This window comes from Amphiura filiformis, chromosome 1, assembly GCF_039555335.1.
Source record: "Amphiura filiformis chromosome 1, Afil_fr2py, whole genome shotgun sequence".
Classification (NCBI taxonomy): Eukaryota; Metazoa; Echinodermata; class Ophiuroidea; order Amphilepidida; family Amphiuridae; genus Amphiura; species Amphiura filiformis.
In genome coordinates, this window is record NC_092628.1 from 39,480,078 (window position 1) to 39,548,334 (window position 68,257).

At 37.6% G+C, this 68,257-nt stretch overlaps 1 protein-coding gene across 1 annotated transcript; it reads right to left on the bottom strand.

Annotated features, from left to right (window-relative positions):
* Positions 1-28,666: 28,666 nt before the first annotated feature.
* Positions 28,667-53,833, bottom strand: LOC140166196 (thioredoxin-related transmembrane protein 1-like). Its single transcript, XM_072189605.1, has 6 exons — positions 53,526-53,833; positions 46,914-47,075; positions 44,718-44,846; positions 42,973-43,018; positions 38,795-38,896; positions 28,667-29,476 (listed from the first exon to the last, which is right to left on the bottom strand). Exons 1-6 carry the CDS (start codon positions 53,675-53,677, stop codon positions 29,210-29,212), a joined length of 858 nt encoding a protein of 285 aa, XP_072045706.1. The 5' UTR covers positions 53,678-53,833; the 3' UTR covers positions 28,667-29,209.
* Positions 53,834-68,257: the final 14,424 nt, after the last annotated feature.

Below are 68,257 nucleotides of genomic sequence, written 5' to 3' on the forward strand. Positions count from 1 at the left end.
GTCGTTATCAACATCGTTCTTTTCATCCTTAGTAGATATAGATATATAGATATGGCTTAACAACATAGGTCTACCACACTGCTGTCTTCAGTAGATATTGCAGCAAACAGTTAAAATAGTAGTAGTACTTCATAAGTTCACATTACTATCTCAGACTAGTACCGGTTTGATCTGTTTGATAAAACAAAACACATGCGATTTAGTATCAATTAACAAAGGACGCTATCATACCGCAGTGACACAACAACGCAGAGAAAGGAGAAAAAATACTAAACCTACATGAATGATCCCACTCTGAGCTCTGGAAAAGTGGGTTATTTGCGGCAAGAAGTAGCCCGGTTGTAACCAGCAGTATACCACATATTGCTATCACCTGATTGTAAAGCATCTTACCACAAGTACAAATTGTTATATTTATTATATACACGTCAGAAATTGCTATCTTCAGTAGATAGCACCTGACTGTGACAAGCAGCTAAAAATGAATTGCTATCTTCAGTAGATAGCACCTGGCTGTGACAAGCAGCTAATCACAAATTGCTATCTTCAGTAGATAGCATCTGACTGTGACAAGCAGCTAAAAATCAAAAATTGCTATCTTCAGTAGATAGCACCTAGTGTAACAAGCAGCTAATCAAAAATTGCTATCTTCAGTAGATAGCACCTGACTGTGACAAGCAGCTAAAAATCAAAAACTGCTATCTTCAGTAGATAGCACCTGACTGTGACAAACAGCTAAAAATCAAAAATTGCTATCTTCAGTAGATAGCACTTGACAGTGACAAGCAGCTAATCAAAAATTGCTATCTTCAGTAGATAGCACCTGACTGTGATAAGCAGCTAAAAATCAAAAACTGCTATCTTCAGTAGATAGCACCTGACAGTGACAAGCAGCTAAAAATCAAAAACTGCTATCTTCAGTAGATAGCACCTGACAGTGACAAGCAGCTAATCAAAAATTGCTATCTTCAGTAGATAGCACCTGACTGTGATAAGCAGCTAAAAATCAAAAACTGCTATTTTCAGTAGATAGCACCTGACTGTGACAAGCAGCTAATCAATAATTGCTATCTTCAGTAGATAGCACCTGACTGTGACAAGCAGCTAAAATCAAAAATTGCTATCTTCAGTAGATAGCACCTGACTGTGACAAGCAGCTAATCAAAAATTGCTATCTTCAGTAGATAGCACCTGACTGTGACAAGCAGCTAAAAATCAAAAATTGCTATCTTCAGTAGATAGCACCTGACTGTGATAAGCAGCTAAAAATCAAAAATTGCTATCTTCAGTAGATAGCACCTGACAGTGACAAGCAGCTAATCAAAATTTGCTATCTTCAGTAGATAGCACCTGACTGTGACAAGCAGCTAAAATCAAAAATTGCTATCTTCAGTAGATAGCACCTGACTGTGACAAGCAGCTAATCAAAATTGCTATCTTCAGTAGATAGCACCTGACTGTGACAAGCAGCTAATCAAAAATTGCTATCTTCAGTAGATAGCACCTGACTGTGATAAGCAGCTAAAAATCAAAAATTGCTATCTTCAGTAGATAGCACCTGACAGTGACAAGCAGCTAATCAAAAATTGCTATCTTCAGTAGATAGCACCTGACTGTGACAAGCAGCTAAAAATCAAAAATTGCTATCTTCAGTAGATAGCACCTGACTGTGACAAGCAGCTAATCAAAAATTGCTATCTTCAGTAGATAGCACCTGACTGTGATAAGCAGCTAAAAATCAAAAATTACTATCTTCAGTAGATAGCACCTGACTGTGACAAGCAGCTAAAAATCAAAAATTGCTATCTTCAGTAGATAGCACCTGACTGTGACAAACAGCTAAAAATCAAAAAATGGCTATCTTCAATAGATAGCACCTGACTGTGATAAGCAGCTAAAAATCAAAAATCTTCAGTAGATAGCACCTGACTGTGACAAGCAGCTAAAATCAAAATTGCTATCTTCAGTAGATAGCACCTGACTGTGACAAGCAGCTAATCACAAATTGCTATCTTCAGTAGATAGCACCTGACTGTGACAAGCAGCTAAAAATCAATAATTGCTATCTTCAGTAGATAGCACCTGAATGTGACAAACAGCTAAAAATCAAAAATTGCTATCTTCAGTAGATAGCACTTGACTGTGACAAGCAGCTAAAAATCAAAAATTGCTATCTTCAGTAGATAGCACCTGACTGTGACAAACAGCTAAAAATCAAAAATTGCTATCTTCAGTAGATAGCACCTGATTGTGACAAGCAGCTAAAAATAAAAAATCTTCAGTAGATAGCACCTGACTGTGACAAGCAGCTAAAAATCAAAAATTGATATCTTCAGTAGATAGCACCTGACTGCGATAAGCAGCTAAAAATCAAAAATTACTATCTTCAGTAGATAGCACCTGACTGTGACAAGCAGCTAAAATCAAAAATTGCTATCTTCAGTAGATAGCACCTGACTGTGACAAGCAGCAAAAAATATAAAATTGCTATCTTCAGCAGAAAGAACTTTTTTAACAAGCTGCTAAAAATCACATATGGCTATCTTCAGTAGATAGCACATGAACAATCAGCTAATCACTTGCTATCTTCAGTAGGTAGCACCTGACTGTGACAAGCACACTGTAAGAAATTGACCGTAATTTTACAAGTATTTCAGCGTATAATTAGCATACGGTATATTGCCGTAAAAGTACGGTATAATCGGGGTAGAATGCCCGTAATCCTGTATAAAATACGGTACTAAGCCCGTATGTTTGATGGTAAAATACCTGGCAACTGGGTTGCCAACATTCCACCGTTAAAATTACAGTTGTTGCCGTACACAGTTCATTATACGAAATACCGTAGCATTTAAACACAATCTGCCAGGACAATAGGCTAGTGGAAGGTGCACCACTTTACACATACACACAAATAAACAAATACAGTCTAACGGTACTAATATGCCTATATCATCAGTGAAATAGTAATTCAATTTTACGGTAAATAACCGTAAAGTTTACGGAAAAGTGCTGTAAAATAACGGTAATTTTTTACAGTGCAGCTAAAAATCAAAAATTGCTTTCTTCAGTAGATAGCATATAGCATATTTTTTAACAAGCATCTAAAATCACATATTGCTATCTTCAGTAGATAGCAAACTAAAACTGACTGTAATAAGCAGTTAAAATCACAAATTGCTATCTTCAGTAGATAGCACCCGGATGTAACAAGCAGCTAAAAATATAAAAAATGCTATCTTCAGTAGATAGCACCTGACTGACTGTAACAAGCAGCTAAATATCACAAATTGCTATCTTCAGTAGATAGCACCTGGCTGTGACAAGCAGCTAATCACAAATTGATATCTTCAGTAGCGTACATAGTACCTACTGTAACAAGCAGCTAAAAATCTCAATGTCCAAAAATTGCTATATTCAGTAGACAGCATTGATTGTAACAAGCAAGAAGTTTTTACCACAAACATTTTCAGTAGATGGCTATCTGTAACACACGTGACACGACCAATATGCAATGCAATATATTTTAGTAAAGACGCTTGTGGTGTTTTAATAAGTAACTTTAATAAAAGGTTAACTTACAGACCATCACGTGTGCAAGATTAGTAAAAATGAATTACTAAGTTAATTTTGGTAACTCAAAGTGTAAACTTGCAGATATCCATGAGATTAGTTAGAGGTATATGAATGGCAATTGGTATCCTTTTAGGTCATGCAAATGACATTCAATAAACACAAGTTAGATCACTAGTAATAGCGCTGCATACGAAAAATAAAAATGTAACATAACGTCAAGAGTTAGAATTTATTTTTTCTGATTAGAATTTAAAACAAGAAAAAAAACAATTTTTGAAGAAGTAGGAATAACTTATTTGATCACACTTTGCTGAAGATTAATGTCATTGTAAAGAAATTATTTGGAAATGCTGAAAAAAGCCAGATACACCCATCAAAAGCGCGGGGAAATGTTACAGATGATCTTCATGATCTTACTCCTTTAAAAAGGCTCAACCCGATCAGAGACGAGCGATTAAGGGTAAGATTGCTCTATTAAAGCAAACTCGTTTCCAAATCTAATAAAGACATATGGTGGAAATGTTTGAGTTGAGTTCAAAACAGGTAGATATTTGTCGGCAAGTCATCAGCAAGCGATTGCCTACCAAATCCCAGCGATCATATCCCGTGTTGGAATCATTTGTCAACCTCGCAAACGGTAGCAACGGCGTAAAAGGCAATGAAATCTATCTTATTTGCTATTTGTCGTATTGGGTCTTAGTAGACGAGAAACTAACAGCCCGCTTCGCGAGATTTAACCCCGGTAAATCCTAATCAACGACGGAATGATACGCTGCGTCACTTGATGGATAAAAAGCCAAATTTTTCCTTGATAACTGATAAATTGTTAGCGTTTCGGGTTACTTTTAGTACATCGAAAAATCCTCTAATCTCAAGAAGGCTTGTCTGTCTTGGTAATTTCCGCATCCTGCGTTTATCGGCGCGCCCGCCCAGCTCTGAACATCTACTCCCATAAAAGCTCATCGCTAAAACGGCGAAGATGAGTGGAAAAGTGTTGTCGTTAAAAAGAGGATAGTTGCGGATTTTGGCGTCAAGGGACGCATTAAGCCTCGGGTGCGAATGCGTAAACCCTGCAAATCGTAGCGGGTTGAGAATGGAGTTAGTTGACAAGCAGACAATTATTATTACTTAAATACAGTATATTTGTTTAACTATTTTTGAGAGCAATGATTGTCGTGAAACTTGGAGATGGCGGATCTTGCAGGTCAATGTAACTTAATTTTGTAACTCTTGTCATAACTTGTCTTTTGAAATACAGAAACTGAATGTTATCGTGCATAGTGTAGTATGATATGCAGATGATGTTTGCTAGTCATATAGGTTTGCTAGTCCCAAAGCTCGCTACATTTAGTCTTAAAATATTAAGATTCGCATCCCCCCAAAAGGGTTCGCTAATCCATAATATAAAAAGGGTCGTTAGTGTTAGTCCGAAAGTTGGGGTTAGGTTTAGGGTTATATTGGTGTTAGGGTTAGTGTGCTAGCGAACTTTTCGGACTATTGACCCTTTCTATTTTTCGGACTACATGCTTGGTATACTATAGTTGCAATCTGCATTTGTAATTATAGAAACAATGAGGCTGGTCATAAAAAGTGGTCTAAATATGTGCTATCTGCTATCAATATGTGTAATAACCCAGCAAACACAAAACGTTTTTGACATTCGCAAAAAGGTTAGAAAAGTTAATGTTGTCTACTAGAGATAACAATTATACGGGGTGCTAACCCGGATTTTTGATACAAACAATATTGTTGCTGAACCTAATAAATTCGTTTTACGTCCCTACGTTTTTGGCAAAGTGAGAAGGGAGCAAGGGAGGTTTCTTGATGCAAAATTTGTTAATTAGCATTACAAAATTTAATTAAGTATTGCATAAATTTAATTTTAAAATAGTTTAGGGTATGTGAAACGAATTTATTTTTTTATGTAGCCTGAGTAGCACATTATATTGTTGCACTTTCAGCATTTTATACATGCATGGCATCATTCGGTAGATGACACCTTCATGTGTGCTATATATACCGAATTTAAAAACTAAACAGCATATAAGCTATATCACACAACGCTATCTTCAGTAGATAGCAATTATTAATTATTATATTTTACTGCATGCTTGAGCTTAAAAACATACATAATAACTATAGTGTAATCATACTGGAAAATCATCGTGTATAGCATCTTCTGACGAGAGCAACGAAGTTATTCTAAATTTAGCGGTATAGCTTTAATTTTAAAATATTGCTTCATGTAATCAAACCGTGATCATAGGTACCTTGGATACGAATGTTCTATTCTTAAAATTCCTCTTTATCAATGAAATCTTTTGAAATAATTATCTAATTGTTCTTGGAAAAAGCCAGAGGTAACATATTTGGATTCTTTCAAAATGACTAGAATTTGTTGTTACGACGGTCACCTTTGATAACATGAATCTATACAACATTATTTTGTTGCATTTTGCCAGAGAAGACGTTTTAAAGCTCTAAGAGACATTATTATATATTTATTATAATTATTATTTTTTAACAAAACCACATATGTTGACAATTGGCATCCCTTTTTAAAATAAAATAAAATAAAACAAAATAAGATTTTCAAAAGGGATGCCAATTGTCAACCCAAATAAGTAAATTTCAAAAATATAAAATAATGTGTTTCTTATATGTAATTATATTTACTATTTTTCTAATTAAGCTATTTCTCCAGGAAAGCATGGTGGAAAGGTGTAACAGTTGTAAGATGCAAAGCTTTTCAACATATTCGTTTTGAACTGCCATTTGAAGCCTTTTTGTGGACCATTCATGATTTATGAGGTCCAGGCTTTATAAATTCGTAACTTCATACAACACAACAGTATTAAGCATGGTAAGCTTATATCTTTAAAACAATATACCTCCAAATCTAAAAGGTATTAAAGGCCTACCATCATTACCAGGGATTTTTTGGATTAGGTTGTATATGCACTGCATATATATAGTTAAGCGTCGTATTTTCACAAATTTATAGCTTTATTAATGGATTTATAGGATGCGATGCAGTTAGTTTGTAATAAGGGCTAGCGGTACTCAGCTGGGTTTTCGGCAATAATATCTCATCAATTAGTATTAAGTATAATAGTCATCTTCAACTATTTCATGATGATACGGCGGTGTGTGCTTATTTGCGATTTTGCGTGCTATATGGTCAATTCTGACGCGCTTTAAAAAATGCTGGAATATATTTTAAAACACGCAGCCTTTAAAGTAATGTGACCGATTACTTAAATGTATACATCATGCATGTCATGGTAGGCTGGCCCGTTTTAATATGGCAGACCCAGTAAACACAAAACATTTTTCAGGCATTATAAAGGGAAAACACTTGTGAAAACTTGCTGCCAAACATTATACTGATATTAAGTGTTGAAAAAAACCCACCAATTTGCAAAAATGTTTGCCAACTGAATATTTTGCAATAACATTTTGACCACATTTTAAAAATGTTGTTGTAGTGGTTGTTTTCATAAAACGTTTAAAAATGTTTCCATCACAGTGACCTTTACATGTATATAGCCCGACAGTTAAAATGCTATTTAAAACGTTTTGAACAAAACCAACTGACGCGTTACAACTTTTTGAAAACATTTTAGTACTTGCTGGGGAGTACTTCTTTGGATTCACAAAAATTTAAAAATAGTTGCCTTGAAAGGGAGATGGAATTTCTACTGGAAAGATGGAATGTCCATTGGAGAGATGGAATTTTCATTGGAAATGAAAAACGAATTGGTTGAATTGTGCAAAAGTCGAAGATGATGCCATGATATGCCCTGATGATATGCAATCCCGGATGAAGTTTAAATTGGGATCTATCAATTTTTTGGTCGAAGCAGCCAAAAAAAAAAAGCAATTTTCATTATCTAAACCAATATATTATTGAGAAATAACAGTTTCATGTTTTGCAAAAAAGTTCATTTTACAAATCATACTTTGAAAAATTGCTTGATTTATTGTTGTTAATGAGTTATGTACGTTTTACAAAAATGTTGTTGTTTCTGCCCTCTTTACAACATAACTCAAGAACCACAGGACCTACAAAAGTATATCTGTAATATTTGAATTCTTCTACACGTTCGCTATGAAATGATCAATTTGATTTTTGCCAAAGCTCACTACCATTCGCAAGATGTTCTGAACTACTAAATCGCAAAAGTTTAAAAATAGTTGCCTTAATCATTCTTCTTAATTCTGGTTATCCAATTTATGTGATTTCATCCATAAACGCATGATATTCAGGAATAACTGTTTTTCTCCTTTGTTCTCTTATATACAACATAAATCGAATTTGCATACAGGTGAATTGTGTAACAATGATCATTAGATTCTTTTGCCTATATATTTAAATTGGAGAACAAAACATCAAGGCTATTTGTGTGAGGAAAAGTACCTGCTAGCTTCTGTTGACTAATAACATGAATAACATCGCCACAATATTGACAAGCAACATGTGTATTCTGTTCTACTTAAATTATTAAGTGTTTGTAACCATCTAACGCCATTAAGGCGGGTCAGCAAACGGTTTATATTTTGGGTTTTGGTAAAAACGTTTTAATAAGGGACCGTTCACAAACACTTTTATCGCGAAAATTTTTCGGGGCTCCCCTTTACAGACCTCGAAAATGTCAGGCCCCCCCTTTTTGACATGAAAATTATGGGTCAACCCCATAGAAAAGCATATAAACTCAATTTTTCCAGGACAATTTGTGGTCATTTTTTTCAGGGCCCCCCTTAGGAGGGTCAACAATTTTCAGGGCCCCCGTTTTGCATCAGGCCCCCCATTACAAGTGTTTGTGAACTGTCCCTAACATTAAATGTTGGGTTATGTCATAAATATCATGAAAACGTTTTAAAATAGTTTGTATGAAAACACACTACAACAACATTTTGAAAATGTCAAAATATTATTGTAATTGCCAAATATTTCGCAAACACTGAAATAACATTATGTTAGATTATCTTGCAGTTGCTTTTCAAAAAAATGTTTTTGAATGTTATGAAAACGTTTACCCTTTATACCCTATATAACCCGACATTTAAACGTTTTCGGGCAACCTTTCCTAACCTTTTGCAAATAATGTCGAAAACGTTTTGTGTTTGATGGGATGACCTAGCGGTATTTTGATTGAGACACATGGAACTGACACAGAAGAGGCATGATATAGGTGATCATATATGGCTTGGTATAAGGGGTATTATTTCCGCATGTGCATTATTTTTCTCGGGATGTGGAAAACGCCCAAAACTATTGGCCTTAACTGAAAAAAAAAAAACCCGCAAGACCAATGGAAATATAAATGCGATTATTGGTTTCTTTTGAATCATTTCCAATAAGATCAATTTACTAATATGGCTAAAAGTGGGAAATGTAACTCCTGCTATCCAGCTTACCTTAAACCGAGTTATTAAATTATAATTACGATAATAGACTGAACCAGACCCTCTTCTGGATCCTCACTCTCACCATCCAAACAGCTTAGTACCCTGTCCATCTCGCTAAGAGTACTTCAAGATACGTTGTTGAAAATACGGTGGGTGGTATTTAGAAATGATTCCTCAAAACACCCCACTTTACATCCACTCCTGATACTTCAGCAACATGACTAAAGGCTTTAACCCTTAACAATGTTATACCGGCATGTTTTTCACCCCGACAAAAAATACAAAAATTAAGTTTTTAAAAATGCTCACATTTCATGTGGGGTATAAATCTTCGCTAAATTTGAGTAGCAATATTTATTAGCATTTGGAACTGAACTATTCTATGGGCATAGCTTATAATTTTTAGATAATGTTGAAGTCATGTACAATATGACTTTGTATAGTCATGCAATTGATAATTTCTCGAGGCGATTTTTACTGTCCACAAGCTCTAAAACAAGACTATGTTTGCACAGAAATAGGTAATGTACTACCACTTGAAAACTATATGTATAAATGGAACTGAATTTGTTTAGCATAATTGTAAGGTTAGGTAAGCCATAATGATACCATTATACAATAATCTGGTTTCAGTTCTTGAGTATTGGTAATCAATTATAGACTAGTAAATTGGTTACTTTAAGTACAGCTCTTAAGTTCATCTAGAGCAAATGACCAACAGAAAGGGGATTAAGGTAACGATGCTGTTGGTTAAATTAACGGGATCAAGCCTATCATCATATTCTTAAGCATTGGGCTATTCCAATTGAAATCCACACTACCCCTGTGGAAGATTTTGGAAACACCTTCCACAGGGGGAGTATGTTTTTCAAATGTAATTGGTCAAAGTTAATCATTTTGAAACCCATACTCCCCCTGTATCATGGTTTTACCTATATCTTCCACAACTGGAGTGAGTATATCAAATGAAAGATCCCCAATTGTCTATTCTATTCAAAATTTATACTCCCTCTGTGGAAGACTTGAGCTGAATCTTCCACACGGGTAGTGTGGATTTTAAATGGAATAGCCCATTTGGATAGTTTTGGGAGGGGCCCTGCATACAGATGAGCGCTGCAAACACTTCTACATACTGTCTTTTTCTAGAAAAATGTGCAGTAAGGTCAATAAAAACTTACCAGTTGATCGTCCGGATTTTTTTTCAAAAGAAGAGGACACTGACCTTCTTATTAATTTTTTTTACAAAACTATTACACTGATGTTGAGGAGGCTTTTATTAAAAAATCTTTTTATTTCGTGGGCATGGGATCTACGCCACGATGTCCATCCACCCCAACAATCACATCTCGCCAGGCCAGGGGGATGAATTCAGGGGTAATAATATAAACCGAGTGTTTTTTTTTTGTTTTACATGAAAAATGGGGACACGATTTTCTTAGGATAAAGTGTGGAAATATGAATGAATTGTGACATTTTTGAACTCAGGGTCACAGTGTGGCTTTTCGTCCATTCGTCCATCGTCTTGTCTTAAATATTAAATTGACGGTCCAGGTTGGTACACATTTTAGGACCATGTTTACAGATTTAATAATCTTCGTCTAGAAACGGGCATTACTTTTTTTTCTACCATAGTCCCTTAAAATGATCACAAAAACAAGTTCAAAAACACGAAATAAGACGTTTAATTATCTAGTGATTTGCTCATGTGTTATACTTTATCCCCTATACGAAATTGAAAAGAGGTTCAAATTTAAAGTTCTTGAATTTAAATCTCGGTTTTACACTAAAAGATCTTTTACATCTTCTCCGGTTTTGTCCCGAGATAAAATGTAACCTCCTTGGTGTTTAGCGTGCTAAGCAGTCGGATGAGAGGCCAATGAGCGGAGACTGATGAAGGGTAGCTACGGGAGATTACCGGCTGTAAAATGAGCCGGTAGATCGATTTAGATGCTGAATACAAGGTCTTTTTGCACGGCGCAACAGCGGCAGGGAAAACTACGTTTGTGCTGAAACGTATGGGCTGATTCACGCGTAAGCATGGTAATTGCATGCTACTGCACAGTAACTTGATACCGGTATCGTAAATTCAGTTGTATATTTGAGGCAATGTTACGGTTCAGAAAAAAGGGTAAAGAAAAAAGTTAAGATTTGATTTCTTTCTTTATTGAATATATTAATAGTAGCATCAGTTTTGTTGTAATTGATTATAAAATATGGCAACTAATATATTTTGTGAACTTCATTTAAATAATAGCACTTCAGAAAACCGTAAAAATGTAACACTGTGACATTCGGAAAGAAGAGAAACAAAATATATAGTCACTTTTTAAAAACAAAATGTTCTGGTTGTTAAATTCATGATACATGTATAAGAGAAATCATTCACATGCATGCATTTTCCACCAGAGTCGATATTGGGCTTCATTCACTGCAAAAGAGTGGAATTCACTTTCAGAGGAGACGTAGGGCCTACATCATATGGACTATATCGTTTTACAAATAATAAATAAATTAATAGTAGAATAAATAATAAATGAAACAAATATCAGCAGAGATTTAAGTTGCAAGTAGGTGCCGTACAGAAAATGGACGTTATCATGGTTATAGAGTTAAATGGTTATACTTATAGAGTAATGGCAGGAATTTCGAAAAATGGGGAGCAGGAGCACCGCTCCTAGGAAATGGACTATCAAAATCGAGGAAATGACGCATGTGGAAGAAAAAAGGAACAGGGCGAAAAAGATAATAAAAAAAAGTTGCTCCTAAAGAAGAAATCATTATACATCCCTGACTTAGTAGTTACTTATTTTGATTCGGTGTAATGAAATATTGAACATAGTAATAGTGATCCTAATTGCGTGGAACCTGATCATTCCTTGAGATCGCACTCAGTCGAATATAGCTTATACCAAACCTTCCTCATATAATGTGACCCCTTATTAAACGAACAGTTAATTTCCAGATCTAAATCGAATTGAGTTTTAACGGAGTTCACTGCATATAAGGATAATCCACTGACAGATCCGCTTTCATTCAGATGATCCCATTCTCATATCGCTGGCTAATCCATTAAAATCTCCGAGAAACATCCCGAACGGATAGGTCAAAAAAGTACGTCACCCAAGAAATTAAGGTCATTCGGAGGTTTTGGGCGATATATTTTAACTATTTACCAGTTTCTCTAATATTAATAAACACGTAAGTTTGTTACCTTTTGAGCTTCTGTAGTCCTTTTGAGCCTCTGTAGACTAGTCTAGTAGTACATACCCCGGTACTACGTGGCTTTATTTCATGTCTTGCATGCTTGTATGAAACCCATGGGTTTCTGATCAAATTAACCTTTTTTTCATAATCATTTCAAGTTTGAGTATTATATAATCTTCAGACTATATTAATTATCATAAGCAATGGCTTCTTGCAGATTTCATGCATCTCATATTCTCTGGCCTTAACAAGCTGTTAATTATATAAATGTCTTAGTTTTCTATGTTTGGTCAGATGCATTGAAAAAAAAACCGTTGAAATTTTGTTTTAATTGACTGAGCAATTCACAATTTTGACAATAAAATTGACCAAAAACAACACTTTTTTTTTCAGATCCGATTTAAATACATCAGTGATTTTACCATTTTTCTGTTAAGGCAGGTCGGGGGAACGATATGACCTAGCGGTGTTGCACACAATTAATATGAGACAAATAAAGCGGACACACAATGGGAATGGTATACATGTATAAAGGAGATCGCATGGTAAGGCTTGATATAAACTGTATGCAGTGTCATTTCCAATCCATTTGCATGATTTTTCTCATGACGGGGAATTGTCAAAAACGTTCGTTTTGATATATTATTGGCCTCAAATCAAAAACTACAAGACCAATGAAAAAATGCAATTTAGGCCTGAACTCATTTTCCTATAAGATCACTATATTGATATTAAGAAGTAGGTCCACAATTTTTTTAGTTAAATTGCTAAAAAAACTGTCCGCCTTAAAATAAACGAGAAAACTACAACGTTTCTTGGCATCAACACTTTACTCCATGCAGATAAGAAAGCATGACATTGATGGAGCAGTGGCCGATAACTTTTATAACAAAAGTTCATAAAGCACACCTTCCTCTCCGATTACCCTATCCTCTCTATACATTCTTAAACTTTAAACTAACATGATCATTTTATATGATAAAAGCATATATTTGAGGAAGATGGTGCGCTGTGTTGCGAATATACCTGATTTCAACTTAATTGGTAATTAAAAGAAACTTGGACGACGTAGTGTCAAGTGCATTGGAAAGTGAAAAGCATCCCTGAAAAAGTTCATTTCTTTGGCCAGGATTTATAATGCGAAAAATGGGTATACCAAGAGGAACTGATGGACATTATAAAAACGAACCACATCAAAACAGGACAGCAACGTTTGAAATGCGATTGATGCGAGTCCGCAAAAACGCCACGGCTCGAGAACGTCGTCGACTTGCCGAAGTGAACCGCGCCTACACGGATCTGAGTCGTAAAGTACCTCAACAGCTTTTGGGAAACGCAACAAAGTTGGAGGTTTTGCGAGGTGCAACGCAGTATATTCAAATGCTTATGCTCATGCTAGATAAAGATGCTAATTTTGATTTTGGTTCAAAATGTTCAAATGGATATTCGACAAATTCTTACAATGATCGAAACATTACTTCTGTAAACATCAAGCATGACAAATGTGGTTGTAGCGACCAAGTGAGAATAGTGTCTGCAGAATCATCAATGACAACAGAATTACCCGCGCAAAACATTTCTACCACCTCTTCTGCATGTTCTGCGAGTTCTAATATTTATATTTCATCTCAGTAAGTACATAATTATAATATGCTGGAGCATTTAACATTACAAATTTGATTTTCTTCTAAAAATGTGATATTTTTAAACAATTGTAATAGAGGAAGCTGGTATGTTTAAAGTATTTTCCACTTCCTCTATTAGACATATCCCGAGATATCGGGAACTATTTTTTTTTTAAATAAGCGAGTAGGCCCACCGTAGCAGAGAGCTACAAACGTAATGTACCATCATCATAAGATGCAAATTAGTCAAATGTGTCACTTTTGATAATCATTAGACATCAGGTACTCGGGTTTGAGATACGCTGTTACCAGCTACACAATGCCGAATAGAGTATAACATAACACATTACAGAACAGAACAGAACAGAACAGAACAGAACAGAACAGAACAGAATAGAATAGAATAGCCTAGAATAGAACAGAACAGAACAAAACAAAACAAAACAAAACAAAACAAAACAAAACAAAACAAAACAAAACAAAACAAAACACAAAGCAAAAACAAAGACAAGTAACGTATTAACGTAACGTAACATAACATAGCATAACATAACATAACATAACATAACATAACATAACATAACATAACATAACATAACATAACATAACGTAACATAACATAACATAACATAACATATAACATAACATAACATAACATAACATAACATAACATAACATAACATAACATAACATAAACAGGTAGGCTTTACAAACTGAGTTGAACAATACCGTTTGTATTATATTATTTTGTCAAGTTGACCAAGAAAATCTATCAAGGGTTGAGAGCCAGAAAGCCTCAACTCACAATCACCTGCTCCCACAAAATGAGCATAAATTGCCAGGGTACTATTTTCAATAGAAAACAAAAGACATTATGGAGAAAATATTGATTTTTGAAAGCCAAAGCTAGGAGCCAAGTTGATCCTCATTTTGTGAAAGCTGGTCATAGTGAGTTACTACTAGCTCCTTTCTGGTTCTGAACCCTTGATATAAACCATTTGTATAATTGCATTGTATTATTTTGTCAACAGAGGGCAATGTTACTGATTTTGTTCACATAAATCGTTTGCGTTCTCCTCACTCAGCAAACATTTTTTACAGAAACGTTTAAATGTCGGGTTATATATAAAGTAAAGGGTATTTCATTTTTGAAAGTTGAAAGTTCGCTGCAAACCATTCTAACATAATGTTATTTTTAAAAGTGTTAAGGGAAGGGGTATGAACGTTTGGACAGTATTATTTTATTGTGGGACATTAGAGCACATCAGACATATCGAATGGCCTTCTGATATCAATTAATTTTGATTTTTGAAATTCGCAATGTAATACACATTTTATGGCAAATCATTAAAATTTATATTTTGATATTTAACAAAATTAGGTCTTTTGGGGGAAAAAAATCCATATCTTCAATATGAAAGGTCAAAGTTTTCAATTGATCGTCGGCTTTTCCTCCCAGCTACATACACTTTAAGACTATATCATTAAATTTATAAAATTTACTTCGAGGACTGTTATATCTCCAAAATGTGAAAAATATCAAGTTTTAATAATTTGTCATAAAATTTGTATTATATCGTGAATTTCATAAAATGAAAATTATTTGATATCAGAAAGACATTCTTCGTATTCAGAATGCAATTCGATAGGTCTGATGTGCTCTCATGTCCCACAAAAATGCTGTCGAAACGCTCAAAACGCTCATTCCAGTTCCCTTAACAAAATATTTTGCAATAATGTTTACCAAAAAGTTTTTTATAATAACAATTTGACATTTTTGAACGTTGTTGTAATTTTTTTTCACATAAAACATTTTAAAAACGTCGTAGGCCTACTAACCTTCAACAAAAACCAAAACACTGCACGTTTATAATGTTTAAATGGGGGGGGGGGGGGGGGGGGTTTCTGGGTTGCTTCGCTTCTTTTCTGTATTTTGTTTTAAAAGTGAAAAGCCGTTTTTGCATTATCACTACTCGCGCTCGGCGAATCGCGTAAGACACATCGCGTGTTTGATAGGGATAGTCAACTGTTAATCGTCATTCTGCAAAAATCACATCCAATGTATTGAAACCGAGAATGTTTGGCTTGGTTATACAGGGTGTATGGAAATGATTGGTACCCATTAATATCCAGTGAACATGTCCAAGACTGCCCAAAATGCATCACAACAGCGAACAGCCACTGGTAGATTTATACCATAAAACAATCAATTGCAAGAGGATCTAATGTTGAAATGTGGAAGAAACAAGCGGTTCATTAGACAAGAAAGCTGATGGGTACAAATTATTTTGATACAGCCTGTATAGACTGCCTATGGACTAAAAATATGAAAATTTCAGTACTTGCTTGCTAATTTTTCCCATTGTTAGGCCATCAATCAATGCTGTAGTGCCGTATGTATCGACATCAGTTGGTGATGACGACGATTATCACGAGGACCATGAACATGAAGACAGTGAACTATCGTCAGTAAGCAGTGATGAAGGCACCGGATACACACCAAAAGGTCAGTAAGCTGGTTCTTTCACTTGGTTTCACTCTAGCCACAATCAATAGGCCTATAACCACTAGTGGCGGCACCAGGAATTTGTTTCGGGGGTGGGGGCAAAGTGAATTCCTGGGGGGCAAAATCGACCAATTTTGCGCAAAATAGTCTTTCACATAGTATTTTAATTTTAGTACACAATTGGGCATTACAATCTGACATGCAAAAAGCAGAAATTCGAGAAAAATTGAGGGCTTCGCAGTGGAACAAATCACACTTTGTTGCTATCTTCAGTAGATAGCACAATAGCAACGCTTTGTAATGACACAATGAGCAGCTTGTTTTCTTCGCTATATGTAACGAGTATGTACTCCACATTACAGAAAAATACAGCAATAATTTTAAAAAAAAAAAAAAAATTATCTTGTTTTGCAAAATGAAACATACCTAAATCCTAATTCTTTTGTTAGTTCTAAATGGAAATAAAAGTCAATTTTCAACATTTTTTGCAATTTGAAAATAGAAAATGTGCAAAATTGCAAGTGGCCTAAAATTTTGTGACTATATTAAAATATAGTCACACAATTCTAAGACTTGGCACAAGTCTAAGCATTCAAAATCTTAAGGGTAGGCTAAGTGTTAGTTCATTATTTTAATATTTTATGTTATTTTAATTGGTTATGAAAAAAAATAGAAAATGTGTTTTCCAAAAATGAAAATGTATTACTTGAAATTAATCTTTATACAAGTCTTCGGGCTTGATTGTCGCAGCATACAAAAAATGCCCTAAAAACGCTTGTTTTCGGCCCTTATTCCAAAGATCTAATATTAAAATTTGCCTTTCATTGCCAGTTATAACTAACGAAAGAATTATGATTTAACTATATTTCACTTGGTAAATCAGGGTAATCCAAAAAAATGAGTGTTGTATTTTTCTGGAATAGGGAGTAGGTAGGTACGACGCAAGAACGCACACCTATTAACCCAACAAATAGCTATCTACAGTAGATAGCAACTGTTAGGCACATCCAACTTTATATATCGTCAGCAGCAGACAGTTTTTTGGTATAACCCAAAATACACAAAAAACGCAGCAGAAACTACCAAATTGTGCGCAGTTTCCCACCAAAAAATCCCACATTTTCACAAATACGCCCCAAAAATTTCACTTTTTTCCAAAAATCCTTTGCGTCCCAAATTAATTCCTGACTACGGGCCTGAATATTAGAAACATGATACTACATGATCAAATAACAAGATTTACTTTCTGTATTTCAGGAGGGGTTTCGTTGTTGCAATGTGGAGTACTAAAATTGGACGATCCACCACCTAAAGCAAATATCTCCTGGAGATGAAGACTACGTACATAAACGTGAAGCAAATGTGTCTTGGAGATGAAGACTGGATATAAGACTACATAAAGAATGAATCTCGAACTGCAAAATCGGGAACAAACTTATGATTGGAAGCAATTATAGTGTTATAGCAAATAGTGATTGCTTCGAGGCTCTAGAAACTTTGAAAATCCACATTCTCTTCTTTTAACAAATTTGAAAATAGCAAAAAGATTTGGAAGCTTCTCACGAGTGTTACTTACCATGTCAGAGCAACCAGTGGCGGCGCTACGGGGAGCATTTGCCCCCCGTTTTGAGGCAAAACCCCCAAAATTACGTAAATTTACGCTTTTTATGGCAATTTTGCGCAAAATTTGTCGATTTTGCTCCCCCACAAATTCACTTTGCCCCCCAATAAAATTCCTGGTGCCGCCACTGAGAGCAACTTGTTCATGAAACCATTTTAGCAGCTTTTAATGAACATTGATAAAGCCGATCACTTGATATTTCAACTGGGGAGAGATGTTAAATAGATTACGAAGTTACGACAAAGCATTTCAGCAAACTCAGATCTTCAAAGGATCTCCAATGATCCATGTTGGAATAGGATCACCTCACTTTACATGCTTTAGTTTACAGCAGAGCATACATCATAACCATGATAACACTACTAAGAAGAATGGAAACGAAGAGTCACTAAGGTTTTATAAATAGTTCATCTTTTAATATGATCAGTGTATCATCATTCATAACAATTGCTGAGTAATCATAGTGTTGTAACCCATCCCTTCATTTATCAAGAAATCCGTCAAGATTGCCATCCCCATACTTAAGCACCGACCTAAACCAAATTATAAAGTTTATGCAACCATCAATACAATCTTGAAACGACCCTAGTTGCAGTCACATATTTTGATGTCAATATTGAGGGCTAGTAAGAAAGTCCTATCTGCAATAGCCAGGTGTCACATATGTGAACAATATAGAATACAGACACTGTCAAATGACTATAGGGCAGCTATTGCAATAGAGCTTGCATTCGATAAAGGATACCATCAGAAATTCGCTACTTGCACGGTTCCGCCATTATGCACTATGTGCGGGGAGAACCTCGAACTGGCAGCATACATGAATGGGAATTGAACTAGTCATATAACATTCTGTGTAAGGTTACATAATTCTTCCTTTCATGTATCCTGCCAGTTCGAGGCTCTCCCCGCACATAGTGCATAATGGCGGAACCGTGCAAGTAGCGAATAGGACAAGTTTAACATTATCTTGATATGTTCTTTATAAAAAAATGTACCCATAAAAACAGTACCCCATTATTACCGCTACCCTACTACAATATCTTTCCAAGACACATATTTTATACAAAAAAAATATTATTTACAGGACTAAGTTTGTACACCTGTTTTTATAAAATTGACTACCTTTTAGAATAAAGTAATAAAGGAATCAACCAGAAGCTGAATTACTGAAAGCATTCGATGTTATGGTCAGAAACTTGGGACTTGGAATCGGTGGATGATGACTTATTTTCCCAATTAGAGTGGAGACAGGATCCAAACAGTGGCAATTTTTGCATTAATTCTCATTTGTGCTATTCCAAGTACTCAAAAACATTTTTTTCAAATGGGGCAGTTTGTACTCTCTGCCATTCTCTGCTTATGCAATATAAAGTAGGTGTTTCCTGCAACTCAACTAAATTTCTGCTTAAGAAATCAGGTAGCAACGTTTGCATAGTATTTTTGTGGGACCTGAGAGCACAGCAGACACACCAAATTACATTCTGAATATGAGGAATGTTCTTCTGATATCAAATAATTTATAGATTTTTTGAAATTCGTGATATACATGCATACATTTTTTCCCCAAAAGACCTAAAAATTATAGGTCTTTTGGAGAAAAAAACGAATATCTCTCATGTCCCACAAAAAATACTGTGCAAACGTTGCTATCGGATCCCTTAAATTCTTAATTTATTTTCTAGATATTTGCTCAAATGATTGGGAGTATTATACAGTTTTATCAACCTAAATTTAAACACAACAATATTCCTCAATATGGGAACCCTGTAGTCATTGCATGTGTACGCCTACTGTGGTGCACACAAACCCAAAGCCTTACAGAGGTATTTTGTGATCCACATCCTCATCCTCCACTTCTGTAAAATACAGATTTATGTAACACTGGAACCTCTGGCTACAAAATGTTCATTGTGAAAAATTTCTTGCAGATTCATTCGCTTGGCAAATAATATGGTCAAATTTGTATTTATGTTGTTCTAAAACAAAAAGAAATTCAAAGATGCCACTCAGTTTCACTAAAAAAAACCCCTGAAACTGATGAGAAATCCCTGAAAAGCATGTGAATGCAGGCCAAAAACCCCCAAAACGGGCTGAAAATAAATAAAAACACAGAAATTTGGACTCACAAAAAACCTGAATTCAGGCTAAAACCTGAAAAGTGGCATCTGGAAATTACAACTTTTACAATTACAAATTTCCTTCTGCAGCTTTCATCGCAGGTTCCTTAAAATCTGCCAATGCAAAAATGCTGCAAATAGGGTGTAAGCCCCCTCTACATTCATTAGGTAATAGCACCCTCTACATTCATTATAATACAAAGATGCGGTTTATAGTGATCTGGGATTCAATATGTGGTAATCATGACAAAGCAACAACAACAACAAAACCCACATATATATCGCAATTACATAAAGATCATTGCACTTTACAAAAAGTCGCTGACCACATTGGCCCAAGACACATCCCTATAAACCATTTAGAATTAATGCAGCTCTATACAGGCACAGAACCCTAGTCAATCTAAATATATATAACGACCATCGCAGCCAGGATCAGCTACCGAGTTCCGTAAGAAGACCGGAACAATTAACAGGATGTTCTATGCCCAGAGAATCTCAAGTACTCATGCACAAGAGTCTTGCACCTTACCAACTGAGCTAACTGGAATGACAATATCTATTCTATATTTTCCCTATTCACTGAGACTATGCAAGTGATTTGTAATGTATTCGCTGCCGTAGTGCACATTAGTAACCATTAGTTACTGGTTCAAGCCTGGGCTCACACACCTGTTCCGAATTTTGATATGCCATAGGCTGTGTGTTGTGATCATTTCGATCAGTGGTTCGTAACAAAGAAAGCGTGAGCCAGTTGACCTAGCAACTGTCATATTCTAACGTGCACTACACCAGCGAATAGCAAGTTGATATCATCTACAGCATCCCAGCACAATGACTATTAACAAAATTGAGATGTATAACTTAAATATAATTATTTCCTATTTTACAAAATTACAAAACTTATGATTTGTCAACTAATGAATCAATATCTGAAAATAATTTGCCCTCATCTGAAAATCCATAGGTGATAAAAACATTGTTCAGTTTAATATTTACACAATGAAGTACAACCAAAGAGCACTGACTCTGTGATATTTGTGTGTCGCTCTTGGAGGCAAACCAGTGTATCTCTGGATTATTTAGCTATGTGCGTGGCAAACTTCAGATTCAAAGTGCATGGTCGTTTGCATTCTGCGTGTAACATGTTGTGTCAAAAAAATATTCGCTAATCGTTTGCGTGCGTAAACCTTTGTAACACTCAAGATTAAAGCCACCAATTAGCAGAAGAATGCTGGAGGTAAGAGATTTGGCACCCATGAATGACAAACCAGTAAGGCTGATCTACCATAGCCTTACACACACAGGGCAATTTTGAGTCGGTACTCTTTGGTTCTAACCTCTTTGTATTTACACGACCATGATAACCAATTGAGAAGTTTATTTGATATTCCTTTCACAAACCTCAATGCATGAAATAGTACATGGTGTTATGTAGTAATGTTTGAAATTGCATTTCTTCATGCTACATTCATAGAACCAATGTTTATTGCATCTTTACCTCAAATTAGAAAACTGGGGCTAGTGTCATTTTTTGTTCAGTGGTGCTCATGGTCTTCACCAGGAATCAACTGTTTAAATGAATTTATGGTACATTGGATTGGGGTTCTTAAAATTAACTCAGTGAACTTTGATCCCTACCCCAGGCAACAACCACCAACCAAGGCAAAAAAAAACCATTTGTACCAACTCTAGTTTGTAGATTTGGTGTTAGGAATGAAGAAAAAAATACACTGAAACAAAACACTGTGGAGTTACTATAATTAAACCGGGGAAGCTATAAAAATTCATCAACTTTTGTTCTGGGTCAAATCAAACTTACACTAAGTCCTCAAAAAATCTAAAGGATCAGAATCTGCCAATCTTGATTTTACCTTCTTTCTTTTTTGTTCTTATGGTGCTAACCAAGGTGTTTTTCTGTGTCACGAGACTTCAGCACTCGATAGTGCAAGTGTTCTGTTGCCTGAAACCTTACTGAAATGATACTCAGCTGATTTACAAGGTTAATGAAAATGTCAATAAATTAGCAGTGGCGTAGCCAGGATTTTTGAATTGAGGGGTCACAACTTGTAAATGTACCGACAAAAATATTTTTTGCCGACGGAAGTTGTGATTTGTTGACCCAAATATTTTTTGCATGGTTTGAAAAACTGAAGAGCAAAAAAAAAAAGAAGAAAAAAAAAGGATAATAGGCGATACCAACATAAAAACACAAAATTTTTATGTAAAATTTCATTCACAATTTTTCATCATTTTTTTGATAATTCTCCCCTTTTTTCTGTCACCCTGGGTGAATAATAGCCTATTGTTAACCCAATTTTTTTTCACCTACACCTTCCGTCTAACGACGGCCTGAACCGACAGCCATGACGAGCGGGGGGGCACTGTAAATAAGTCTGATCCTTTAATTTTGTCGAGTAGTGTACCAATACTGTATCACAAAATATGCCCACCCTCGCAGTATAATGGTCACAACCCCATGTATGATGTGTCTGCCGGGAGGGGGCATCCCATGGACCACATTTGGGACGGGATTCCATGCTCACATGATAAATATCCATGTATACATCTGGATAGATATTCAATCAGAATTGGGCTATTCCAGCTGAAATCCATACACCCCCTATGGAAGACATTACCTTAATCTCTCACACAGATTTCAAATGGAGTCACCCATTCAGGTAACCCCATTTGAAATTCACACTCCCTGTCTGGAAGATTAAGGTCATATCTTCCATAGAGGGTGTATGGATTTAAACTGGAATGGCCTATTTAAGCACCTTACACAGGTCTCATTAGAATTTATACATATCAACCTCCCTGATTTCAAGTTAAAAGTATGTATTATACATCAACATCCCCTCCTAAAATCAACACCAATTTCTTAATACTATACATTTTTTTTATCTGTCACTTAACACCAACTTAATCATGTCTCCCTGATTAAACAATACAATTGAATTAATTATATACAATCATAACATACAGTCACATACATGTTTTTGCACATAAATTTGCAGTCTTATAGCAAAGAACAAAGTCAATGTTTTATACAACACAAATATAAATGTTTTTGTATTAAGCAGTTTGTCCTATATCCATGATAAATATCACATAACCTTTCATCTATATTTAACCCCCTGAACACTACCTGCCGATCTAACATTGCCACTGATTGGTCAATTACATGATATCTTCACTTTAATCACCAATCAGAATGGAGCTTTGCAAATAATTCACCCCAATTTTTTGTGTGGTGAAATCATTCTAACAATGTTGCTGATTGGTCCAATTGATCATGAAAACTTCTTTTTGGCCAATCGGCACATAGTTCTCCTGGGGTTAATAATAATAACAATAATAATAAAAAAAATTGACACATTGCATTGCAAGGAAGACATTGTTTCAATATAAATTTATGCATTTGCTAGTCTCTAGAATTGCAGAAGAATTGTGCAAACTCCCTGTGGAAGGAACAGCTCACATGTAACCCTTCTAAATGTCATATTCCATGAAATTTTACCAAAACTACCAGAAAAAACTTTATCGATCCAAATGAGAAGTATTAGCTGAAATATGATTGGCAATGATTTCAGAATTGTCTGTGCTAATGTGACTTCCATAGGGGGTACATACATTTTATGGAAAAGCCACAACTATTTTTATGGAATGACTATAACAGAATATCACCAAATCTATATGTAAATTACATATTGATTACATCACCTTCATTGAACAAAACAATACGGAGTACAATTAGAAAAGTTCTGACAATTACAGACATAATATTGGTGATGGAACAAGGCTCTACAGAAGTGCCCAAACCTACTGCAAGTCTTGAAACATACAACAAAGTTACGATGGGTACTATACTATAATTTGATTACCCAGTGTTGATCATAGTTTGTTTAAACCTGCTGTTTTCTATGTGGAAATATTCTAAATTTTGTCACAAAACAGGAGAAACAAAAAGTTTTGATGGTATTAATACTCAACTTTGGGTTTTCCTTCATGTAAGATATGCAGAGCTAGACTAGAGCAAAGACTTAATTGAGGTGTTATACATGTACTCCGTCAATGAAGTTTTAACACCAGACTAGTTTGGTGATTTCTTACATGAGGAAGTAACTCAACTTTAAAGGACAAGACCTTGTTTTTATGTGATGTTAACAAATAATTTTGATTTTTGAAATTTTTTGAAATTCACGATATAATACACATTTTATGGCAAATGATTAAAAATTGATATTTTTGAAATTTAGCAGTCCTCAAACTAAACTGCATAAATCTAATGATATGTACTGAATATCTAGGTAGGATGAAAATCCGTCCATCACATGAAAATTTAGACCTTTCGTATTTAAGCTATAGATATTTATCCCAAAAACATTGGTGCAAAACATTTGTATGTGCAGAATAACAACAAAGCACTTACAACCTTCTGTGCGACTGCTGAGTTGTCTTGTCAAACTGATGTAATTAAGGGAATACGATGTATTGGTCGAAGCAGCAAAAAAAAATGTAATTCACAGCATCTTGCGAATGGTAGTGAGCTTTAGCAAAAATTGCATGCTCAATTCATAGCGAACGTGTAGAAGAATTCAAATATCACAGATATACTTTTGTAGGTCCTGTGGTTCTTGAGTTATATTTTAAAGAGAGCTGAAACAAAAACACTCTTGTAAAACGCACATAACTCATTAACAACAATAAATTAAGCAAGTTTTCAAAGTATATGATTTGTAGAATAAACTTTTGCAAAATACCAAAGTGTTATTTTTCAATAATATATTGATAATATACAGATAATGAAAATCTATTTTTTTTTGCTGCTTCAACCAACAATACCTTGTATACCCTTAAGTTTTGTAACAGAATGACATGATTTTGAAATAACATTGTACTATATTTCAAAACAGGAAGTTCTTGGAATGATTAAAAATCCAGGATAATTGGTTCTTACGTGACTTAGCCTTATCAGGTAAAGCTCCCCAGGAGAGCTGTCTTCAGAAAACTGAAGCCTTCCAATAAATTTGTATCAATGACTGAGTGAAAGCATTCTTATTATAGATATAATATATACGTGAAGCCTGATTTTACACAAAAACAGGTTTTGGAAAGAGCATACTGTATCCAGGTTATTATACAAGTTTCTGAGCAGTATGTCTTCGAAAGAAATGGGAGAAATCGTGTTATGAATTGTGACTATTCAAACTTGGCCAAACTTTTCAGAATAAAGCAAATTCAAGAGGCTGCATGATTCTGAATGAAATAAAATTTGTTGGGCAAATTCTATAGTTTTCATTTTTCTTTTATAAAGCAACATCATATAAATGACAAGGACTGTTTAAGGAGGCATATAGGAAAAATATGCATGGTCACTAACCCTAACCCTACCCGTGGTTTTTTGGCTATTGGAAGGGAAAGAAGGAACGAAAAAGGAGAGAAGATGAAGAAAAAAGTCACTTGGCACCCCCGGGATTCGAACCTCGGACCCCTCGCATACCACGCAGAAGATCCCCAGCATGTAGCTACACAGGTGACGTTGGCCCGCCAACGATTCCCTGGGTATATATGACTTGGTCTGATTAAGGCGTCATCAAGTCCTGTGGAATGCATGCACGCAGAGCGGTTTTAATAGTGAGCTTTAGTGAGTCCTAGTTCTGTTAGGGTTAATATGAGTTGTAGGCAAATTCCCATTAAAAAGGGACTGTGAACTGATCCGTACTACACCATTAGATTCCTATTGCTGCTGAGCTACTCTAGTAGCTGCCCAGCTACTTTGTGGCTACTCTAGAGTACCAGTGCAGTACCAATCCAGTACCAGTGTATACTGTACTATATAGAACCAATGAAGCAGATGGGCAGCAGTGTACCTCTGCAGCAATAGCAATCTGGTAGTGCATATGGGAATGCATCAAAACATTAACTTGATTTGGAATTTAGGGCGAGGGCAAATGAGAATACAAAAAACAACAGCATATGATTATAATGGTATTGAGCAGGGCTGCAAATTCAGTTTTGATTCACACAAAGTTCAACAAAATTGCACTCCTATTGATGACTTACGCTTAAAAAACACAAAAATGGATAATAGAGCAATGGACTATTCCAACTAAAATCCATACACCCCCTATGGAAGACATGACCTTAATCTTCCACACAAGGAGTGTGAATTTCATACGGATTACCTGAAAGAGCGATTCCATTTGCAATCTAGACCCCCCCTGTATGGGAGATTAAGGTCATGACTTCCACAGGGGGTGTGTGGATTTCAACTGGAATAGCTCAATAAGTCTATTAAACATTGAATTGGTCATATCATGTTATCTCAATCATATCGATAGACCAGTCCCTTACCTTTGTTTACAAACACTGCTGTCACCTCATGGTAATGGAATATTGAAAGGCTTTACCACACAGCCTACTTAATCACACACAATGGGCTTTTTCAAGTTTTTCATTTTGGTTTCTCTATTTCACAAATGAATAATCAAGAAATTATTGTTTAACATTTCCTGTTCACAACCAAAATGGGAATATTCCCATCTCTACACATCCAACATGACTGCCATGGCATGAGCGGCCAACTTGCAGGGCCTAGATTTCGATGAGAATCACAGAATTGATTCTCGCAATGATTCTCGTATTAAGATTCGGTTGCAAGAATCAATTTCTCTCATTGTATCATACAGATAGTGCAGTGACTAGAATGGATTTTGATTCTTGCAAACCAAGACAAAATCTAGGCCCCATCTTGGATGTGCAGTAAAGGTGAATTTGAAAACTGCTTACAAGGTATTAGGACCATGTCTCAATAGCTTGTGCCCATAAACTAATACAGACTATTTTCCAACAGTCAAAATACCTGTGCATTCTATGCTGTGAATTCTCGCATATTCATGAGGGCCGATCGTTCAATCGTGCCATGTCTAACAATCACGCCAGCACTGCGTGCCTTCACATGTATGCGATAGAGTGCTGCGTGTCTTCGCGTTTACACAAAAGACCGTAAAAATACACAGTATGTGCGTATTAGTTTCGCCTGCCCCCATTATCGGACAATGCGGAGACTTTGACTGTTTGGAGTTTGTCTGTAGTCTTTAGTCCATGCTTGTGCCACTGGCGCATAAATGCCATGAGCAAGGATTGGGTATGTGCTGTGAGTGGAGGAAGTACTAAAAACAATAGAAAGCTACAATGGTCAAATGCTCCGACTAAAGTAGACATTAGATTTCTATCTTTGTGGAAAGCAACAATGTGCTGTCAATCCAATAGTACACATTTATTTATTCATATCGCCAGTCACAAATATTTCAATGTTTTACAATATTTACAGAGCAGTTAACACCATTAAAACACAAGATATACATTTGGTGCATACGCACCAATATGAACCTCGCGCCAATCGATCCGTGTTCAACGTATAAGTGACGTTAAATAGGTAACCTGGAAAATAGGGACCCAAATTTTATGATTTTTCTTATAACTTTAATACTGTTAGGTGTATGACCCCAGGTTTGTTTTATTGTATTTGAGCCCGATCGGACAAAGTTTGAAATTTGACCCCTCCATAATGACCTTTGACCACGGTTGACCTCAATTGTATCTCGGCATATATTCCCTCGTATCAAGGATTCCACCCACCAAGTTTGAGCCCGATCGGACAAATTTTGAAATTTGACCCCCTCCGTAATGATCTTTGACCTTGGTTGACCTCGATTTTATTTCGGTCATGTAATCCCCTCGTATCAAGGATTCCACCCACCAAGTTTGAGCCCGATCGGACAAAGTTTGAAATTTGACCTCTCCGTAATGACCTTTGACCTCACTTGACCTCAATTTTATTTCGGGCATATATTCCCCTCGTATCATGGATTCCACCCACCAAATTTGAGCCCGATCGGACAAAGTTTGTGAGTTGACCCGTCGGTAATGACCTTTGACCTTGGTTGACCTCGATTTTATTTCGGGCATGTAATCCCCTCGTATCAAGGATTCCACCCACCAAGTTTGAGCCCGATCGGACAAAGTTTGAAATTTGACCCTTCCGTAATGACCTTTGACCTCGCTTGACCTCAATTTTATTTCGGGCATATATTCCCCTCGTATCAAGGATTCCACTCACCAAATTTGAGCCCGATCGGACAAAGTTTTGAATTTGACCTCTCCGTAATTACCTTTGACCTCGCGTTGACCTCGATTTTATTTCGGGCATATATTCCCCTCGTATCAAGGATTCCACCCACCAAATTTGAGCCCGATCGGACAAAGTTAGTGACATATTATGTTGCTTAAGCTTTCCAGGAAGCTTTCCTTTAAAGGAATTTTATCAAACACCCCAATCAATTTGCCCATGACTATCAATGACGTGCAATTCAGCCTCTACACAGCAAACAGAAGTCATAGAACGCCTAAAATATACAAAAACTCTGAAAATACTAAAATTTCACGCTTATTATATTACACATTATCATCGCTTGAATATTTGTTTTGACGTCGTGTCATAAATATTTAAATGAAGGTAAATGTAATTTACTATATTCAGGCTTTCCCCATGTTCCCACGTTCGATTCAGAAGTAAACACTAATAGCTCGCGCCTACCGGCGCGAGCAATGAACACACATGAGCAAATAACTTTTTTCCTGCTTGAGAAAATATAGATACTTCTTCTGTCTACTTTAATCAGCGACCTTCAAAAAATTACATAACTACAGTAAGCATTTTAAAATGAATGACACACAAGCAATTTTATGTGTGATGTGTGTGCATAATTGCATGCATTTGCTGCATCCAGATGCTTCTGGTAAACTCCATGTGGATGCGTTGTTGCGGCCGAACGACAGGAACATAGGCGTTCATTACACTGCGTTAATTCATTTGCAATTCTTACTGTAAAATCAGAGCGCCTCCTTCAAATGTTTGGAAAATGACATGGGAAAGGTGTTGACAACAGGTGCTGGTGATAGCTTAACCAAGACAATGGAAACCCTGTAACCAAAACCAAAAACTTGAAAAGGCCCATTGCATACCAACCTTGAAAACGGCCCATTGCATGCCAACCCTAAACTGAACATCCCTGATCTACAGGGTATCATATGAACAACATAACAAGTACTGACTAACCTAAAAATAAGATTATCATCATTTGGATTCCCCCTCTTCCTCCCCATCTTCATTACCACCTGTTTTTCTTTGCCTCAATGTTGTTTCCTCCTCTTCCTTTCCTTCAGCTTTATCAACGACTTCTTCCTTCTGCTCAGGTTCATCTGCCTTTTTATCTTCTTTCTCTTCTTCACTTTCGTTGATGTCTGTTGGTGGGGTTGCTTGCTGCTCTTCCGGTAATCTCGATCTCTCGTAGCCTTTTGGTGGTTTTTGAGGACAGCAGCAGTCCGTCAAGAAGACAAGTATCTATTTAATGTAATAAAACAGAAAATTGTTTATGTTTAATTTCAAGCAAAAAAAACACCCAACAGTTTTACAGGCCTGCCCAACCCACATTTTACGTTTTGGGAGAATTCTTTTTTACACATTTTGCGAAAATAATGTAAAATCAGCAGTTTTTTGACCAAAATTGATTGATTTTGACTGAAATATTTTGGAAAAAATAGAACACATTTTCAAAATATCAAATAGCCTTAAGGTCATTTTAAGTCAATATCAGTTTGCATGTCTGTTTGTAAGTAGTAGAAATATAAAGAAAAACAAAGAGGATTCTTTTGACATTTTAATTTTAAAGCACGTCATACAAACACTATTAGGTTTCTTGTGCAAAAAACAGGATGTTTATTGGAAAGAGTTCTTGACAAGCATAGCAAATCTTATCTATGTTATAGACACCCATTTTGGCTTCATTATGAGTCTTGCCAGACTTGCATGTAGCCACTAAAATGGATAAATATTAAGGGACTGCCTTTTGAGGGGAGCAAGAGCAATCACTCTCTACTGCTCTCCTTCAATCTAATATTGAGTGCTTTTTAGCTCTCCTTAGTTGATCATTCTCTCCTTGTAAACTTTCTATTGTAAATAGTCTAAACAGCTCTCCTTGGAGGCTCCAGAAGAGCTATTTAATGCATATATTTCTATTTGCAGGTCTGTAGCCAGGATTTTTTTGTGGGGATGGACAGGGGGAAGGGTGCGGATTTTCCAAATGCACATCTTTTCAAAAGAAATCTTTATTCTGGCCAAAAGCAGACCTTCACCCCCTCTGCAATTAATTTTTTTGAGCCTATAATATTTAGACAAATTTCGAGAAAGTTCACGGTTTGGGGTATTTGTCATTTTGGCCCAGCTTTGTTATTTTTTACAAACAAAGCAGACCGTTTGCCAATTTATAGGATGCGAATGCATGCTACGGGCCTGTCTGTTTGCTTTTCAATTATTAGGTTATTGGGTAATTGAAAATAAAACTAAATGAGGACTCAAACCATTATAGCATAGCCAACATAAAAATGATATAACAGTTCTCTACAAGGTTCCTTCACATTTGTCCATGCGCTCCCCCAAAAAGAACCATGTCTGAGTAGGGTCGTATGATGCTATGCAGCTTATTCAACAAATGTGACTAGATTTCACACAGCAAAATTCCTTCAGCCAATCAGGATCCAGCTTTTTATGCAGTATTATATGTACTAACTAGCAAAAAAGTGTAAAGCAACTCTGATCAAGGGTGCAAGTACACATGTAGCACTGCATGGTTCTCGTTTCATGTCCTGCAACGATAAAATACACCCTACCGGAATTCACTCGGTCGGACATCCGGGAACATTGTCCCCTTTGCACAAGCGCGCGCATAGCATAGCAACCTCGAGAAAGGGGAACTGCACATGCGCACACTGGTCTTACAAGGCTATTTCCCCTTTGTGACGTCAGCCCGACCAAGAGAATGGATTTCCATATCATCAAAACATTTTCCTGAAAGCTCTACCCTGAAATATCTTGGTCTTAGCATGGGACATAGGATGTAATGTGACATTTAATAACATAATTAATGGGCAATACTAAAAACAACAACAGAGTAACAGACCATTGCAAAGCTTAATTATTATGGTTTCCTACATATACCACACACAGTGCTATAATTTCAAAAAGTTCATACGTATGATGATTCCCTAATTATTTGACCAATTAATAGTAATATATATTTATTATCGAACATAGTACAAACTGTTACTGAACTATGTCGGGGAAGCCGTGTACAGTATCTATAATCACAAATATCATGCAAAAAGGTCAATACTCTTTCCAGGGCATGAATCGCAAATGGGAAAATTCAGATATCAATTAGCGAAATTAGAGATTCATGTAAAATGATTTAGTTTGTCTTTAATACACCGGTTTTGGCTTAACCACTGGCAGCCTATGTTATTGTTAGCACATCTACATGTATGATGCTAACAAAGGTGTCAAAATCTTAATTTTGATGATTTTTACAATCCTCCAGATGAGTAAATCACTGAATATGCCTTTATTTGAATCTTTTAAATTTTTAAATTCACATTTTCTACATTTTTTTTTAAACACAAAGATGGCTTTGAACCCATCCTATCATATCCAACCCCTTGTCAAGTTGCTAACTAAGTAACTAGTCTTTGATTTCATTGGAGTCTATAATTTTGTGCTATAACACATTTTTAAACAGTTGTCATTTTCCCTTTAATTTCATTGGTTTTCCCATTAGCCTTTTCGAGATACGGCGGACACAATAGGATGGCGCTGCATGAAGTGGGTAAGGGCTTTTGAAAATTACCAATATTGAATACTGCCCTCCTATAGTGTGCGCCATACTACGCCTGTACATGAACAAAAATTACACAAAGGATAACTTCGATACTCTACTCTAAACACATGTCAGTAATCAAGCAGTTGTCCAACTGACACAACAGTAAAATGCACTGACACGGAACAGCTTCCGGGACCACATTCACAGGCGAATAATTGGAACCCAACAAAAGAAATCTGTTGGGATGTGAATTTTGGTCCAGAAAGGTGTTCCATGTCAGTGCATTTTGCTGTTGTGTCAGTTGGACAATTGCTTGGTTACTGACATGTGTTTAGAGTAGAGTATTGAAGTAATCCTGTGTGCAATTTTTGTTCATTTTTATGGAGAGGATTTTAAGATATGACCTTGTTAAAATTATAAGTTTCTTTTTGAGGCCAGTTTACGATGAGGTAGCTGGTTTGCATTGTCTTCAAATGTGTGCATGTGTGCATATGGCAGCGCTTTGAGCAAATGCTCGCGAACTGAAGTTGCCCCCAACAAAATGCGTATGATGTCATGGTCTCCCCAAGGTGACAAATACTTAAAACCTAGTATCAGTTAAAATCTCGGAATCCTTGTTTTAAATTTCATGGGTATAGTATAGGTTATTCTCTGAATTTTCTTCACATTTACTTCATTTAATTGTTCTACTTAAGGGCTGGGGTATGAACGTTTGGACAGTGTTTATTGTGGGACATTAGAGCACATCAGACATAATAATAACAATAATAAAGAAACATTTATGAAGCGCTTAAAACATAAGTCGCTAAGCGCTTTACAAAGCATGCCCTAATTACAAAATTATACAATAAATTACAAGTACATTAAACAAGATATACCAGTAGCGAATTACAAAGCATATATAGGCCCTTAATACAAAATTAGATATCAAAATAACATAAACTACAGAAAGCATCAAACATGATATAGCGATATACACAGCATAGGCCCTAAATACAAAATTACATATCAAATAACATCAAAACTACAGCAAGCATGATAAGCACACCAAAACCATATAAAGCAGATAATATTGAAACAAAATTATAGCAATATTAAAAACAGGCAACGGAAAATAGTCGTAGCAGAATTCAATCAATATGATCATAAAAATCAATGTACATTAACGTATGCAACAAAGTTAAAAGAAAACCGCCGGGGTTTTCGATAAAAAGCAGGAGAAACGTCCGTGGGCCCGTCACACGTAGTACCCGGTTTCCACATTGCACGCTAATATTAAAATGACAACGCGATAAAGTAAGGGGACACGGTGGCTCAGTGGTTACGGCCTTGGACTCATAATCTGAGAGCTTGCTCGACGTGCGTGGGTTCGAGTCCCCGTCACGCCACCGTGTTATGCCCTTGGGCAAGGCGCTTTGCCTCGCTTGCCTCACCCCACCCAGGTGCAATGGGAAGCTGTTAGGGGTAAACACAGTCGTTGTACTGATGAACCCTGCGCCATTTGTAGGCTGCAAACGTGGTTCCGACATATTCTAATGACAGCGGAATAAATGTAAAGCGCTTAGAGGCTGTTTACGGCATAAAGCGCTATATAAATGTCTACAATATCGAATTGCATTTTGAATACGAAGAATGTCATTCTGATATCAAATAATTTTGATTTTTGAAATTCGCAATTTAATACACATTTTATGGCAAATCATTAAAATTGATATTTTTGATATTTAACAGTACTTGAAGTAAACTTTATAAATCTGATGATTTATACTTAAAGTGTATGTAGGTGGAATAAAGTCGACGATCAATTAAAAATTCTGACCTTTTCAGATTGAAGATATGGATTTTTTTTCCCAAAACGCCAAAAAAAATTAGGTCTTTTTTGGAAAAAAATCCATATCTTCAATATGAAAGGTCAAAATTTTCAATTGACCGTAGGCTTTTCCTCCCTGCTACATACACTTTAAGAATATGTCATTAGATTTATATAATTTACTTTGAGGACTGTTATATATCAAAAATTTGAAAAATATCAAATTTTTATAATTTGTCATAAAATTTGTATTATATTGTGATTTTCAAAAATGAAAATTATTTGATATCAGAAAGACATGCTTCAGATTCAGAATGCAATTCGATAGGTCTGAGGTGCTCTCATGTCCCACAAAAAATACTGTCGAAACACAATAAACGCTCATTTTAGATCCCTTAAGTATAGAAATTACAGATTCATATTAAATGTCTCATTTTGTCATTACTACATGGCTTTCAGCTTAACCACCAGCAGGCTAGCTACCATATGTTAGCACATCTATGACACTAACAAAGGTGCCAAAATCTGAATTTTTATGATTTTTATGATCCTCCGGATGAGCAAATCACTGTACGGGTCTTTAATTACTATCAGTCAATTATTTGTTTTGAATATATGTGAATATCAAGGAAATGTTACAAGAAACACATTTCTATCTAAGAGGAAAATGCAAATTGCACTGAAGTGGGAAGACAATGCATGGAAAGCATAGTTTTCCCCCAGCTCTAGTCATATCTGCATAACCCATAGTGATTCTTGTATGCTGCCCTCTATGAGCTTCACCTTATGTCCCAATGGTTGCTAGGATACAGATTTGACAGAAATACACCAAGAAAGTGTTAAGAAAGACATCTTTTTGCAGGATGGGTATCTGCTGCCATCTAGAGTTTTGAGATTTTTAAACTGGGAATTTTGGTAGTGGGTGGAAGTGCATAAATAGGATTTTCAAGATCGGTCCAGTAACCTCTTTTAATTTCAGTGATTGTTTCAGCTCATCTCCATGATTAATTCTCATATTTTTGTCTTTGTCATTAGTAGAAACAACTTCAGGCATTGGGAGAATTTAAAACACATTAGGGTAGAGACTGAAATTCTCTGTTTTGTAAATTTTAAATTCTGTGGGTTTTTTTTTCTTTCTAAAAAATAACCATAAAAAATGTACCAACTCTAGGGAAAAAAACCCACTGAATCCAACGTAGCATGATTCCTTAGACTAATAAATACACAGATTGGAATTTTCCATGCCTGCGCCCCCTCAGCATACTCTAATTCAGCAGATGCCGGTACAGCGTTCAAACCTGGCGACATCGCTCATCTTACGCGCAAAGTTTCTTTTGTGTACGCTCACGCAAATGCGCTTTTTATGAGTTTGCACACACAACTTTTTGTTGATCCCCATAGGCAACATGCGATGATTCCGCAGTATGTGTGATTCACATGTTGACATCATGATATCAGCGAATTAACCTAAAAACAGTCATGAAACTGCAAATATATGACCCTACAAGCAAGCAATGATAAATCTGAAGTAACTTTCAGTGAAATATTTAATCAGTGAATGTACATTGTAAATTAGACTCGAATCCCGTTGTTGCAAAAGTCTATTTTCCATGTTCTACTTGGAATTCTGTGAAATTTCTCTGTTTTAGGATACAATGGTTTGTGCATTCTGTTGAATGTACAGTGCAAATTAGACCCGAATAAGCCGCCTGTTGCAAAAGTCTATTTTCCATTTTCTACTTGTAATTCTGCTCCAAATTAGGGTTAGTATACAATCTTCCACACAGAGGTGTAGATTTCAAATGGAGTCCCCCATTCTGGTATGCCCCATTTGAAATTCACACTCCCTGTGCAGGAGCTTAAGGTCATATCTTCCACATGGGGTGTATGGGTTTCAACTGGAATAGACCAATGTATATTATGACATTTTTTTGTATGTGTAGTGTGTTTCTGTTTAACCCAGTCCACATTGCAGCAATGGAAGGAGAAATGTGTCTAAAACAAGAACATCAGTAGACACATATACTAGCTTGTAATACTCTGTACTATACTTAGGGATTCAATCATGTTTCACCATTGTTCATCATCGTTTAACAATGATGCATCCACATCGTCTGCGTGGTTGACTTCGCGAGGGCAGCTAAACCACGCAGACGTGCCAGATGCGAGTTATCGAACGGTGATGAATAACAATGAAACATGATTGAATCCTTTTGACAACAAAAACAAGCTGAAGATCGTATAATTCAAAGGATTATTTCATGAGGAATGTCAGATAATCATTGCCACTCAGCCTTACAAAAAGATCGATGATTTCAGCAATAAAACGGCAATGTTTAGCAGCTACCTCCAAACAAATTCAACTTGTAAGTGTGTATACGCCACCGAAGTCAATTAATATCGATGGTATGAGCACACAGGTTCCATGCATGACAAATTTACATGCTCACACGTAATGCATATTCATGCTTGCGTTCGCGTATACACCACTGTACAAGTGTGGATTCATCACAGATTAACAACGGTTGACTCCTGTACAAAGGTATACGAAGAGTTGTTGAATGCATCATATATTGAGGCAGAATAAGCCAGGAAGCCACTCTGAATGACCATGGGTTTAACCTCTCAACTAAATATGGGTGAATGTCTACATGATTGAGGAGCTGATGGATTCTAATTCTATGTAATACATATAAAATTGATACTACACAAATTCTGGCAACAAAACACATTGCTACGCACAACACTACTTGACTCTACAAAAGGTACACTTCTTGCTACATACATGTAGTTACACTCAGTTACACAAACAAATAAACAGGTGTTAGCAAATGGTCATCATACTCAGGGCTGGATTTACCTTTCTGGGGGCCAGGCTAACATTTGGAGGCCCCTAAACTCACATTGAGGAAGGCATTTGCAACTCAAGCAGCCAAGTAATATAAGATCGACAGTGGCGGTGGAAGCATTAAAATTTTATAGCAGGAGACATGCTAGATTCAAAGTGGATCATACATGTACTTCTACAAATATTTTGTCCCGATTTTATTAGGATTTTGCGTGTGAAAAAAATGTCGATTTCAGACTACTTCAGCCGAAAATGAAGGTGAATTTTGCTCATGGGAGGCAAGTGCGCATGCAAAATATCATAATATTACCTTAATTTGGCCCCAAAATTGTGTTTTTCGGGAAAAAAAGGAAGATGTACATGACATTATGTAAAAATTTCTGTGTGCAGGCAATTTTGGGGACCCCCAAATTTATGATCCACTTTGAATCTAGCATGTTTCTATACAGAATAATAGCTGGAACCATAGATGTTGGAAGTGTGTGGGGGGGGGGGAGACATCCCCACACTAAATTTTACCATGGGGTGATGCCCCCTTAAAAATCCTTTTCTTAACAAGAAAAACACTGTGTTATGGGCATAAATAGGGTAAAATTGTACAATTTTGCACGCTTCGCCTATACGGTAGTTGATCAAATAGCAAAATGCACATTCATTTGGGGCTAAAATAGTCTGAAATTGAAACTTTGCGCACGCTTCATGCAAAAATGTCGTACAGGCACAAAAAATGCTTGTTCCTCTTAAATTTTAATGCTTCCACCGCCACTTCTTGGAAAAAACAGACAGCTCACTGACACATCATAGCATACATGTACTCTGACTGGATTTGTACAAAAGAGACCTCATACAATTATAATTGCTCATACATTTATGTTTTACATACATATGTACAAGTTTGTTTCAAATACTACACTACACTTTATGACCTCGATGAACTAAATGAAAACGAAGGAAGGGAAAGACATAGAGGATACAAGTTTTGAATATTTAACAACAACATATCATTGTGTGAAAGAAAGTAGATCCAAAATGCAATAGCTACACCATATCAAAAATTCAATCAGAGAGAAAGAACATATCTTTGCTTTGCTGTATATAAATGAATTTGTTAATCATTTCTTTTTAGGCTTTAAGATCTCGCTGAATAAGGACTTGTAGTCAATTGATGCAGTATAATCTACTCATTCATACAACATAACAATTTGTTATGAGGAACCAGCCATGACTAGATCATTTTCACCCTGAAGTGGCAGTGGTGTCAGTGCACATTTCTTTGGGCGCAGCATCAAATCACTAGAGTTCACTCAAAGTGCAAGCATACACACATAGATGCATGTGCGAAACGGTTGCCTCAATGCGTTGACATCACTGCCAAATCTAAGGCCAAAAGTGGTATATATTTATTGCTAGTTATATCATATGTAGGCTGGAAGTAATAAAAGGCAGCTATTGACTTGGACCATCTGTCTCCCACACAATAATATATAGCTGCCATCTACATAACCTTTTGGATAAGATCGAAGTGGAACTCAAAAGTGTCAAGAATACTCTAGATCAAGTACACATTTTATCAGGCAAATCATGTCCTGATTCGAGTCTGGACAGTCGGGATACATATGGACTCATTCAGGGGTTGCGTCAGATCACTTTAAAGATGAGTCAGATCATTGTGAAAATGAATTATGAATTGAGTCACTTTATTGATGGGTTGAGGGTTGAGTCACAAGTTGATCAATCAATCAAGGGCTAAGTTTGAGTTTAAAAATCAATTAAGGGCCAAATTTGATTTGAGTCAAGCCACATCGAGTCTAGTCTGTATACTTTTCTTGAGTCAGTAATTTAGATTTTGTTTTTTACTGTATCTCTAAATGTAATGATGAGAATTTGTAAAAGTATACATTTTCAGAAAGGAAATGATGCAAGGAATCTAACTTGCATAACAAATTCCTGCAAAATCTCAAAATTTATTTTATTTTACTGACCCGAGGAACTTATACAGACTAAAGTGTCTTTGTTTAAGTTGGATCTACTTTCAGAGCTGATGCAAAAACAAAGGCGTGCTTCACCACAACAAAAATTCATCTGAAACTTGAAACTGTTTTGATTAAAATGTTATTCTGTTTCTTGTTTAGTTCTTGCTCTAATGATGCACAATCTCATTAAAGTTGACATCAACATAGTCATCAAGTTCATGAATCAAGTGAAGTGATGCACACTTTCTGTTCAATCAAGTACAGAAAGCTGCAAACTTGTATCTATTGGTGCAATATATGCAAAGCCCGACATTAAATTCCATATTGATCCGACACCATACCAGTTATGTAGACAGCAACTAAATAAATTACATACCAGTCCCAGAAAAAGTCCAAAAGCTACCGTAAAGATAGCCAAGAACCCATACGTGACCCATATAGGAAACCCATACTTCTCCGTCATGATGTTATGAAAGACCTGCGAAGACACAAAAACCATTGGTTGTGTGTAAGAGAAAACACCAGTGCATATTGGAAAGAAAGCTTACCATTCCAAGGGTTAGACCCATGATTACAGTAGCCACGGCTACTGAAACCGTATAATGCTCCACCAGGGGAACCCGTATTCTTCCGTCATAATGGTGTGAAATATCTGTAGAGAGAGAGCATTTATTTCGGTCCAAGTGTTATTGGAACTGATGGGAGTACGGTACTTTACGATTATTTATAAAATGTATGCATGTTATATGCATACACATACAAGCACAACACCTGGGTAGATCCTATTTAATATATAAACACCTCAAAAGAAATAAGTCCCCCTTTAAGTCACCCACTTTGTGACTTTTGAAAGGGGCGGTTTTTGCCTTCAATTTAGGCTCATTCAGCCCTGAAGTCATGGAAATCTCTCATTTTCACACAGCACTTAGTAAACAGTCATATAATTATTTCAAAGTTAGTTTTGTTGGTACAAAATGAAACCTTACGATGTTATGACGACATGTTCAGAGGGGGACTTATTTCTTTTGAGGTGTTTATAAAAGATAAGGAACTTCAGCGAGAACCAATGAAATTGACCCAAAGATTTCCGAATTCCTCCATGTTTGTGTGTTGCTCATGGAGGGCAAATAGTGTATCTCCAGAACATGTCACTATGTATCTGGCAAACTTTAATGTGCAACATGTACTATAAATGTACACTAAGTACAGAGCGCCAAACCTTTGTAACACTCAAGCTTAATTAGAAACACAGCTTATCTGTCAATTCCAGGCTCTATTTGCCCTCTATACTAGCAACAAACCAAAATATACCATAGGGTTTCATATGGGTCAATACTCAATTTCGAGTTGATACTCTTTGGGTATTTTTCTTTACTCATTAGTCAATATCATCGGGGATTGATGTGCCAAAACATCTGAAACAGTTGAAAATTTCTGAAAATTTACTGTCAAAAATCCTGAAATGGTTGAAAATTTAATGTCATGGTTTTACCTATACTTTACAGGATCACTTGACTAACATTTCCTGGAATCAGGACATTTCCAATAGACTTCTACAGATATAATATGGGTAGTCATAAGGAATATGACCTTCCATGGCAGAAATCGCCATGATGGTAGGTTGAATCCACAGCCATGCCACATGTATCTTCCATGACCCGAGTGTTTACTAATGAGGGCAGTTGTCTTTTTTGTTTTTGAATTTTTGTCAGTGTTTGAGTTCAAAACGCACGGTTCTTTCTCAATACGCAAGCTAAAGACTATCATATTCTTTCAACACATATAGTCAAGTGCTAGCCTTGAAATTGGCTTCTTTAGAATAAAAAAATTTTGCTGCCAATATAATAATAATTATCTAATATACTCCAGACTAAATAAGTTGCAAAAAGGCAGTCTGATCAGGCAAGGCTAGGATTTATACATAGCAGCTTGTCAATTATGAGTTTAATGTAATTTAACTTACTACGTGGTTCATGCATTCATTGTAATAAATAATGATAAGTTATGAACAGCTGGTGCATATTTACCAATTAATTTAAACCTACCTTGGATGTTAGAAGTGGAGTAAGGGTGGAGAGAAAATAACTGTTAGTAGATTAGAGTTAAATATTAAAAGCCCCATAATTTTTAGTGCTGGTTAAGATGGTATTTGAGGCATTTTGAATGTGCTCTATGCGTGTTTTAAACAGATTAATTGAGTAGAGCAAAGCACACTGATCAATATGCATTTTGTTTGAAGCAAATCGAACATACAGTTTTCAAAATATATTAATTTATATTTTCTTATATCAATTTATATTTTCTTTGTATCTTATTGTTTTTATCAATAATCAAATTAAGTTAATGAGCTAAAATGACTGGAAAAGCTCATTAGGATATTGCTAATTTTGCTAATATTTTGCTAAAATATTTAGGGTACTTTTATTTTGCATACTTTTGCCTTGAAACTTGGTCAAAGTGTTTGTGATATGTTCTATGTAATATATAGTCTAGCCAGTAGCCAACCTTTAATTTGCGTATTTGCATAATTAATTAGCATTTATGCAATTAGCTCATTAATTATTTAATTATGCCAATTAGAGGCCGGCTAGATAATATGTGACATGATCTGCTCCATGGGGGCCAAAGGAGGCATTTTTGACAATTAAGTTACTATAATTATTACCTTATACAAACAATAGGCTATCATATACTGAAAACCCTAAAGGTCTAGCATACTTTGCTCTAAAGTTCTGAAGCTGTGTGATGTGTATTTTCTTATGTATTTTATTGTTTTTTACTCCATATTTTTGCCTTATCTCAATTTCAAATTTGACGCCTTTGGTCCCTATGGACCAGATCGTATCACATATAATACATTAGTACATATTACAAACACTGTAACCAAGCTTCAAGGCAAATATATGCAAAAATAAAAGTACCCTGAACTTTTATGCATGGATTTTTAGCAAAATATTGGCAAAAAGAGCTTTTTTAGTCACTTTAGCTCATTATCTACATTGATTATTGATAAACAATGATAAGATACAAAGAAAATATAAATTGATGTCTTATGAAAACTGTATGTCTGATTTGCTTCAAATGATAGGCATATTGATTGATCAGTGTACTTTGCCCTGCTCAATTAATCTGTTTACAACATGCTCAGAGCATTTCCAAATTTCAGTACATTTCACTACCTGGAGAGAATTGATCAAAAATTGAATTCTCTCCTGAGGTTCGTATCTGTCAATGAGTTGACCAGATCACAAGGATGTCATTATAGATAGAGGCAGTATATAAAACAAATGGGTCAATGAGTTACATACAAATGACCTTGTGTGGTATTTGGTTCTTAGGAAGTGAGTTTTGCCTGAGGCAATTTGTGGATAAATGTTGATCCCTCACTACAAGAGTTATTACCGTTGATTTGGTTGAAAAAGGATGTGAGACATGATCAAATCTCTCAAAATGTAATGTCCAGAAATATCCTCATATACCACCTTAAAGTCCTTTAACATTTAAGTAAAGTAAACTCATCTTTCCACTTTGGCTTTCAACGTCAATCTACTTTTAAAAATGCAACGCTGTAAACAAATAACGTCTGATAGTATTGAATATCCCAGACACTCAAGATTAAGATATGCTTCATACACTATTCAAGGACTTACCATTAACCAATCATATCCAAAGAAATGTGGGGCACTGGTGAGGATTGTAAGCTGGGATTATGTCTAGAGATTAATCAATTGGTCCATTCCAGGGGTAGGGGCAGCGTTTTGTACTCTCCCAACCCTGTCCTCAAGGGATTGGATGGTAGAAACATTGGGATGGTGGGGGCATGTATGGGGGAATGTATCAGGGAATATACATTTAAAAATGCAAATAGTCCAAAAATTACAAACCCCATCATGTCTCTCCCTGGGATAGGGGTGGGGGGGGGGTGAGAGACTTGAGACTTAAATAGTGCATTAGGCCAAATAAAAAAATAAACATGTTTCATGTCCCCTCCCGCTTCCTTTTTTGAGGTTTCTTCTATTATATTTCTATTTTTTTAAATTCAGTTTTCAAAATATATGTCTAGGAAGTCGAGATGCTTTAATATACAAGAAACACTTTTATAAGGTTTGTGATCATTAGAGGGGGCCTACCTCACAGAACAACAAATAAAAAGAGGCCTTCTCCTTTCCAGGCATTATTGTGTGCTAAAACAGCTCTAATTATGAATATTTACACTGATTTTTCGATAAAGCCCCTCCTCCTCCTTTTGTCAAAAATCCGGACGTGCAACATGTTTTTTATTTTACTTGGCCTTATCTCTTACAGACTTGGTAACAGTCTAATCCTGTGTACAGGAGATCTGATAGTACAAAGCATTCCAGACACTCTTTGGATAAGATTCCAAGACTTGGGTACAGACTACGCAGTTATGATGCATTCCATAGACTTTCTGAGCGTTTGATGTATGAAATGGTCTGCTTGCTTCTGTCACAGTTGTGACAAGTAATATCCAGCTCCTTTCATTTAGACATAATTCTATCATTTGGTTTTTAAATGTGATAAAAGACTACTTACTCTAACTTTCATGGAGACTTTGAAAATAAACGACACAATTCCCATCCTGAAAGAAAAGCAGTTTGATACCATGTTTAGTTGAGTTATGGTTCTGCAGCCTCAGCACACTTTACGATTCACATAATACAGGAGTGGGCATTCGTTTGACCTCACCAAGCCAAAAATATTCATTATCAATACATGCAGGCTGCACATGCAATGGGGGGGGGGGGATGGGTGCTGTACAAAAAGTGATGAGTGAAGACACAGTTTGTAAAATAAAAGAGCAAGTACATAGTAGAAACAAAAGTGTGTTTTTACTTAATACATGTATGTATTATAATTGAGTATGGTTTTGTTCATAGACTTTGTCTATGTCAGAGATGCCAGTGGTCAGTGTCCGAAATAAGGAAAATATGGAGGTTGTCCAGAGGACAACTAAAGCATGAATTCTGCTTGTCCTCAAAATATTTTGGTTGTCCCCAAAATATAAATGTCATGTTTTTGAGTACAAAGAATCCAAATAAGGGTTGTCCAGGGGATAAGTACATAGCTGAATATGGTTGTCCCCAGTGATTTTTGGACAAGAGGACAAGAGGATAAGCACTTATTTCGAACACTGCCAGTGGTTGATGACGACATTTCCTGAAATGGTTGAAAATTTCCTGAAAATTTCCTTTTGTATATATACTTTTGTACATAATAATCTGAGCAAAATTTCCTGAAACCAGGAAATTCCTTAAGTCTGACATCCCTGCTATGTAAAGAAACTAGCTTTAAAAATATTTTTCTTTAATTATGAGAGAGTCTTACAGGTCACACAAAAAAATGACCCAGCTGCACATGACCTAGTCGGTAGGTTGGATGTTACACGATGATTTTCATCAAACCTACCCAGCCCATGGAGAAATATAATTAGAGAGCAAATTACATTTGTCCGGTCAGGAGGTATACTACCTTCCCTTCCATGGTGCACACCCACACATGGTGAAGCATCTGACTTCACCAAGTCTAATGCAATGACCCTACCTCTCTAAAGTTTGTTCAGCTTAGGCCAAAAGAAAAAGATGTTTGCTTGCCCTCAACCGACCGACCCTAAAAAAAGTTTTTTTATAATTAATGTACAAAAGAATACTGACCCTATTTTTGGAAAAAGTTTTTTTTTTTTTTTTCTTCAAATTTTGCATTCTGAAGATGTAAAAAATGTATTTTAGAGCTTGTGTTCAACATTTTAGTTGTTTTGTAATGTTAGTTGATTCAATTTGACACCAAAATTGTCTGATTTTTCATATTTTGAGCCTTGATTAATACAAACAGTAGAGTTTGCTAGTAATTAAAAAAGAAATCCAGAACGACCGTCCCAATTTTTAAAATTCATTCAAGGGCAAGCAAACAATTTTTTTTGGCCTTATATAAGGCAGAAATTATTCGGCTTTTGTTACTGCGTGAGTCAATACAGTCCCAACTCACGCTCGCGTAAATTCACATAAGCGTGCGCTAGTCACGTGTTACACAACGCACAACTAGTGTAAGCACTGCGCCCAACAGCGTGCACGCATTCTATATCAATACACAGTGTTATGAGTCTTATTTTTTCCGCCTTGTATAAGCCAAAAAAACTTTAGTGACATAACTTTACCCGTTCTGGGTCAAATCTACAAAAAATAATAAAAATAAATAAATAAAAGTAAAAAAAAACCAACAGAGACAGAGTTATAATAAAATGTCACGCTAACGGCCTCACATTACGAAACTTCACGACTTACGATATTGAATCTGGCGCCCTCCATGATGCGACTGTCTCCACATCATGGAACTTTCTATCCTCTATGAATGTGATGATATCATTTTCTGTTCTTGGTCCCATGTATCTCCTGAATTCACCATCTATAACACTACAAAATAAGTCATTGCAAATTATTTAGCCAAGAAGCATTAGTGGAAGAAAGGAGCAGAAAAATGTATACTGCGTGTATGCAGTACCACAGTAGCTGAAGGACTATCCCAAGATGCAATGCAATGGATCTGCTTGATCCATACAAGAGATAAGTACTGAGCTGCTTTTTGAGAGCTATGGATAATTTCAATATTTTAGGGGTCATATTTATCACCCATGATTTAGTGAGTCAGCTCGATCAGTCCCTGGTTCCTCATTGAGCTTTTCACACGACAACAAAGATCCTAGGGCACAGGCAGCCCTTATGTTTATTTTAAGATCCTATATGAGACCTTGGATCCCTCAATGACTGGTTACCTGCCTAGATATATATTACAACATTTGCTGTTTGGTGATCAAGCAAATTTACATTGTGTAGGGCAGGCGTCGGCACTGTTTTTTGATGTCGATGTGTCGACATATTTCGTATCTTGACGTTGACAGTGTGTCGACATACATTTGGGTTCCGAAAAAATACCAGGACTTTTTTTTCTTCATGATTTTAGGAATATTTTTAAAATTTAACCTAAAAATATCTAGAAACACCAGTGGCAATTTCAGCAGAATCCAAGATGGCCATCTTCATAGCGAGCATATAGCGATAAAGTGTACAATTTACACTAGAAAACAAGGCAAAATACTGCCATAAGCATGAGGCGGGAAGGTAGAGAAGATGAAAAGTTGGCAAAATAGGTAAAAGATAAGATTTGGCATTGCATTTTGTTGAAAATACATTGGAAATGGCCAATATTTTGAGTGAAAATGAGCTTCCCTGACAAATTTTTCCTGAGCACTATGTCGCCATGGACGAAGTTCTGTCGATATGTTGACATTTATAATTCACTTTGTCGACAGGATTCCGACAGAGGACCTGTCAACGCCGGCCTTAACATTGTGTGATCTAGCTCTATACTGACTGTCTGATCAGAATAGAATAGATACACGGGCAGATTGTGCCAACAGCTTGCCACTCTTATCATCTGCTCTGGAGACCAGGGCATATTTTATGTGCACGTCGAAAAGCAAATTGCTATACCTTTGAAAGCAATGCTACAATTATGGGGTTGTATCATAATGAAACTAGAGCGGTTCTCGACTTGCGCGGTTCTCGACGCAAAGCGTCGGCCGCAATGCCTCCACCTTGACGTGTATCATTTTAACTGGTGCAATTTCACTAGGAACTGGCCATCTCTAGATGACAGTGTAGGTTTTTAGAAAAAGTGTAACAAATGAAAGATCCTTGACCCATTTTGTCTTCATCACAATGGTTTGATTTTGGTACCAGAAGCAAGGAAGTATTTTGATACTATCCGAGTGGAATGTAAGGCCAAAAATGACCTTCCAAAAAATTTAACTTTATATGTTGACTGTACCCACCAAGTTTCATGCCCATACGACAGTGTTAATTTATTTGACCTCAGATGACCCCTGGGTGACCCCGGATGACCCCAAAATGACCGTCCCAAAATTTGACTCCAAATGTTGACTGTACCCACCAAGTTTCATGCCCATATGACAGTTTTAAGTTATTTGACCTCAGATGACCCCTGGGTGACCCCGGATGACCCCAAAATGACCCTCAAAAAAATTTGGTTCTAAATGTTTACAGTACCCACCAAGGTTCATGCCCATACAACGTTTTTTGCTACTTTTGACCTCAGATGACCCCTAGATGACCTTGGGTGACCTTGACCCACTAACCAAACCTACTGGAATTTGAAGACCACCAATGACCATCCCTCCACCAACTTGCATCACTGTACATCTTATCAGTTCCGAGATATTGCACCCGCAAGCTCGGACGGACGGACGGACAGACGGACGGATGGATGGATGGACGGACATCCAGGAAACATAATACCTCCGGTGGAGGCATAAAAAGATACATCAAGTACAAATGTTATAAATATGTTAAAAAACAAATCACTTGAACCCTAAAATGCATGGTCATATAATTTTTTTAAATTTATTCTCTTCTAGAGATCACCAATGAATTCCATGAGATCACTCCTTTGGTGCCACTTACTGGTATATAGATGGTAGCGATGTTATCATAAATCTTCCACTGAGTCCAGCCTCCTCTGTTACATCTACAGCAGCTACGTTGATATCCAGATCAGCGGCCCAATCACCAACAGCGTCCCATGTGGGGCCCAGTGCTTTACATGCTGGACACCAAGGTGCATAACTGTAAAAAAAATCAGAAACCACTCTTCTGGTGAGTATTTATTGGGAGGATTTAAATACTATGGCCGAGATGTTTATTTACCTCTGATTTGTAAGGAAAATTTTGAACTTTTATACCCACGGTATAAACTTCCAAGCAAATGGATGGGAGGAACAAACTAACGTCCCGTACATCCTACTATCACTCACACAAGGAAATCTCTTCACGAATTCACTCACCTTGAGATCTACATCATCAATTGAAACGAACATCTAAGTTTCCAAAAACAACTTTGTCATTCCTCAAAAATACAAGTAACTTCATTAATAAAAAAATGAAATTCTACTATTACCCGTCATTGAAAATTTTGTTCGATTTATGTCAACCGAAAGAACGCATAAGTCGAGTTCAGTTGACCAAAATGGTACCTGCTGCCTCCTGGTCACTTCAGATATGACGTCGGTGGATCGGATTGGTTGTGTGAATGGTTGCCGAGTAAACAGCGATGCGGATATAGTATTCATCACCGGGACTGAGAAATGCGACATATTCGATGTTTGTACCGGGAATTTCAGACACAGAGACCCAGAGATTTCTACAAATTCGTCCAAAGGTAACCAAAGGGTTGGGGATCGCATTTTTAACTATACCACTAAATGTTTCGAATTGAGGTCGGCTAAAAGTTGACAATTTCGGGACTGTAAAATTTTGGTGTAGATGTCACATTTTGAACAGTGAGCGGTAAGTGACCAATTTGGCACTCAGCACAAGTGTACGGCCTTACTCAGAATAATTTTAATCTACTACAACCAACTTGAGAATACAGATCCCTTTTGCGTGACTCGCATGCATGCTCAATTTCTAGGCTAGAGACCATTGCATCCAAAATCTAGTCGGATTCGCTGAAGCATGACACCGTGTAAAGCAATGGAAGTTCAGAAGTAAACGCAGCCGATCACGAGTCTTCACGACAGACAATCGCATCAAAAATATTGCTAAAATTACACTTCAGCAAAATATTTTGAGAAAATGATGTCAAATTTTCTATTCTATATTTGTTTGGTAAAAATGTCTTTTGCCAATAGTAGGCATATGTTTAAAGTTGTAATTTTGTGTTTTTGATCGCAAAGATCGGATATTTTCGTTCCCAATTCGAATTCTGAACCCTTCGCAAGGGTGCCGAAACTGTCGATTTCGGCAGAACTTTGACGATAATTTTGCCTTTTTGGACACTAAAATGCATTCGATCCTTAATTTTGTTTCAACCGAGTCTTAAATTAGCAAGCACAATAAGGTTGGTACCACTTTTATATACATTGATGAAATTTTAAAGATTTTTTTTCAAGTTTCTAACCGGCGCAAATCGTTAAGTGTGTATTTCCCATTGACATCCAAAATGGAGTAAGCCAGTCCTTAATATACGTAGGTACGGCGTATATGGCTCAAAATATGCTAAGGTGTCATATTATAGCCATATATTTTGACATCTTTTTTTAAAAATAATAATTATAGAAATGGAATATTTGCTAGTTTAGTGGCAAGTTTAGGTAGTAAAGACATAGCATACACAATTTAAGTAAAATCCTTTCACTCTAAATAATAAAAAAATAAAAATAGCTGTAAAAATGCCTATTTTTACACTTTTATTTGTAACATGCCAAGAGACGCCTTTTTTCAACAGCTTTTAATTTTTTTTATGGATCCTTATAGAAATTCATGTGACCTATTTCCCAAAATGGTGCAGTAAACCAATCAAAAAAACAGAAAGAGGCATTATGAATTATAAGTTAACAGATCAAAAAAAGGATTTAAAAGTTTGCCTTGAGTATGTAACTATTGTCTGTCAAACTTTTGATTGATTTTGAAGTCCCTCAGTTTTTTATAAACAAAGACTTGAAGCATAAACTAAAGGGTAAATCTATTGTAAATAACTTCATTTCTCCATATTATAATCAATTTGTAAGTGGCTGCCATCTTTTTTGAACATATAACAATTTTAAATTTTTTTTTGAAATGTCTGTCAAATAGTAACATACGCAAGACGGTGCTGTAATTCCTGCTAAACTAGGGTGATACAGCTAATTATGCTACATGACATAGCATTTAGCTCCACCAAGCTTTGTGGCACTATCACTTTGTGAGGAGAAGCTTTTTTGATGACACAATCCATTGTTAAGTGTTGTCTGTCAAACATTTGTATGCATAAGTAACATACGCTAGATTTGTATGTGTCTGTCAAAAAGTAACATACGCAATACGTTTAAAAAAATTAAAAATCACTTGATGTTCACATTATGATGATAGTTTAGAGTTTATAAAAGTGTTTTAAAACATGTGATTTATAAACTGCATGTGATCTTTATTCAATTTCCCATCTTGAACTACTGTTTTTGCCAAATTATTATTCTGTATGTTACATTTGACAGACATCTTATGTATGTTATGGCTTGACAGACACACATATTTTATTTATAACAATTTATCCTCCTGATTGTAATATTTGGACACATTTTTTTCCACAATCAGTTGCTGTAGGTCCTACACCTAAATAACCACAAAATACCTTATGTAATACTTTATAAATTTTTATTTGATTGCAGAAAATCATCAAAATTGTGTCTGTCAAATATAACGTACGTAAAGGGCTAGAAAATTAAATTTGTGAAGTAAATGGTCTATAACTTATCTTTCTTTTAGTGTATTATGAACGATATATGTGCATACTATAATTTAAACCTGGTTGGAGACCAAAAGAAAAGAGCTGGAAAAATAATTGTGTGTTACACTTTTATGACACCTTAGCTTATTTTGAGCCATATAGGACTGGCAAGCGAGTCTATTATATTTATTTGGAAACAGGACGGTTCGCACCCTTTCAATTTCGGACCCGTGCACTTTCGCCCCCTTTCAATTTCGCACCCGTGCACTTTCGCCCCTTTTTAAACCGCTGGTAATGTGCTGCTGTTGATTGATGATGCACGATCGATCGCTTCAACTCCCGGCGGTACAGTGGGGTGTTGTATGTGTATAGTATTGGTTGACTTTTGAGTGTTGATTGTCTGTGTTTGCAGTACCGGTACTGGGTCCAGCGTGTACAAAAGCAAATAGTATGTTGATGGACTCTCCGGTTCGATTGAATTTAATAGGCCTATATTATTACGATATATTAAATGTGCTTCGACTAAAGATTGGTATTCATTATGTTTTTGATTTGTTATTTTGTTTTACTTAGGCCTATTTTATTTTATTTCATTTCTATTTTATTTTATTTTAAGCCTATTAATTATTTTTATTATATTATTATTATTATTATTATTATTATTATTATTATTATTATTATTATTATTATATTAATTATTATTATATTATTGTTATTAGAATTATGTTACCTTATTAGTACTTTATAATAGGCTATATAATTTAGTATTCAAGTATTTATGGCCTATAAAGTATAAAATTTATAGGGCCTAATATTGATATGGCCAAAAATATGATGGCTTATAATTTATAATTTTATCCCATCTTTATGTTGCCGAATTGATCTTCTTTGACATGACACTAATGGAAAAAAAATATTTAGCAAATTTCTCAAAGACACATGCGCACAAGCAACACAAATGCCTGCCGCCGCTTTGCGATAATGCTGTACCGACTTTCACCACCTTTCTTCACCATGAGTATTAGCTGCCACTAGTACGCCGAAAGCGCCGGGCGTGACATGGGTTCAATCAATGCAATGGTAGCCTCACGGTGACTAGGCAGTAGCACGCATATATTCGTCCCAGAACACACCCGCATCGGATCGATTGCTTGACAAGTCTCCGGGCCACGCGGCAGCGTGATTGTATAAAGTGTGACTCCTTCAACCCATTATGTAATGAATGACTTACGCGAAAGCGCCCGGGTATGGTGTGGGTCCAATCAATGGTAGGGTACCGTAAACAGACACGCAAAAGTGCCATATGCCTCTTGACGTACGATCGTAAAATATTATTAATCAGGAAAGTTTTCTGTTCGTTTTAATGAGAAATGTAAATAAGGAACCAAATGTTTTAACTTTTATGTCTTTTAATGAATGATGTATTTTGTCTGTGTTCTTAATTAATTTAATATATATTTCTACAAGTGTTACGTAAATTGTATAAAACAAAGAAATGTAAATACTTTTAATGAATTTTGATATATTTGATGTATGATTTTTTGATGTTTATGCATTTTGATGTTTAAAAAAATTCTTACATATATAGGGCCTATGTATAATTCTACAAATTGTTATGTATATTGTTTTTATGACACAGAGCCCCTGTAATAGCAGATTTATCTGAAAGGTAGCCCTGTATAAATATGGTTTTAATAAATAACATAAAGTAAATAAACAAATTTGTGGAAAAAATGCTATCCAATTCTGCATTGTAAATGATTGACATTTATGTGTTCATGGTTCATTTTGTTTACTGGCCTGTCAATCACGGACTCATTATGACGATGCTTTATTAACACCACGGCACATCTTATATCTTAATCTGCTAAATATGCCGACAATTTTAAGGCGGGATGTTTGAACTCGAAGATGTCAATAATGTAATATAGCATCTATTTCTTAGATAATAAAGATCGTGTAAAGGAGATGAATTTCTTTCTTTATTTTTCTTTTCTTTTTCCTTTTTTTTTCGCTTTTTATAGTGCCTTTTTTCTTCTTTTTTTTTTTAATCAAGAAAGCTGCTTTGTCTTTTTGAACCCTGTTTTGTTTTTGGATGTTGCTGCACATAATAAACAGTTTTAAACAATCAATTTATTTCTATCAATTAGATTTGTTCAGTTCATCTTAATTTCTTTGGATTTCGTTTTTTCTTTCCCTTTCTTTCTTTATTTCCTTTCTTTCTTTTTTCGTTTGCATGATCAGGCTATAGGGGTCCGACGCATAAATGACATCTATCTTAAAGGAGTATTTCGTGAGCCTAGTATCATCTTTTTATGACATTTTTAGTAGACATGGTAGATATGCTTGAAAAAATCTTATTTCCAAAATTTCAGTTGATTCCGATTTTGCATTATGCGAGTTATGCATGACTATGTGTATTACACTGCTCCATAGGCCACTGTTGTAATTTCGTTCTGGTACACCAGAACGTAATTCAAAATTGACGATATTTTTGCTGGACGAATTAAATCTGCAAGAATTATTTTTTGGACATAAACATTATGTAGCCAGAGGTTTCCAGTGGTATAAAAATCTCAATTTTTTTGAGTATAGTGAGGGATAATAATAATAATAATAATAATAATAATAATAATAATAATAATAATAATAATAATAATAATAACTTTATTTATACACGGTAAAACATGTTCAATACAATATTGATCTTCCACATGTTCGTGTGGATATTAAAACATTACTAAAATATAAAATATAAAAAGTTTGTTAAAAGATAATTATAATGCAAAAATGTACATAGACTAATACAATATTTCACTAAGAGACAAAAATTTATAACAAATGAATATGATAAAAATAATCTGCATTCATCCTCATTGTTATTCTTCTTCTTATTATTATTATCATATTATTATCATTATATTATATTTTATTTCACTTCATCATTATATTATATTATTAAATAAACTTTGTTTATATTATTAACATTGTTATTATTATTATTATTATTATCATATTATTATTATTATCATCATATTATATTATTAAATTAACTTTGTTTATATGTTTTGTGTTACTCCCCATTGGATGTTGTGTCATACTTTCATTGTTTTTAATTTTATCCATTGCTTGTTGACACTTGTATCCTTTTGGATCCATCCTTTGGTCGTCAGTTGGAACAAATTTTCACTGTTTTTATACATATTATAATTAATAATTAAATATAAATTTATTATTATTATTGCTATTTATTATTATTACTATTTTTATCATTGAATTCTAATTATTTCATTATTTTGGGTAAGCCTGCTGCTAAAATATCTGGCCTGTAATATATACTAAGAAAAAAAAATCGTTCCTCTATTTTGTTATAAAATATCCTTCTTTCCTTCCTTCCCGGGTTTATCATGACTATGCCCGACGGCCCCAGCAGTCCAGCACTATAAACATACTACGCCGCACAGCCGGGAGTTCAAGCAATCGATCGTGCATCAATCAACAGCAGCACAATACCCGCGGTATAAAAAGGGGGCGAAAGTGCACGGGTGCGAAATAGAAAGGGGCGAAAGTGCACGGGTCCGAAATTGAAAGGGTGCGAACCGTCCAGCATTCATTTATTTTACCATGATTACCGGTATCTGTGTACTACCGGTAATTAACTTTTGTACTGGCAGTGATTGGCCAAAATTTTTACGTCCAGAAGGATTTCAGTGGGCAGCTTCCAATTGAGAGACAATTGACAAACTTTTCCTTTCCCTTGATTTTGTTGATAGATGTGTTCACATCAAGAATTTAATTTTAAGCTTACTTACAATTCAACAAGCCATTCGCCTTCAAGAACTTGCTGCCAATTTTCGTCAGTTATTTTGGTGACCCCTTTCTGTCCTCCGCTAACTTCACTAACTATACATATAACTAGTGCAAACGCGAAAAATGATAGCTCTTTTAGCCTAAATAGAGCCATTTTCGTTATATTTCTATGACCGCTGTCTTTATCACCGCGCCGTACAACCTGTTCCGTTTGCAAACCCGTTGAATTTGGTTCCTGACTTCCTATTTTGCAAAACGGATCGACTTGAAGGAAAAGTAAGGTTTCTATAATGAAAACGAATCCTAACTTTTCATGTTTTATACATTTTACTAAAACTAAAACAGGCTTAAAATAAAATTAACTTCAACAGATTGTTAAAACACAAATAACAAACTTGTTTGAATGATGTATTTTTCACAATCTATCAAACTGAATAAAAAATATGTTTTGTAGAGAAAATATTTTCGACACGTCATTAAATTGGGATCAAAGGTCAAAATTATGTGAAATGTATAGGGTGCTCCAATTCCTCCAATATAAACAACCCGAAGTTGAGTGGATAGTAGCGGTAAAATGTCATTGCTTTATTCGGGCTTTATTTTAGGGAAGATCACTGGAACTCGAATAGAGAACTACTAGTATTTTATTTTTATATTAAGCAAGATGCTGGTTTGAACTAGCGGCCATAATTGTTAATTCATGCATCCTCTAAAGAGTCTTTTACCTTAAAATCCTTAATCTTGTCTGGTTCTGTGCTGAGGGGCTGTGCAATAATTATGAGCCCTGGGGAGGGTAAAATTGACGGGGGGTACAAGAAAAATTTTGCGAGCCGAAAGGGGGGGCAAACAATTTTGGCAAGCCGAGAGGGGGGATTTTTGGCACACATTCATGGGGCGCCTTTTAAATAAGACACTCTAAAAGACTTTTATTTTTAAAATGGCTTAGGAAAACAGTACGGAAACGCAGTTAAATATGCAAAATGTCCTGCTCGCTGCGCTCGCAACAGGTATCTAGGCCACTTAAAGTTTGTAAATTGGAATCATTGCGCCAGTTGTGATTCAGCCCTGTACAAGTTGACAGGCTTCAATAGTGTTGTTGGGAGACAGGCTCCTTCTAGCTACTGTTGCTACCTGCTATTCTGCATTCTGCAAGTTGCTCTGCATGGCAAGGTTAGTGCATGATTGTCGTGACATAATTACCACACAGTAACTATAGTGGCGTGGTGGCAGCGGTGGGATAATTCCTAGTACTAGTTTCCATACATGAGGTCTATACATAACTGGCAGAGGAAATCTGAGGCAAAATGTGACTAACTTCTCTATATCTACAGGGTCCTCATTGAGAAGGATCTGCAACGACTTCTTCTCCTCAACTCCTCTAAAACCAACCTTGTCATAATAATGAGCACGGAAATTCATGTAGTTTCTTGAGTCAGTCATGATTTGTCTTGCCATGCTATAGTGGCGTGGTGGCAGCACTGGAAAAGGATTCCACGCACCTGTGAAACCTACTCTACTGCATCCTAGCACCCTGTGACACTGTCTGGAACTATCTGAATTTAAGCTTACCTAAATTTAAGCTTAAGCATACTTTCTACAGTTAAGCTTACATCACATGTCAAGTCACACACTTCCCAGTGGACAATCAGTCAGTTAGTATTGAACTGTCATAACACTGCCTTGGTTTATTGCAGAGCCCTCACCAGTCTTACAATATGGCTACTAATCGTGCCCCCAAACAGTGGAGTCTCACGAAGATTGAGACAGTAAACTCTTTTGAGAATTGGAAACAGAACTTACTGTACACATTGTCCCTAGATCAAAACTTCACCCCTTACCTTACTGAAGGACTACAGTGGGGCAACAAGACTAAAACAGCCCCCCAACGTGGCATGATAGATGATGGAGAAGATGTTGACGCACCGTTACGGAAAACAGCGCAACAGAAGTGTGCCACCCTGGATCTCATGCTAGGACAAATCGCTAATTATTGCCCAATCATCGCGCGTAACACCATCATCAAAAACTCCAAATCATTAAACAATATTTGGCAGACAATTAGATTGCACTACGGTTTTCAAAGCACCGGGGTCACTTTCTTGACTTCAGCACCATACAGCTAGAACCAAATGAGCGTCATGAAGATCTCTATCAGCGGCTCATGGCCTTTGTGGAGGACAACCTACTTGTACCAGATGGAGGGATAACACACCATGGTCAGGCTATTGACGAGGATGAAGAGCTTACCCCATCCTTGGAGAACTTTATCGTGCTTACATGGCTACGTTTAATCCACAATGATCTACCTCGTTTGGTGAAACAACGATACGGTACCGAACTCCGTTCAAGAACTTTGGCCTCAATCAAACCAGAGATATCTCAAGCCCTGGACTCCCTTCTTGACGAATTACAGACATCAGAGAATGCAAGATCAATGCGTGCTACAGTACCCCGTCCTCAACAGTTTCCCCGCCAGGGCGCCTTTGGCGGAAGATCACGCACAGCACCCCAACGACCAAGACCAACTAAGACATGCCCCATATGCAAACAGGTTGGACGCTCGGAGTACCAACACTTCCTTAGCGAGTGCTCTTATCTACCTGACAAAGATAAAAAGTTTATCTTACGTGCCCGCCAAGTAGCCAACATTTTTGAAGATGATGATGAAGAAGAAGCCTCTGATGTCACATGTGCGTACGTGGAACAAAACATACAAGATCAACCACTCTCAGAAATACCAACTACACATCGTGTCCAAGTTCGCCAGTCGCCATACTTTAATGCCTTCCACAAGCATCATTCAGTCAGAGTTACACTTGATAGTGGAGCAGAAGGAAACCTCATTCGTGAAAGTACAACAAAATCCTTGAACGCCAACATTCGTAAAAGCACTCAATCAGCACACCAGGCAGATGGCTCGTCACCGTTAACTGTTGTTGGTGAAACTACCGTGACCTTCACTCGGGATGGACATGACTTCCATTTTGAGGGTTTGGTAGTTGAGAACTTAGATGTTGATGTATTGGCTGGCATTCCTTTCATGGAGGTTAATGACATCACAATCAGACCTGCTAAACACGAGATCATTCTCGCCGATGGAACTACATGGTTATATGGATCTCGGCTCACTACTGACAAGCCTAATCACCAGAGTGTGCGACGTGCCCATGTGTTACGAGCCCCTTCAGGAACCACAACCATTTGGCCAGGCGACTTTGTTGAGATTGAGCTACCACAAGAAGTGTCACCTCATGACGGTACCTATGCCCTGGAGCCACGCACCGACACCCACATTGCCAAGACCCTCGCAGCAAACCGGATATGGCCCAATCCTACTATAGTGCAAAGCATTGCAGGAAAATCCGTGTCCCTAATCTCACCAATGAGCCCCTAACCTCAAACGCCAAGAACACTTTGGTCAAATCCGTTCCGTTTACATCCCAGAAGCCAGAGAAACCCTACCTGTAAGACAAAGTGGTGCTACAAAGATCCAACCAACTCAGCCCTTTTCTGTATCTGTCTCGGTGGATCCGGACAACATTCTCAGTTCCGAAGATCAGATGAAGTTCCGCACCCTTTTAGAGGAGTATGATGAGGTCTTCAATCCTTTATTTCCTGGCTACAATGGCTCAGCAGGTCCCTTCAAAGCTGTTGTCAATATGGGGCCGGTCCAGCCACCACAGCGAAAGGGTAGACTCCCACAGTATGCACCGGACAAGCTCCAAGCACTCCAACACAAGTTTGACGACCTGGAGAAACAAGGTGTGTTTGCTCGTCCAGAGGACATCGGCGTAACAGTGGAGTACCTCAACCCCTCATTCTTAATAAAGAAACCCAGCGGCGGTTTTCGGCTGGTAACCGCTTTTGCAGAAGTTGGCTGTTATAGCAAGCCGCAGCCATCTCTCATGCCAGACGTTGACTCTACTCTCCGCAACATTGCGAGATGGAGGTATCTCATTGCAACTGACCTCACAAGTGCATTCTATCAGATCCCTTTGTCACGGGCATCAATGAAGTACTGCGGGGTAGCTACACCCTACCGCGGAATACGTGTACACCAGATCAGCTATGGGAATGCCTGGTTCGGAAACGGCACTGGAAGAGCTCATGTGTCGTGTACTTGGTGATCTTCTTGAAAAGGGAGTTGTTACCAAGCTCGCCGATGACCTGTACTGTGGAGGCAACACAGTCGAAGAGCTACTCCATAACTGGCGGTTAGTACTCCATGCCCTGTACAAATGCAGCCTCCGTCTTTCTGCCTCCAAGACTATCATTTGTCCTAAAAGTACGATGATCCTGGGGTGGATATGGTCCAGTGGCACTCTTCGGGCTAGTCCCCACAAAGTGGCGACCCTCAGCACATGTTCCACTCCAAGCAATGTACGTGGTCTTCGATCCTTCATAGGTGCTTTTAAAGTACTGGCTCGCGTGATCCCCAACTGTACCCAGCTCCTCAGCCCACTTGATAATGCCATCGCTGGTCTCCAGTCAAAGGACAAGATACCATGGACAGATGAACTCAATACAGCTTTCAGAACTGCCCAGACAGCTCTCACCTCATCCCATACCATCACCCTTCCACGCCCAGATGACCAATTGTGGATTGTTACAGATGGTTCTGTCAAGAAACACAGTATTGGATCAACTCTGTATGTTACTCGCAATGATAAACCACTCCTCGCTGGATTCTTCAGTGCCAAGCTTCGTGGTCGTCAACCTACATGGCTACCCTGTGAAGTTGAAGCCCTTTCAATAGCAGCCTCTACCAAGCACTTCAGCCCTTTGCTCATTCAGTCTCATCACCATGCGTGTATCCTCACAGACAGCAAACCATGTGTTCAAGCCTACAGGAAGCTTTGTCGTGGAGAATTCTCCACAAGCCCACGGGTTTCAACCTTTCTGTCTACCGTCAGTCGCTATCAAGCATCTGTACGCCACCTTGCTGGGTCTGCCAACATTCCCTCCGATTTTGCAAGCCGCAATGCCCCTGATTGCACCGAACCAGTGTGTCAGATCTGTAACTTTGTGAAACGAGAGGAAGAATCCACAGTTCTCCGTATATCTACCCAAGACATTATGTCTGGGCATGCCCGCCTCCCGTTTACCAGTAGACCAGCCTGGACAAGTATCCAGCAGGAGTGCTCCGATATGCGACGATGTCATGCACATCTCACACAGGGCACAAGACCGTCTAAGAAAGCAACCAATGTGAAAGATGTTAAACGATATCTTCAGGTAGCTTCAGTCGCCAAGGATGGTTTACTAGTTGTTCACCGTGATCAGCCATTGTCACCTACGCGTGAGTGAATCATTGTACCCGCCAAGTTCTCAGTGGCTTATTAACAGCACTTCATATTCAACTTGATCATCCCACACGACACCAACTTCGCTCAGTCACACAGCGCCACTTTTATGCCCTGGATCTGGATAAAACCATTGACCAAGTCACATCAGGCTGTCACCATTGTGCATCCCTCAGCAACATACCCCAGTCACTCCTGACCCAGTCGACAGGTGACCCTCCAGAAACTGTTGGTGTATCCTTCGCTGCTGATGTCATACGACGCAGTCGTCAGTGCATCCTTGTACTCCGTGAAACCTCCACATCTTTCACCACGTCTTGTATTATTGATAATGAACGTCATGATACTCTCCGGGATGCTTTAATTCGCTTGTGCATTGCACTGCGCCCACTAGATGGTCCCCCAGCTGTTATTCGCACAGATCCAGCCCCTGGCTTTGTACGCCTTGCTCAGGACAAGCTCCTCAAACAGCACCGACTGACCATTGAGATAGGCCGCATCAAGAATGTCAATAAAAACCCAGTTGCTGAGAAGGCTATTCGGGAACTAGAAGATGAGTTGATTCGCCTCGACCCATTGGGTGGCCCCATAACGGACCTCACCCTTTCAATCGCCATTGCCAACTTAAATGCCCGCATTAGGTCACGTGGTCTTTCTGCACGAGAGATGTGGTACCAACGTGATCAGTTCAGCAATCAACAAATCCCCATTTGTGACCAGCAGCTCATTCAGTCACAACATCAGCTCCGCAAGTCTAATCACCCATACAGCGAGCGCTCGAAGACTCCCCACAAACAGCCTGTCGTTTCCTCACCAATCGATGTTGGTGATCTTGTGTACTTTAAAACTGACCATGATAAATCACGTGCCAGAAATCGGTATTTGGTTACTTCAGTTGACAGTACCTGGTGTAATGTGCGCAAGTTCATAGGCTCACAGTTAAGGAATGCCTCATATCGTGTTAAGAAGTCTGAATGCTACACAGTTCCATATCAGCAAGAGCACACACCACATCCTCGACCAGGTCGCCTTTATTCATATGGTACTGGTAGCGATGATGATGACCCTGTGGACAAGAGTCCACAGCCACCGGTTCCTCCTCTCATCCCACTTGAGCTTTCTACCCCTGCATCTAATGATATAAACAGCGAGCAGAGCATTCAGCCTGCAGAGTCTAGCACAGACATGCATGAGCTTCATTCCCAGAGTCCTCCCATAGCATCAGCAGATAGTCCTTCAACAACTTTAGCAGATGCTGATCCTCCTTCAACGCCAACAGATACCGGTCTTGCAATCAATGGCCCCAGACGTTCTGAGCGTCACTGCAAGCCACCACCACACCTCCAGGACTTTGTGGTGGATTATTAAAGCAGTCCACAGCAATTATTTGAACTCTATGAGTATGAGAGTCATCTTGTAAATATTTTACCCTTTGAAGTGTTCCAGTACTTTACACACAGTTGTGTTCTGCTGATTGCGTTATTTTTGACTTTTGAATTTGATAATTGGAAGTTTCCATCGTGTTATGAACTATTCTGAACTGTTATCGCGTTAGTTCTTCATTAACTTTTATCATGGTCACCATGATGAACTCAAGACAAGACAAGGGAAGAAGAAATCAAGAAGAAAAGTGGCCACGCCAGTTGTGATTCAGCCCTGTACAAGTTGACAGGCTTCAATAGTGTTGTTGGGAGACAGGCTCCTTCTAGCTACTGTTGCTACCTGCTATTCTGCATTCTGCAAGTTGCTCTGCATGGCAAGGTTAGTGCATGATTGTCGTGACATAATTACCACACAGTAACTATAGTGGCGTTGAATATTTCGCATGCGAAGGGGGGGGGGGGGTCAAAGAATTTTTGGCAGGCGGGGGATTTTTGGCGGGCCGAGGGGGGGCGATTTTGGCAGCCGTTTGGAAATGTTCCCAATGAGGGGAGGGCTCTTATTTCACAGCCCCTAAGATCTTTATACTACCTTCTGTCCTTCTCCGTTTGTAAGCCTCTTGCTTTCACCTGTCGTCTTTCGTCTATTCTCATCTTCTCTGGTCTGCCATTGTACCCACTTCCTCTGATATCCATGGCGTTGTTATGTAGAGATTGCCTTCTTTGTTTGTTCCCATAATTCATTAGGTGTCCACTCTTCTTCCTGTTCAAGGAGTATCTGAAAAGAGTTCTTGACTTCAACTCGGAACTGGTCATTAATGCGATTAACATCATATCTACGTGGAGGAGTGTCCCGTTTGACTGACTTTAGCTTTGATCGACAGCAATGATCGGAGCCATAATCTGCTCGCCTGGGTATGTTGTTCTTACCTTCACACTCGACCTCCATCTTCGTATGATTAAGATGTAATCTATCTGATTTCTGGTCCTCCCATCTGGAGATATCCGGGTGTAAAGCCGTCTAGGATGTTGTTGGAATTGCGTTGTTACGATCATTTCCATTGCAGAAAGTCTTTCCCCCTCTCTTATTAGCTTAGCACACTACTTCATCAGCTATCTTCAGCTGAGCATACTATTTAGCTCTATTTGATCAGCTATATTCAGCGGAGCACACTAATTCATCAGCTATCTTCAGCTGGGCACACTACTTCATCAGCTATCTTCAGCTTAGCACACTACTTCATCAGCTATCTTCAGCTTAGCACACCACTTCAGCTATCTTCAGCTTAGCACACTAATTCATCAGCTATCTTCAGCTTACTTCATCAGCTATCATCAGCTGAGCACACTACTTCATCAGCTATCTTCAGCTGAGCACACTACTTCATCAGCTATTTTCAGCTGAGCACACTACTTCATCAGCTATCTTCAGCTGAGCACACTACTTCATCAGCTATCTTCAGCGGAGCACACTAATTCATCAGCTATCTCCAGCGGAGCACACTACTTCATCAGCTATCTTCCGCTGAGCACACCACTTCATCAGCTATCTTCAGCTTAGCACACTAATTCATCAGCTACAGCTTAGCACACTACTTCATCAGCTATCTCCAGCTTAGCACACCACTTCAGCTATCTTCAGCTGAACACACTTCTTCATCAGCTATCTTCAGCTGATCACACTTCATCAGCTATCTTCAGCTTAGCACACTACTTCAGCTATCTTCAGCTTAGCACACTACTTGATCAGCTATCTTCAGCTTAGCAAACTACTTGATCAGCTATCTTCAGCTTAGCACACTACTTCATCAGCTATCTTCAGCTTAGCACACTACTTCAGCTATCTTCAACTTAGCACACTACTTCATCAGCTATCTTAAGCTTAGCACACTAATTCATCAGCTATCTCCAGCTGAGCACACTACTTCATCAGCCATTTCAGCTGAGCACACTACTTCATCAGCTTTCTTCAGCTGAGCACACTAATTCATCAGCGATCTCCAGCGGAGCACACTAATTCATCAGCTATCTCCAGCTGAGCACACTACTTCATCAGCTATCTTCAGCTGAGCACACTACTTTATCAGCTATCTTCAGCTGAGCACACTACTTCATCAGCTATCTTCAGCTGAGCACACTACTTCATCAGCTTTCTTCAGCTGAGCACACTAATTCATCAGCGATCTCCAGCGGAGCACACTAATTCATCAGCTATCTCCAGCTGAGCACACTACTTCATCAGCTATCTTCAGCTGAGCACACTACTTCATCAGCTATCTTCAGCTTAGCACACTATTTCATCAGCTTTCTTCAGCTGAGCACACTAATTCATCAGCTATCTCCAGCTGAGCACACTACTTCATCAGCTATCTTCAGCTTAGCACACTACTTCATCAGCTATCTTCCGCTTAGCACACAACTTCATCAGCTATCTTCAGCTGAGCACACTACTTCATCAGCTATCTTCCGCTTAGCACACCACTTCATCAGCTATCTAAAGCTGAGCACACTACTTCATCAGCTATCTTTAGCTTAGCACACTAATTCATCAGCTATCTTCAGCTGAGCACACTACTTCATCAGCTATCTTCAGCTTAGCACACTACTTCATCAGCTTTCTTCAGCTGGGCACACTACTTCATCAGCTATCTTCAGCTGAGCACACTACTTCATCAGCTATCTTCAGCTTAGCACACTACTTCATCAGCTTTCTTCAGCTGAGCACACTAATTCATCAGCTATCTCCAGCTGAGCACACTACTTCATCAGCTATCAGCTGAGCACACTAATTCATCAGCTATCTCCAGCTGAGCACACTACTTCATCAGCTATCTTCAGCTGAGCACACTACTTCATCAGCTATCTTCCGCTGAGCACACCACTTCATCAGCTATCTTCCACCCCGGGCGGGTCACTCACATTTTGGCATGTACACCTTCCGCGATAATAAAAACGCGTAAAAAGGGTAGTTTTTCGTGGATAGGCACGATACGCGAGTATCGTGTTTAGGGTGTCAAAGCACACTACTTCATCAGCTATCTTCCGCTTAGCACACAACTTCATCAGCTATCTTCAGCTGAGCACACTACTTCATCAGCTATCTTCCGCTTAGCACACCACTTCATCAGCTATCTAAAGCTGAGCACACTACTTCATCAGCTATCTTTAGCTTAGCACACTAATTCATCAGCTATCTTCAGCTGAGCACACTACTTCATCAGCTATCTTCAGCTTAGCACACTACTTCATCAGCTTTCTTCAGCTGGGCACACTACTTCATCAGCTATCTTCAGCTGAGCACACTACTTCATCAGCTATCTTCAGCTTAGCACACTACTTCATCAGCTTTCTTCAGCTGAGCACACTAATTCATCAGCTATCTCCAGCTGAGCACACTACTTCATCAGCTATCTTCAGCTGAGCACACTAATTCATCAGCTATCTCCAGCTGAGCACACTACTTCATCAGCTATCTTCAGTTGAGCACACTACATCATCAGCTATCTTCAGCTTAGCACACTATTTCATCAGCTATCTTCAGCTGAGCACACTAATTCATCAGCTATCTCCAGCTGAGCACACTACTTCATCAGCTATCTTCAGCTTAGCACACTACTTCATCAGCTATCTTCCGCTTAGCACACAACTTCATCAGCTATCTTCAGCTGAGCACACTACTTCATCAGCTATCTTCCGCTTAGCACACCACTTCATCAGCTATCTAAAGCTGAGCACACTACTTCATCAGCTATCTTTAGCTTAGCACACTAATTCATCAGCTATCTTCAGCTGAGCACACTACTTCATCAGCTATCTTCAGCTTAGCACACTACTTCATCAGCTTTCTTCAGCTGGGCACACTACTTCATCAGCTATCTTCAGCTGAGCACACTACTTCATCAGCTATCTTCAGCTTAGCACACTACTTCATCAGCTTTCTTCAGCTGAGCACACTAATTCATCAGCTATCTCCAGCTGAGCACACTACTTCATCAGCTATCTTCAGCTGAGCACACTAATTCATCAGCTATCTCCAGCTGAGCACACTACTTCATCAGCTATCTTCAGCTGAGCACACTACTTCATCAGCTATCTTCCGCTGAGCACACCACTTCATCAGCTATCTTCCACCCCGGGCGGGTCACTCACATTTTGGCATGTACACCTTCCGCGATAATAAAGCCGCCTAAATAGGGAAGTTTTTCGTGGATAGGCACGATACGCGAGTATCGTGTTTAGGTGTCAAAGCACACTACTTCATCAGCTATCTTCCGCTTAGCACACAACTTCATCAGCTATCTTCAGCTGAGCACACTACTTCATCAGCTATCTTCCGCTTAGCACACCACTTCATCAGCTATCTAAAGCTGAGCACACTACTTCATCAGCTATCTTTAGCTTAGCACACTAATTCATCAGCTATCTTCAGCTGAGCACACTACTTCATCAGCTATCTTCAGCTTAGCACACTACTTCATCAGCTATCTTCAGCTGGGCACACTACTTCATCAGCTATCTTCAGCTGAGCACACTACTTCATCAGCTATCTTCAGCTTAGCACACTACTTCATCAGCTTTCTTCAGCTGAGCACACTAATTCATCAGCTATCTCCAGCTGAGCACACTACTTCATCAGCTATCTTCAGCTGAGCACACTAATTCATCAGCTATCTCCAGCTGAGCACACTACTTCATCAGCTATCTTCAGTTGAGCACACTACATCATCAGCTATCTTCAGCTTAGCACACTATTTCATCAGCTATCTTCAGCTGAGCACACTAATTCATCAGCTATCTCCAGCTGAGCACACTACTTCATCAGCTATCTTCAGCTTAGCACACTACTTCATCAGCTATCTTCCGCTTAGCACACAACTTCATCAGCTATCTTCAGCTGAGCACACTACTTCATCAGCTATCTTCCGCTTAGCACACCACTTCATCAGCTATCTAAAGCTGAGCACACTACTTCATCAGCTATCTTTAGCTTAGCACACTAATTCATCAGCTATCTTCAGCTGAGCACACTACTTCATCAGCTATCTTCAGCTTAGCACACTACTTCATCAGCTTTCTTCAGCTGGGCACACTACTTCATCAGCTATCTTCAGCTGAGCACACTACTTCATCAGCTATCTTCAGCTTAGCACACTACTTCATCAGCTTTCTTCAGCTGAGCACACTAATTCATCAGCTATCTCCAGCTGAGCACACTACTTCATCAGCTATCTTCAGCTGAGCACACTAATTCATCAGCTATCTCCAGCTGAGCACACTACTTCATCAGCTATCTTCAGTTGAGCACACTACTTCATCAGCTATCTTCCGCTGAGCACACCACTTCATCAGCTATCTTCCACCCCGGGCGGGTCACTCACATTTTGGCATGTACACCTTCCGCGATAATAAAAACGCGTAAAAAGGGTAGTTTTTCGTGGATAGGCACGATACGCGAGTATCGTGTTTAGGGTGTCAAAAACATGAAAAATCGGAAAAAAGGGTAGTAAAATTGCAATGGCTAATACGCGGAAATGAAATTTAGGGTATGAAATTTGATGCAAGGAATAAAATCCCTGTTTAGGGTGTGAAAACAGACGCGTGTTACCTGTTTAGGGTATCGTTTTAGCAAGGGTTAAAATCCTTGTTTCGGGTGCTTTTCAAAAGTTGATTATCGCGGATGGTGTACAGGCCACAATGGGAGTGACCCCCGGGTCTTCCACTGAGCACACTACTTCATCAGCTATCTTCCGCTGAGCACACCACTTCATCAGCTATCTTCAGCTTAGCATACTACTTCAGCTATCATCAGTTGAGCACACTAATTCATCAGCTTTCTTCAGCTTAGCACACCACTTCATCAGCTATCTTCAGCTTAGCACACCACTTCATCAGCTATCTACCACTGAGCACACCACTTCATTAGCTATCTTCAGCTGAGCATACTATTTCATCAGCTATCTTCAGCGGAGTACACTATTTCATCAGCTATCTTCCGCTTAGCACACCACTTCATCAGCTATCTTCAGCTTAGCACACTACTTCATCAGCTATCTCCAGCTGAGCACACTACTTCATCAGCTATCTTCCGCTTAGCACACCACTTCATCAGCTATCTTCAGCTTAGCATACTACTTCATCAGCTATCTCCAGCTGAGCACACTACTTCATCAGCTATCTTCCACTGAGCACACCACTTCATTAGCTATCTTCAGCTGAGCACACTACTTCATCAGCTACCTTCCGCTGAGCACACTACTTCATCAGCTATCTTCAGCGGAGCACACTAATTCATCAGCTATCTTCCAGCGGAGCACACTACTTCATCAGCTATCTTCCGCTGAGCACACCACTTCATCAGCTATCTTCAGCTTAGCACACCAGTTTATCAGCTATCTTCAGCTAATTAATAGCGCAATACTTGCCCAGTGATCGAGCATTAGTCCGGCGGGATATCTGCATGCACGAAATTGGCCAGTTCATACACACTACTTCAGCTATCTTCAGCTGATCACCCAATCTATGAACAGAGTTGATGGCACATTCAAATTAAGCCACCTTTATGATGTATTGATTTCTGGTGATGACAGTGTTACTTCAATCAATACCAACAAGAAGTCAACTGGCAACCCAAGCAGATCAGTGCATCATCTGGCTGATGAAAAGAGCAGACCTTAGCTCTTGAAACGTCCCATACAGTAAGTGTCTCAATTGGACTTGCATAGAAGAAATCTTTAATTAATGGAATACTACAGTCCTGATGAACTTAATCAAGAATGTTAGAGAAGAATATGGCCAAAGCACAGTGCAACAACTACGTGACTTTGAGAATGTGCATAAAAAGATAGCTCGCCATAGGAACCATCTTGTATACACTCTGAGATGTAGAGACCTTAATCTCGTGCCTCCCAGCCTAAAGCTTATAGGCTGGGAGGATAGCGCAATTCTTACAACTGAAAATGACAAGTATACAAGATAGGTCAAGGAATCCATTTGGATCCGGAGGCGGGGCACCCTCATTCCCCTGTTTGAACACTCTTTTGCTGGTATCTTTGTCATACCATTGTTTCATTTTGGTGTCACCCTGTTCGCAAGTTTCTTTACCGATATCAGTTACCTTGTTTGATTTCCATCAAATTTTTAGTTTGTTATTTTTTACTCAAAATGCTGGAATAATAACTGTCTACTCGACCTGGTCTCCTAACTATACTGCCGTATATAGTCAGTTTGCATATGGCTTTAAACTGACACTATAGAGCAGTTTAGAATGACTTTATTGACGCCCTTTGTTGGTCAACGTTACATTGAGGTTACGCATTGCTTTCTTGCCCTGCGGGGCTATTATATATTGGAACTCCATTAGTCCTAAATATGGAAGTCTCTTTTAATACTTTTAAGTATCAAGAAAAAACATCAAGGCCATAAGCCCGACAGGGCTGAAGCCGAAGACTTTCATAGTAAGAACTTGCAACTAATGGAGTTCCAATATAAACACAGCCAAAAAAGAAAGTCTCCAGTAGTTCCATCCCCATTTAATCAGATTCTGATGAGTTTATGGCAAAATAATTTATATAATAATTTTCTATACACTCTCCTTCGAAGATTGATACCAAATTTGATATCAAAAGTTTAATCATCGTGAGCATAGAAACATTTGTTTGGAAATTCGTGCAATTTTAAAAATGACATAGGGAATTGTATCACGTAGCAGAGCTAGCGTGAGTGCCAATAATTACGTCGCCTGAATAGGCCGGCAGGTTAAAGGTTTGGCCATGCATATCAAAATGCAAATCAAATACCCCGCTCTTTCAATTGTGCGCAGGCAAGGGTACAATGATTCAGGCCACATAATAAGCTGATACCATGCATTGATTTTTGCGTGGTCAATTCGTAATTTGTCATTTTTAAAATTGCACGAATTTCCAAAACAACGGCTCCTTTGCTCATGATGATTAAACTTTTGATATCAAATTTGGTATCAATCTTCGCAGGAAAGTGTATAGAAAATTATTATATAAATTATTTTGCCATAAACTAATCCGAATCTGATAAAAT

Excerpts from the sequence above, each read along its gene's own strand:
- LOC140166196 (XM_072189605.1), bottom strand. The coding sequence starts at position 53,677 with ATGGCTCTATTTAGGCTAAAAGAGCTATCATTTTTCGCGTTTGCACTA. Across the intron at positions 38,897-42,972 it reads AAGTCTCCATGAAAGTTAGA|GTCTTTCATAACATCATGAC; the intron begins GTAAGTAGTCTT and ends GTGTCTTCGCAG. Across the intron at positions 29,477-38,794 it reads TTGGACTTTTTCTGGGACTG|ATACTTGTCTTCTTGACGGA; the intron begins GTATGTAATTTA and ends TACATTAAATAG.